The 60,948-nt window shown below is 42.5% G+C and overlaps 5 protein-coding genes across 5 annotated transcripts; 1 reads left to right on the top strand and 4 right to left on the bottom strand.

Moving 5' to 3' along the window:
* Nucleotides 1-14,606: 14,606 nt before the first annotated feature.
* LOC112131888 (PRAME family member 17-like) lies at nt 14,607-17,451 on the bottom strand. The gene is given in 3 exon segments (XM_054559874.1): nt 14,607-15,165; nt 16,190-16,768; nt 17,165-17,451. Coding segments are annotated over 3 exon segments (1,425 nt in total).
* A 294-nt stretch (nt 17,452-17,745) lies between these two features.
* On the top strand, nt 17,746-19,752 carry LOC129058092 (endogenous retrovirus group K member 19 Rec protein-like). Its single transcript, XM_054549636.1, has 2 exons — nt 17,746-17,991; nt 19,696-19,752. Exons 1-2 carry the CDS (start codon nt 17,746-17,748, stop codon nt 19,750-19,752), a joined length of 303 nt encoding a protein of 100 aa, XP_054405611.1.
* Nucleotides 19,753-28,751: 8,999 nt separating this feature from the next.
* On the bottom strand, nt 28,752-29,830 carry LOC100440158 (heterogeneous nuclear ribonucleoprotein C-like 3). The gene has a single exon (XM_009235060.3). The coding sequence runs from the start codon at nt 29,813-29,815 to the stop codon at nt 28,916-28,918; it is 900 nt and encodes a 299-aa protein (XP_009233335.1). The 5' UTR covers nt 29,816-29,830; the 3' UTR covers nt 28,752-28,915.
* A 9,933-nt stretch (nt 29,831-39,763) lies between these two features.
* On the bottom strand, nt 39,764-45,159 carry LOC100439787 (PRAME family member 10). The gene is made up of 4 exons (XM_009235082.2): nt 45,105-45,159; nt 42,454-42,765; nt 41,480-42,058; nt 39,764-40,342 (listed from the first exon to the last, which is right to left on the bottom strand). Exons 2-4 carry the CDS (start codon nt 42,738-42,740, stop codon nt 39,784-39,786), a joined length of 1,425 nt encoding a protein of 474 aa, XP_009233357.2. The 5' UTR covers nt 42,741-42,765; nt 45,105-45,159; the 3' UTR covers nt 39,764-39,783.
* A 9,449-nt stretch (nt 45,160-54,608) lies between these two features.
* LOC100439159 (heterogeneous nuclear ribonucleoprotein C-like 3) lies at nt 54,609-57,695 on the bottom strand. The gene is made up of 2 exons (XM_002811471.5): nt 57,533-57,695; nt 54,609-56,340 (listed from the first exon to the last, which is right to left on the bottom strand). Exon 2 carries the CDS (start codon nt 56,160-56,162, stop codon nt 55,278-55,280), a length of 885 nt encoding a protein of 294 aa, XP_002811517.1. The 5' UTR covers nt 56,163-56,340; nt 57,533-57,695; the 3' UTR covers nt 54,609-55,277.
* Between the last annotated feature and the right edge of the window lie 3,253 nt (nt 57,696-60,948).

Below are 60,948 nucleotides of genomic sequence, written 5' to 3'. Positions count from 1 at the left end.
ATAATCTCACATGTATTCCCATTGCTTTGCTCATTTCATAATAAAAATCTTTTTTTTTTTTTTTAACAGAGTCTCTTTCTCTGTTAAGCAGACCATATATTTTGTTGCCACACAAGATGAGTAACTTGATTTTTTGGAGAGAAAAGGTCAAAAGGATCCCATTTCTCACCAGCTGGGGGTGATATGCAGGTTATGGTTATTCTTTGTCATATCTGCAACTGTATACTGCCAGTGAAAACCTGCTGGTCACATTGGACAGGCTTCCAAATTAACCACCTGTGGAAGGTCTTAGGATTGGCTTACATCCTGTCCCTGAGTAAATAATCTGATGGTGAGTTCATGAGTGCCTCAAACTCTTCAAGTAGTGATGAAGGCTTCACCTACAGATGGCGAGAAGGACACTGATTTGATTCTGATCATGAAGTTTTGCTGGTTGTCTTGCAAGGAAAATGTTTTAGCCTGTTATGTTGTCATCTAAAGCCAATGATTGTAGCCTCTGTATTATACCTTCCAATGGACAAAACAAATTCAAAAAACAACTCTATTTGAGCCTTGCCAGGTAGATAAAACAAAAACAAAGCAAACAAACAAACAAAAACTGATAGGAGGAATCCCATTCCCTTCTTTTAACCTTTCTCACAAAAGCATTCCAGGTTGTAACAAACTTTGGGACACACCCACTTTGTTGGTGTGTGTCTTTCAGGTCGATCCTCAGATTTAGCTTCCAATGAAGCTTTATTAATTATTTCTGCCTCAACAGCCTTAACTTCCATTGACGTCAGGTTGCATGGTAATGGTTTGGATTGGGGTGGGATGAAAAAGTATTCCTATGAATTTTTTAAAGTAATCATCGCATGCCATCTCCATTGAAGAATGAATAGGGGCCCAGCGCTGTGACTCATGCCTGTAATCCCAGCACTTTAGGAGGCCAAGGTGGGTGGATCACAAGGTCAGGAGATGGAGACCATACTGGCCAAAAGGGTGAAACCCCATCTCTACTAAAAATACAAAAATTAGCTGGGTGTGGTGGTGTGCTCCTGTAATCCCAGCTACGCAGGAGGCTGAGGCAGGAGAATTGCTTGAACCCAGGAGGCTGAGGTTGCAGTGAGCTGAGATTGGCCACTGCACTTTAGCCTGGGCAACGCAGTGAGACTCCATCTCAAAACAACAACAACAACAACAAAAGAATGGATAGGTTCCTTTCCAAACATGCCCTGAGTATTGATGCATCCAATAAATGAAACTCTTATTTATTTCATGTTGTAGCACTATAGAGGCATTCTATTTGCCTCTAGTTTCCAATAAACCAATGTTTAGTTTCAGTAATGTCTCTGATTATGTGGCAGAGGGTATAACATGTTCATGTTCAGATTCTATGTCTATGTCAATAGCTATAGCATTCCCATCTTCATAATGTGTGTCAAACCCAAGAGTTTGATTCTAGGGGGAGTCTGGGACACTACCTAGATTAGACCCAGTTCCACTAATGTTTTCTATGTGTAGAGATCAAGTGCCAGTAATGAAGTCAATAGTAGTCGTAGGCCACCCATTTGCACCTATAACTTCTTCTCAGTGCCAAGACATTTAATTAAGCATCACTGAAAGCCTCCTTCACCTACTGGAAATAGTCTTTGAAATACTGCATCAAGGTATTGCAGTATTGAGTCATATTGTTACTGAGTGATGGGCTCGCTCTCCTAAGTGCGTAGAAGCCAATACTGTGACACCATCTTTTGAGAAAAAGAAAAAAGTTTAGGCCGGGTGTGGTGGCTCACGCATGTAATCCCAGCACATTGAGAGGCTGAGTCATGTGGATTGCAAGGTCAGGAGTTTGAGATCAGCCTGGCCAATGTGGTGAAACCTCATCTCTACTAATAATACAAAAATTGGGCCAGGTGTGGTGGCTCACACCTGTAATTGCAGCACTTTGGGAGGTCAAGGCAGGTGGATCATATGGTCAGGAGTCTGAGAGCAACCTGGCCAATATAGTGAAACCCCGTCTCTACTAAAAATACAAAAATTAGCTGGGCATGGTGTTGGGCACCTGTAGTCACAGCTATCTGGGAGGCCGAGGTAGGAGAATTGCTTGAACCTGGGGGGCGGAGGTTGCAGTGGACTGAGATTGTGCCACTGCACTACAGCCTGGGGGACAGACCAAGACTCCATGTGAGGAAGAAAAAAAAAAAGATTTATTCAGGGTTAACTGGGCCAGGCATGGTGGCTCACGCCTATAATCCCAGCACTTTGGGAGGCCTAGGTGGGCAGATCATGAGGTCAAGAGTTCGAGACCAGCCTGACCGACATGGAGCAACCCCATCTCTACTAAAAATACAAAATTAGCTGGGTGTGGTGGTGCATGCCTATAATCCCAGCTACTGGGAGGGCTGGGGCAGGAAAATCAGTTGAACCCAGGAGGCAGAGGTGGCAGGGGGGTGAGATCGCACCCTTTCACTCCAGCCTGGGCAATAAGAGCGAAACTCTGTCTCAAAAAAATAAATAAATAAAATAAAATAAAGTAAAAAAAGAAAAAGAGTTAACTGACAAGGAGATAGGAGACAAGGTCCAAACCTCTCTCCCCAATCTGGGGATGGTGGAGCAATCTCGAATGATCTTTCCAGCTGCTTTCAGATGATGCCAATTCATAGAGTCTGCCAGGCTGTGTTAATAGTTAAGAGGTTAAACCTTTTTCCCATCGAACATGCCTGAGCCATTTGGGCTTTGCATCATCATCTGTAACAAGTTAAGCAATGGTTAATCCATTCAAGCTGATCCTCTGCTTACATGATCAGAGCTAAAAAGTGCAGGGGATACAGGAAGTTCTATTATCAAAGGCATAGGTTCTCCAGTAAATACTTTATCATCAGTGCTTCTCATTGTAGTTGGTGAAAAAATGCCTTATGAGGGACTTGTGTTTTCCCACAGGGGTGGTAAAACTTTTCATTAAAGTAATCCAGTCTTGCTGGGCGTGGTGGCTCATGTCTGTAATCCCAGCACTTTGGAAGTCCAAAGCTGGTGGATCACTTGAGGCCAGGAATTGACCAGCCTGGCCAATATGGTGAAACCCAGTTTCTACTAAAAATACAAAAATTAGCTGGGCGTGGTGGTGGGCAACTGTAAGCCCAGCTACTTGGGAGGCTGAGGCAGTAGAATCATTTGAACCCAGGGGGCAGAGGTTTCAGTGAGCCGAGATAGCACCACTGTAATCCTGTCTGGGCAACAGAGACTCTGTCTCAAAAAAAAAAAAAAAAGTAATCCAGTCTTCTTTGTTAGTTTAGTTAATTTTAGTTTCAAGATACCATTTGTTCACTCAACCTTTGTAGAATACCAAGGATAATGAAGTTAATGGTAGTGTCATTGAATCTGTAAAATCTTATCTGTGTGATAACTTGCCCAGTAAACTGAGTTCTTCTACCATTGGAGACTTCTCCAGAGATGCCCCAGAAAGGAAGCACATTTTATAATCATTTATTCACTATGACTGTGGCATCAGCCTTTCTATAAAAGGAAGCTATAACCCATCCTGCAAACGGACACACAATCACAAGAACTGTAGCCTATTTACGTGGCTCACTGGCATCATCGGTCCATGACATTCCCCTTTCTTGCAGTTATATGTGTGTATGTCTATCTATTCATATCTATATCTATATCTATTTCCTTTTATTACCATGATTCGCTTCTACTCTCCTTTCCATAGACAGCCATTCTACTCTTTGACCTAGCCTTGAATCTACATGTGACCTCATAGAATATAAGTATATGGAAAGTATATAGACTGTATACTTGCATTTTGTATGTGTATTTATTTTAATCCATATATGTGCTATAGTGTATGATGCTACACAAGAGGGCCTCACAATTAATTGTCCAGTCCCGGACACTTTGGAGAGTGAATGGACAGTCCGTTATAATTATTATTGTTAATAATTTTGTGGAGATGGAGTCTTGCTCTGTCACCAGGCTGCTGGAGTGCAATGGTGCTATCTCTACTCTTTGCAACCTCCACCTCCCAGGTTCAAGTGATTTTCCTGTCTTAGCCTCCCAAGTACCTGGGATTACAGTTGCCTGCCACCATGCCCAGCTACTTTTTTTATTTTTGGTAGAGATAGGGTTTTGCCATCTTGGCGAGGCTGGTCTCGAACTCCTGACCTCAGGTGATCCACCCACCTCGGCCTCCCAAAATGCTGGGACTAAGGGCATGGGCCACCTCGACCAGCCTTGTTATAATTAAGATTTTCAGAACAACAGGAGTGTGTGAAGTCTTATAATCACCTTAACTATAGACCTTGGTTTCTTACCTAAGCTTTTAACTAATATATTTTTCAAATATAATAACAATAAAAATATTATTGCTTGCCCTATATCAAATCCAGCTCAAAGTACTGAAATAAATTAACTCATAGCACTCTGTGAAGTCAATATTGTGATTATCCCATTTAATGGATGAGTGAGCTAAAACACAGACAGGTTAAGAAAGTTGGATAAGATCACACAGCCGTTGGCCACGGAGCCAGTTTTGAACTTAAATTAATCAATATGGATCTGGAGTCTTTCCTACTGACCAAAATATCTATGTGCCTCCAAATCCTAAGTTGCTGAGGGTCTTACCTTGTTTCATATCTCAGTAGGAAAGGAGTTAATGTTTATCCATTACATCTGATGTTTAATGCAAGTTTTTTTTAACATATAGCATTTCACTTTCCAAAATATGTTATGATAAATTTAAGTTGATTTTTCTGCAATTCTTTTTTTTTTTTTTTTTTGAGACAGAGTTTCTCTCTTGTTGCCCAGGCTGGAGTGCAGTGGCATGATCTTGGCTCACTGCAACCTCCATCTCCCAGATTCAAGCAATTGTCCTGCCACAGTCTCCCAAGTAGCTGGGATTACAGGCACATACCACAACGCCCGGCTAATTTTTTTTGTATTTTTAGTAGAGATGGAGTTTCACCATGTTGGCCAGGCTGGTCTCAAACTCCTGACCTCAGGTGATCTGCCTGCCACGGCTTCCCAAAGTGCTGGCATTACAGGTGTGAGCCACCTCGCGTAGCCAATTTTTTTGCAATTCTTTTCTGCATTTTGTAGGAATCTTGCTTTTCCCCCTTTAGTTTGCCAGTGTGGTAAATTACACTTAGATTTTTCTGTGATAGTCTGTCATTCCCAGAATTGCCAATATATATGACGTGCTAATGCACTGTTGCATTTAGGTAACTGATATTTTATTAAGAACTTTTGCTGGCCAGGTGCAGTGGTTCATGCCTATAATCCCAGCACTTTGGGAGGCCAAGGCGGGTGGATCACCTGAGGTGAGGAGTTGGAGACTAGCCTGGCCAACATGAAGAAACTCCACCTCTACTAAAAATACAAAAATTAGCTGGGTGTGGTGGCGTGTGCCTGTAATCCCAGCTACTCGGGAGGCTGAGGCAGGAGAATCGCTTGAATCCGGGAGGTGGAGGTTGCAGTGAGCCGAGATTGTGCCAGTGCACTCCAGCCTGGGTGACAGAGTGAGACTCTTTTTCCAAAAAAAATAAAAAATAAAATAAAATAAAACTTTCACCAAATAAGTTTTAAATTTACTTTCTTTCTAATATCCTTATTCATTTTAAAAATATAGGTTACAGCTCTCTCATGAAATGAATTATACAGCTTTCCATATTGGCCTTTCTTTCTGGAACATCTTATATAAGACAGCAAATACCGGCTGGGTGAAGTGGCTCACACCTGTAATACCTGCATTTTGAGAGGCTGAGGCAGGCAGATCACTTCAGGTCAGGAATTTGAGACCAGCCTAGTCAACATGGTGAAACCCCATCTGTACTAAAAATGCAAAAATTAACCAGGAGTGGTGGTGGGTGCCTGTAATCTCAGCTATTCAGGAGGCTGAGGCAGGAGAGTCACTTGGGTCTGGGAGGCGGAGGTTGCAGTAGCAGAGATTGTGCCATTGCACTCTAACGTGGGAGACAGAGCAAGACTCTGTCTCAAAACAAAAACAAAAACAAACAAACAAATAAAAATAACTGACAGCATGGAAAAAATCACATGGAAATTATCTGAGCCTAGAGATTTGAGGGACTGAGGTCTCTGATTAGAATTTATTTATTGATTTTTTTGAGACAGAGTCTCACTCGGTTGCCCAGGTTGGTATGCAGTGGCGGGATCTCAGCTCACTGCAACCTCCTTCTCCTGGATTCAAGCAATTCTCCTGTCTCAGTCTCCCGAGTAGCTGGGATTACAGATATGTAATTTGATTTTTGTATTTTTAGTAGAGATGTGATTTCACCATGTTGGCCGGGTGGGTCTCAAACTCCTGACTTCAAGTGATCTTCCCACCTCAGCCTCCCAAAGTGCTGGGATTGCAAGCATGAGCCACCATACTCAGCCAAAATATAACAAATTCAAGAAAGTGGTTTTGTCTGGGCAGAAAGTAAGAGACTAGACTCCAGCAACAAGGGAGGGTCACCCAGGAAGACTCATCTGGAAGGTAATTCATCTGGGAAATCTAAAGTAAATATGGCAAAATGTTAACAATAAAGCTGGGTGTGAGTAATTTTGTGTTTTGTGTATTACTTAGTATATTTTTCTGTGTATTTGGAATATAGTGAAAATTATACTGAGAGTATATGAGAGACTAAAATGTCATGATTGGAACGTGCAGAATTCTTTTTTTTTTTTTTTTTTTGTGAGACTGGGTCTCACTTTGTCACCCAGACTGGAATGCCATGGCACTATCTTGCCTCACTGCAGCCTTGACCTCCTGGGCTCAAGCCGTCCTCCAGCCTCATCTTCCTAAGTACCTGGGACTACAGGTGTGCACCACCACACCTGGCTACTTTTTTGTAGAGACCAGATTTCACCATGTTGCCCAGGTTGGTCTTGAACTCCTGAGCTCAAGCAATCTGCCTGCCTTGGCCTCACAAAGTACTAGTATTACAGGGGTGAGACACTACACCCAGCCCAGAACACTTTAGAGAAATTCTGCTGGAAATGGGAAGAAATGAATGCTAGCTAGAGACTCCTATGGCAGCAAGCACAGTTTTTCTTTCTTTTCCTTTTGCTTCATTTTCAAAATGAAAGTTTGCGAAGGACCTGGTCATAAGCTGATGAAAACAATTTATCAGAGACAAGAAAATTGATGATCCAGAAGAGATGGGATAAATAGAGGGAAAGCTTTGAGAAGCCAAATAGAAACTTCAGTGTGTACATGGAATTTTAGTACCATATGGTCTGTAATAGTAAAATAAATATACATAAACAGGCAAAGATTAAACTGTGCACTATTCATTTTATAAACTACTCTATGTCAGCTAATTAGAATGAGGACAAATCTTCAAGATTTACACTTAAGTGGGAAAAAGTGAGATGATCAATACCACAGTAAAACACTATTTCTATAAGGAAGAATACAATCCGACATTGTCCGTCCAGGTGCAGCGGCTCTACTACAAATATGAAATTAGCCATGAATGGTGGTGCACGACTGTAACTCCAGCTACTCTGGAGGCTGAGGCAGGAGAATAGCTTGAACCCAGGAGGTGGAGGTTGCAGTGAGCTGAGATCTCACCATTGCACTCCAGCCAGGGCAGCAAGAGCAAAACTTTGTCTCAATAAAAAAAGAAAAAACAAACAAACAAAAAAACAGGAAACAAAAAAACCCAGACAGCTCTATGTGCACATAAGGATGGTTAGGAAGTCATGGAAGAGTCTGGAAGAAGGCACACTAAACTGAACTATCTGGAGAGGGGGTAGGGATGGAGGGAAAGTTCAGAGGAGACATTTGTTGTCTGTATTATTGGATTGTCTTACATTGAGAGCCCTGTCTGTATTAATTGCAGGGAAGGGGGGATGTATGAGAAACAAATGAAGTTGCCCGCATGTGCTTCTTCTGATTGCTGGACTTCACGATACACAGGGAGTGACCACAGCATCACCACAGCTCTGTCTTTCATATCCAACTTATTTACATAATTGGTAGCCCGCTAATGTTGACGTCCCCAAATTGACAAATTAGTGGCTGTGAACTGATATTGTTCTATGTGCCTTGTGGTCAACAGCATTTGCTAGCACATATCAGGCTCCATGCTCACCTGCAGGACCACAGGGTGACAGAGACAGAGTCCCTACCCTTTTTTTCTTTTTTGAGATGGAGTTTTACTCTTGTCACCCAGGCTGGAGTGCAGTGGCACGATCTTGGCTCACTGCAACCTCCACCTCCCAGGTTCATGTGATTCTCCTGCCTCACCCTATCTCTACTAGAAATACAAAAATTAGCCTGGTGTGTTGGTATGTGCCTGTAATCTCAGCTACTTTAGAGGCTGAGGCAGAAGAATTACTTGAACCCAGGAGGTGGAGGTTGCAGTGAGCCGACATCACACCACTGCACTCCAGCCTGGGTGACAGAGCAAGACTCCGTCTCAAAACAAAAAAGAAAGAAAAGAAAAAGAAAAAAAGAAATGGGGTTTCACCATGTTGGCCAGGCTGGTCTCCAACTCCTGACCTCAGGTCATCCTCCCGCCTCAGTCTCCCAACGTGCTGGGATTACAGGCATGAGCCACTGCTCCCAGCCTAGTCCCTAACCTTTAAGAGGCAATGTCTGTCTAGTAGATGAGATTGTCCAGGAAAAAAAAAATTCTAAAATACCCACAGTGCTCTATCCAGTAATCATCCTAGCTGATATTTACCTAAATGAGTAAACCCGCCAACAGATGTATTTATCAGCTTTATTCATAATTGCCAAAACTTGGAAGCAACCAAGATGCCCTCCAATAGTGAATGGATAAAAACAGTGATTCATCCAATCAATAGAAGATTATCAAGCCCGGAAGCAACATGGAGAATCACTAAATGCATGTTATGGTACAAGCTAAAGGAAGCCAATGTGAAAAGATGACATTCTGTAAAACACTCTGGAAAAGGCAAGTTCGTGGGCACAGCAGAAAGCCCAGTGGTTGCCAGGGGTTTGGGGTACAGTGGGATGAATAGGCAGAGCTGAGAGGCTTTTTAGGGAAGTGAAACTACTCTGCATGATTCTACAATGGTGGAAACGTGTCATTATCCATTTATCAAAACCCATAGAATGGGCCCAGCGTGATGGCTCATGCCTATAATCTCAGCACTTTGGAGGCCAAGGCAGGAGGATCACCCGAGGTCAGGAGTTCAAGACCAGCCTGGCCAAAATGGTGAAACCACGTCTTTACTAAAAATACAGCATTAGCCGGCATGGTGGTACGCATCTATAATCCAAGCTACTCCGGAGGCTGAGGCAGGAGAATCACTTAAATGCAAGAGGTGGAGGTTGTAGTGAGCCAAGATCACACCATTGCACTCTATAGCCTGGGCAAAAAGAGTGAAACTCCACTAAAGAAGAAAAAAAAAATTTTACAAGTGTTATATGCCTCTATGAGTTTCATATTTAGATAAAAGGGAATATGATGTCTTTACTGGTGACACATAGTTTAATTCAGCAAGGGCCGCTACCCACCATGAGGACAGGCATGGATTGGCAATGCCCTGGGGCTCCTGCTCATGCACAGTGTGGGCCTTCCCTTCCAGGGCAGGGGCCACACCTTTTGCAGTGAAGTCCTTTCCTGGCACAGGTAATGGTCAGAAATTGAGGGTTCTGGATCCACCCATTAAGAGTGAGCAGGGTCTCAGCATCTGGATTGAAGTGAGGGCCCCTGAGAAGAAGGAGCTTAACTTCAGGGCCTCACACCCACTGGTCACTTAGAATGATCCAGGCCCTTTGTGTCCAACTAGTATTGTGTGTTAACCTTCTGAACACTCACATAAAGAAGCAAGGTGGTAACACACACCCAGAGGGAAGTAAAGAATAGGAGGAGATGATCATCATGATTTCATTTTCATGCCATTAGTTCCTGGGGTGAAACCTCATTGATCAGACAACACAGTGCCTTTTTCAGTGCCTTTTTGTCTCCATAAAATTAACTGTAGATTACTCAGGTTTAAAGTGAAGAAAAATCAAGGCTGTGTGCGGTGACATATGCCTATAATCCCAGCTGCTGGTTGAGGTGAGAGAATTGCTTTACCCCAGGAGATGGAGGTTGCAGTGAGCCAAGATGGTGCCACTGCACTCCAGCCTGGGCAGCAGAGGGAAACTCTATCTCAAAAAAAAAAAAAAAAAAAAAAAGAGTGGCTACATGGCTACATTTTGAATAGAGGATCTAGAGGATGTTTGATTTGAGAAGGAAAAATTCCTATGAAAATAGAGGCATAAACTGGAATCTTTTGTGTTAGTGCAAAATAAAAGCAAGTCTTCATCAGTGAAAGGAAGTCACAGGGTGTCTTATTCTGTCATCTTGGGAAAGCGATTTCCTAACACCATCTACCTCTAGAAGAGGATTTCCCATGGAAATCCTTAAATGTAACTCACCTGACAGAATCCCTTCAAATGAGGCTCAAGGACAGTTTTCCTCTGTTTTTGTTTCTAAAAGCCATTAGCTCCAGGTTCCGGGTCATGGAAGGTCTGATCATCATCAGTAGATAGCTCATGGAAAGTCTCTTTGCCTGGGTGACAGAGCAAGACTCTGTCCCCCAAAAAAAAAAAAAAGAAAGAAAAGAAAAAGAAAAAAGAAATGTCCTCTAAGCGAACAGTGTCTGAGCCAAAAGGGTTTGGTCCAACAGAGACCTGGTGCAATAGTGGACAATCTTCATTCTAATGGCCTGACGGTTTCAAAGGTGGCAGGCAACTCGAGCAGGGTTTCCTTGTTTGGGTCGTCCCTAGAAGTAGCTTTTGAGGGAATGATGTAGTCATTCATTTTTAGGCTTTCTCAGGTCCTAATACATGTGTGTCAACTGATATAAATCAGGTAACCCAGAGTCATAGCCTCCTGTGAGGATTCTAATTTACTCAGTAGATCAGGTGCAGTAACTCGCATCTGTAATCGCAGCACTTTGAGAGGCTGAGGTGGGAGGATCACTTGAGGCCAGAAGTTCAAAACCAACCTGGGCAACATTGCAAGACCCTGTCTCTGAAAAAATAGAAAAACCAACAGAAAATAATGCCAAGGAGAATATGGAGAAATGAGAACCCTGGTACACCATTGGTAGTTATGTAAATTAGTACAGCTACTATGAAAAACAGTATGGAGTTTCCTCCAAAAAATAAACATAGAATTACTATATGAACCATAAATTCCCCTGCTGGATATATATCCAAAAGAAAAAAGAAATATATCCAAGAGATATCTGCACTTCCATATTATTTTTCTTTTTCTTTATTTCTTTTTATTTTTGTGAGACTGAGTTTTTACTCTTGTTGTACAGGCTGGAGTGCAGTGGTGTGATCTTATCTCACTGCAACCTCTGCCTTCTGGGTTCAAGTGATTCTCCTCCCTCAGCCTCCCAAGTAGCTGGGATTACAGGTGTGTGTCACCATGTCCGGCTAATTTTGTATTTTTAGTAGAAACGGAGTTTCACCATGTTGGTCAGGCTGGTCTCTAACTCCTGGCCTCAAGTGATCCACCTGCCTTGGCCTCCCAAAGTTCTGGGATTATGGGTGTGAGCCACTGCACCTGGCCTGCACTCCCATATTTATTACAGCACTATCCACAATAGCCAAAATATGGAAACAACCTAAGTGTCCATCAACAGATGAATGGAACAAGAAAATGTGGTAAATATACACAATAGAATATCATTCAGCCATAAACATGAATGAAATCCTGTCATCTGCAACAACATGGATGGAACTGGAGGGCGTTATGTTAAGTGAAGTAAGCCAGATACAGAAAGACAAACATGGCATGTTCCCACACATATTTAGGCACTAAAAAACATGAAACTTAAAAATAGAAAGTAGAATGATGGTCATCAGAAGCTAGGAAGGATAATGGGAAACAAAGAATAAGAAGGGCATGGTGGCTCATGCCTCTAATCCCAGCACTTTGGGAGGCCAAGGCAGGAGGATCGTGAGGTCAGAAGATTGAGACAATCCTGGCTAATATGGTGAAACCCCGTCTCTACTAATAATACAAAAAAAATTATCCAGATGTGGTGGCACACACCTCTAGTACCAGCTACTCAGAGGCTGAGGCCGGACAATGGCATCAACCCAGGATGTGGAGCTTGCAGTGAGCTGAGATCGCACTGCTGCACTTCAGCCTGGGTGACAAAGCAAGACTCCATCTCAAAAAAAAAAAAAAAAAAAAAAAACAGAAAAAAAAAAAGAAGGGGATGGTTAATGGGTACAAAAATGCAGTTAGGTAGGAATAAGATCTAGAGTTCAGTAACACCATAGGGCAACTCATATTGACAATAGTTCATAGTAAATTTCTACATAATTAAAACAAAGGAATTGGAATGTTGCTAACACAAAGAAATGATAAATTCTTGAGATGGTGAAAACCTGCGTTACCCTGATTTGAACATTACTCATTTTATGCTTGTATCAGAATATCAAGCCAGGTGCTGTGGCTCATGTCTATAATCCCAGCACTTTGGGAGGCTGAGGCGGGTGGATTACCTGAGGTCAGGAGTTCAAGACCAGCCTGGACAACCTGGTGAAACCCTGTCTCCACTTAAAATACAAAAATTATCCAGGTGTGATGACGGCTTCCTGTAGTCCCAGCTACTCAGGAAGCTGAGGCAGGAGAATTTCTTGAACCCCAAAGGTGGAGGTTGCAGTGAGCCGAGATTGTGCTATTGCACTCCAGCCTGGGTGACAGAGGGAGACTCCATCTCACAAAAAAAAAAAAAAAAGAACATCAGATGTACCCTGTAAATATGCATGAGATTTATATATCCACAATAATTTTAAAATTAGAAAAATAGTAAGACTAGGCATGGTGGCTCATGCCTGTAATTCCAGCACTTTGGGAGGCCAAGACGGGAGGAACACTTGAGTCTAGGAATTTGAGATAAACCGGGTCAATACAGTGAGCCCAGTTTCACCTCAGTGAACCATCAGAGAGCTTCCTGGCCCACAGGGGGCAAGTTCCAATTAGATTCTCAAGGCAGCGAGGAAATGCTGCCTACAGGTCAGTGTCCTGGTCTCTTGTGTTTCTTGATAAGGAGAGAAGGGAGATGTTATAGGAAGATATCTCATTGGTATGAATTAGCTTTCCAAAAGATGTGTTTTTCTATTAATGTGGACTAGAAATATTTAGAATATGTAATATGTGTTTTTCTAAAAGGGAAACTGGACACAACCACTTTAATTCAGTGAAACCCACCAGCCACCTTGAGGACAGGCAAGGGTTGGTGATGTCATAAGGCTCCTGCAATACACACTGTGGCCATTCCCTTCAAGGTCAGGGGGCAGCCCCTCGTGCAGTGAAGCCATTTCCTGGCATGGCCAAAGATCAGGAGTGGATTCCTCTGGATCTGCCCATTAGGAGTGAGAAGGGGCTCAGTATCTGGGGAGCAGTGAGGGCCCCTGAAAAGAGGGTAGATTTCAGTGGCTCATCATCACTGCCCACACAGAATGTTCCAGGCCGCAAGTGTGCATCCTTTGTGAATGAACCCAGTGAACAATTATGGGAGAAAGTAAGGAAGAAACAGACGACTGAAGGGAAGTAAAAAATTGGTGAGAATTAATCAAAATGATCACATTTCAGTTTTGATGCCTTGATTTGCTTCAGCTGAACCTCAATCACAGATGACTTAGTACCTCTCATCAGTAACTAGAGATTTCTGATGTATAAATAGCTAAAAGGGATTGATCAATCATGGAAGACACCAGAAAGTTTCCATTCAGGTTCCATTTACTTTTGACATTTTTAAATAACCGTCCTTGTGAGGGTAACTCCTGCATCTCTCTAGAAATTCAGGTTCCATTTCTGAGTCTAGGAAACAGGTCCCTGAAGGCCTCATCGATGCCAAGTCAGCATTTTCACCCAGTCCTGCCCCCAGCTGATTCACCTTTGTTTTTCCACTCACGGTCATCACGTGCCTGAAACATATGGCTGTGTGCTTCCTTTAAGATGCACCTGACTGGGCTCGGCTGCTCATGCCTGTAAACCCAGCACTGTGGATGGCCAAGGTGGTCTGATCACTTCAGGTCAGGTGTTTGAGGCCAGCGTCCTCTAACATTGTGAAACCCTGTCTCTACTAAAAATACAAAAATTACACTTTGGGAGGCCGAGGTGGGCAGATCACGAGGTCAGGAGATGGAGACCATCCTGGCTAACTCGGTGAAACCCTGACTCTACTAAAAATACCAAAAATTAGCTGGGTGTGGTGGCAGGCACCTGTAGTCCCAGCTACTTGGGAGGCTGAAGCAGGAGAATGGCATCAACCCAGGAGGCAGAGGTTGCAGTGAGCTGAAATCACACCACTGCACTCCAGCCTGGGTGACAGACTGAGATTCCATCTCAAAAAAAAAAAAAAGAAAAAAAAACAAAACAAAAATTACCTGGGTGTGTGTTGTGGCACACACCAGTACCACCAGCTACTAGGGAGGCTGAGGCAGGAGAATCACTTGAACCTGGAAGATGGAGGTTGCAGTGCTGAGATTGTGCCACTGCACTTCAGCCTGAGGGACGGAGCGAGACTCCAGCAAAAAAAAAAAAAAAAAAAAAAAAGCACCTGTGTCTTAGATTTTAGTGCCCAAGGGTCCAGGAGAAAGCGTATCCATCCCACTAACCAGGCCTTCCCTAAGAGCAAAGATGGAAATCCACTTTCTCAGATGGCCATGAGCCACAGGTAGGGCAGGGGATGGGACCAAAAAAGATCCTCTTGGGCTGCCTGACTTCCCTGATTGTACGCATCAGCTCAGCCTGAATTGGGGCAAAGATCTCCCAATTGACATGACCCCTGTTGTCAAGACTCTCCACAGGGGCAGGGTGCAACTCCAGGTATAATTTGCTTAGCCCACCTGTGTGATGCAACAGGTCTTTGAGAGAATTCCTGGAGGTCTCGTTTCCGCAAAAGTATAAGGTGGTGAGCTGGGAGCAGTGGCTCAGGGCAGGCAGCAGGACCCTCAGTTGGGAGTCCTGGATCTGACAGTCCTTTAAGGTGAGGGTCTCGAGAGTAGCAGCAACTTTCTCTAGCAGAGCTCCAAGGGGCTCAAGATTCGTGGTCCACATTAGGATAGGTATCAGATGCAGCTCCTTTAGCTGACTGAGGCTTGGGTACTGAGACAGACACTCCATGTCCCGATCAGCTAGGTAAGCATGACAGAATATAAAGGTCCCCAAGGGGTTCTTGAGGCACCTAAGGATAACAAGAAATTAGCTATGGGCAACAGTGCCAGTTAGAGGAGGGGGGTGGGAAATAATCTCAACAGTAAATTTGAAGTGGGCTTTGAGTAATTCTGCACCTTACTGCAACACAGGTGTTATAGTAACCTGCAATGGGGAAGCCTGTTTCACCCAAACACAAGTTTGTTCCCATCATCGGATGATGGCCCGCATGCAAGGTGCTGCCTGATGAAGATTCAGATCATTCAGGGGCAGCTCCATTTTAGGCTCAGTCTTGTCACCCTTGCTTGTGTGATTGGTTCAAGGCCACAAAATCTTTAAAGCCTCTTTACTTCATCTTTCAGCAGACAACCTCAGCTCTGTGCCAGAGAAGCCCAGTGGGAGATGTGCACAAAAAACTCAACTGAGCAAGGTCTAGGGACATCAGCTAGGGCCACCTGCCTGCAAAGGTTCCCTGACATGCCTGCATCTGTAAACCACCTATCACTTTATACCACTCTCCTGCCTACTCCCTCACCTCTGTCCAAGAAGCACGCTTTTCCTGTGTCAACTACTTTTCCTGGGGTTCAATAGAACCTTTTACATACAGGGAATTAGAGACAGGATCATTGGTGTTTACTAAGCTGTGAGGACGGAGCTTCTACTGTGAAACACACAGGTTTGATGCACTTTCCCTTCTTTCATACTCTCCTCTATATGAAGAGTAAGTTTCATCATATTAACTTCAAACATGCTTCCTAAAGAGGAATTCACAAATGCACCCTCCCTAGATCTGAACCCCTGACTAACTAGCTCCCTACACGTCTCTCTGTGTAGCATCTACCCCAGGCCATCCCTGTGCCCTTATTTCAGCGGTCTTGTGATACCCACTTCAGGATATAGAGCACTGAACAGCATAATGTGTTGACGTTCTAGTGTCCCATTCCCTGTGACATCACCAGTGGCTGGCACACAGTAGATGTCCACTAGCATTTACTGTGAAAAAGAACAGAAGTCTATGGTATGGTCTGCAGAGAAAGCTCACCATCCTTTCTTACCTGAGCAGGTGCTCCAGATGCTTTTTGATATTATTGACCTTTCTTATGTAAAGCATCTGAGGGTAAGACAGACAGAGGAATGGAGAGTCCAAGTCAGGAACGAACTGCTGTTGGCTTCTCACATATAACTCACTGTCATAATCGAAGACTGAAAAGAGTTTGTGAAGATTGCTCATCCGGCTCAGGTAAGGGGCAAACTTTCCCGTTTTATTCAGAGAGCACTTTCTCCTAACTTCCAAATTCTGGATACTGTCTGGGTATATCCTTTCCAATAAATTTCTGAAACTTGAAGTTGGCATTGAGCAATTCTGCACCTTATTACACCACAGGTGCACTAGACCTCTTCTGTAGTGGATCCACCCACAGAGGTAGCTCAGGCATTCATCCAGTGTACTTTCCTTTAGGCAGAGGTCTATGAACACCTTCAAGGGCTGACGCTCTCCCATCGTTGGACAGTCCTCCACTGTCTGCCTCTTACTCATGGCCTCTGGGGAGCAGGAGAGGGCCTTGGCTCCAGACCATATGGTCAAGAAATTCTCATCAACATCTCACAAATCCAGCACTTGAAGTTTCCACCTCCTGTAAGTAACATAGGGGAAAAGCTCAGAGTGTAGGCAAGGACCCACCCCTGACCTGAGCTTTCACTCCACATCCAGGACATCAATCAGCTGCTCCTGTCTTCAGTGCTCCCCCTTCTGTCTTTTCTCCATCCCTTTCCCCCTTTTATTCTGCCTGGTAACCACTTCTAGTACCTTTACCTTCCACTGGGAAGAAGCAGGTTCCTGTTTCCTCAGTGGACCCTGTATGGTGAGCAGTCCTTTTCCAGAGGATCTGGGCAATGACCAAGGCCTCTCATGGGCACCATCAGAAGCCTCTAAGCCACGCTAGCTCCCACACACTGCCACTCCTCCTGAGCCAGCTGTCCCTTCCCTGGATGCCTGGACCCTCCCCCCTAGGCCACCTGAGTCACCTCACCTGGGGTGAACCTTCTGGGACAGCAGTGTATCAAGTCCCTTCAGCAAAGCTCGCAAGGTCTCTAGATGAGTTGTCTTCATCAGGGATCCCAGAGGGAGGTGGAGGAAGGCCCAGGTCTGTGTCATCAGCTTCAGGGCCCCAAAACATCTCATGCTGGAGGCCTCCATGAACATCAGAGGGAAGACCTCCCTGGGCAGCTCATCCAGGGTGAAGATAGTCAAGAACTGGTTCCTCAGCTGGCTCTGCCCTGCCAGCTCCAGGATACTGGATGGGGCCTGAAGGCTCATTCTGACAAATCTGTAAGGAAAAGCTCTAAAGGACAATCCAACAAAAAGGAAAGTTTCTCATGCCTCATTTATAGAAATGAGACCACTACTTCTGCAGAACAACATTTTACTGGTAAAAGGAACAGCCCACATGAGGGAAAACTGATTTGGTGGAAAGACAACAAAAATAAAACATGGGAAATAGGTAAGGTGATAACATGAGGGACAGGTTTTGCTTGTGTTTCACCAGGAGATAATCAGCTTCCTTTTCGATACGGACAAGACATTTGAAGTTCTACAATGAAGCCATCGGAGATGCAAATGAAAGTGCCTCTGCAGAAACAGAAAACCCACAATCGAGCACCATCAACTCACCAGGTGAGCAAAATGGTGATATCAGAAGAGCAGATAAAGTTGCCATCAACCAAGAAAGCGGAGCCGCCGACCTGGGCCCAGCTAAAGAAGCTGACACAGTTAGCTGAAAAAAGCCTGGAAAACACAAGGGTAACACAAACTGCAGAGAATAAGCTGCTTGCAGCTTTAATGATTGTATCAATAGTGGTAAGTCTCCCTATGTCTGCAGGAGCCGCTACAGCTAACTGTACTTACTGGGCCTATGTGCCTTTCCCACCCTTAATTTGGGCAGTCACTTGCATAGGTAATCCTATTGAAGTATATGTTAAAAATAGTGCATGGGTACCAGGCCCCACAGGTGACCATGGCCCTGCCCAACCTGAAGAAGAAGGAATGATGTTAAACATTTCTACTGGGTATCATTATTCTCCTATTTGCCTGAGAGAAGCACCAGGATGCTTAATGCCTACAAACCAAAATTTGTTGGTAGAAGTACCTACTGTCAGTGCCACCAGTAAATTTATTTATCACGTGGTAAGTGGAATGTCACTCGGGTCACAAAAGAATAATTTACAGGATTCTTCCTACCAAAGATCATTAAAATTTAGGACTAAGGGAAAACTTTGCCCCAAGGAAATTCCAAAAGAATCAAAAGACCCAGAAGTCTTCTTTTGGGAAGAATGTGTGGCTGATACTGCGGTAGTAGTACAAAACAATAAATTTGGAACTATTGTAGACTGGGCCCTTCAAGGCCAATTATATTATGATTGTACAGGCATACCCACCATGTTCCAGGCTCTATCTGTCTGGCCCACTAATCCGGCCTATGATAGTGATTTAACTAAAAAGCTAGACAAGGTTTATAGAAGGCTAGAATCACACTATCCATGGAAATGGGGTGAAAAGGAAATTTCATCACCCCGACCAAAGTTAGTCAGTCCTGTTGTTGGTCCTGAACACCCAGAATTATGGAAGCTCACTGTGGCCTCGTACCACATTAGAATTTAGTCTGAAAATCAAGTTATGGGAACAAGAAATCATAAGCCATATTATACTATTAACCTAAATTCCAATCTGACAATTCCTTTGCAAAGTTGTGTAAAACCCCCTTATATGCTAGTTGTAGGAAACATAGTTATTAGACTAGATTCCCAAACTATAACCTGTGAAAATTGTAGATTGTTTACTTGCATTGATTCAACTTTTGATTGGCAGCATTGTATTCTGTTAGTGAGGGCAAGAGAGGGCGTGTGGATCCCTGTGTCCATGGATTGACCGTGGGAGGCTTCTCCATCTTTACATATCTTAACAGACGTATTAAAAGGAGTTCTAACTAGATCTAATAGATTCATTTTTACTTTGATTGCAGTGATTATGGGTCTTATTGCAGTCACAGCTACTGCTGCGGCTGCTGGAATTGCTTTACACTCCTCTGTTCAAACTGCAGAATATGTGAATAATTGGCAAAAGAATTCCTCAAAATTGTGGAATTCTCAGACTCAAATAGATTAAAAATTGGCAATCAAATTAATGATCTTAGACAAACTGTCATTTGGATGGGAAATAGGCTCATAAGTTTGGAATATCTTTTTCAGTTACAGTGTGACTGGAATACATCCGATTTTTGTATTACACCTTGAGCCTATAATGAATCTGAACATCACTGGGACATGGTTAGATGCCATCTACAAGGAAGAGAAGATAATCTTACTTTAGATATTTCAAAATTGAATGAACAAATTTTTGAAACATCGAAAGCCCAGTTAAATCTGGTGCCAGAGACTAAGGCAATGGTAAAAGCTGCTGATAGCCTCACCTATCTTAACCCTGTCACTTGGGTTAAAACCATTGGAAATGTCACTATTGCAAACTTTGTATTAATCCTTGTATGTCTGTCCTCTCTATTGTTAGTCTACAGGTGTATCCAACGGCTCCGGAAAGACAGCAACCAATGAGAACGGGCCATGATGATAATGGCGGTTTTGTCAAAAAGAAAAGGGGGATATGTAGAGAAAAGAAAGAGAGACCTGACAGTTATTGTGTCTACGTAGAAAGGGAAGACATAAGGACTCCATTTTGAAAAAGCCCTGTACTTTAAACAATTGCTTTGCTGAGATGTTGTTAATTTGTAGCTTAGCCCCAGCCACTTTGCCCCAGCCACTTTGACCCAAACTGGACCTCACAAAAACATACGTTGTGTGAAATCAAGGTTTAAGGGATCTAGGGCTGTGCAGGACATGCCTTGTTAACAAAATGTTTACAAGCAGTATACTTGGTAAAAGTCATCGCCATTCTCTAGTCTCAATAAACCAGGGGCACAATGCCCTGCAGAAAGCCACAGGAACCTCTGCCCTTGAAAGCTGGGTATTGTCCAAAGTTTCTCCCCATGTGATAGTCTGAAATATGGCCTCGTGGGATGAGAAGGACCTGACTATACCCCAGCCAAACACCTGTAAATGGTCTGTGATGAGGTAGATTAGTAAAAGAGGAAAGCCTCTTGCAGGTGAGATTGAGGAAGGCCACTGTCTCATGCCTGCCCCTGGGAACTGAATGTCTCGATATAAAACCCGATTGTATATTTGTTCAATTCTGAGATGGGAGAAAAACTGCTCTATGGTGGGAGGTGAGACATGTTTGCAGCAATGCTGCCTTGTTATTCTTTACTCCACTGAGATGTTTGGGTGGAGAGAAACATAAATCTGGCCTATGTGCACATCCAGGCATTGTACCTTCCCTTGAACTTAATTATGACAGATTCTTTTGCTCGCTTGTTTTTTGCTGACCTTCTCCTTATTATCACCCTGCCCTCCTACTACATTCCTTTTCACTGAAATAATGAAAATAATAATCAATAAAAACTGAGGGAACTCAGAGGCTGGTGCCGATGCAGGTCCTTTGTGTGATAAGTGCCAGTCTCCTGCGCCCACTGTTGTTTCTCTATATTTTCTCTCTGTGTCTTATTTCTTTTTCTCAGTCTCTCATCCCATCCAACTAGAAATACCCACAGGTGTGGAGGGGTAGGCCACCCCTTCAGGCTAGATTCAAAAAAAAGAAAGAGAGAGAGAGAACTACATTTGATTAGACTTCTTAAGCTCCACACAGTTAATCCTGATTGGAATTTTGGCTTTCTTCCAGATTAACCAATGGAATTAGATATTCATCCATCAAAGTGAAAGAATTAGGGATAAGGTGAAAGTCCAGGACTCATTCACTGATTCACTCCACAAACATGGGGTTTTACCAATATGTGTCCTTCATAGTCCTGAGTGTGAGCTAGGGAAGGGTTGAATCTCTTCCTGACATTAGACAGAAAGAAAAAACTTGAAAGTATCTTTGTTGAGGGATCCTTGGCCACATCAAATTTATCAAAATATTTCAGAGTTAAAACAGTTTTACAAAGACAGACATGACAGTCCCTAAGAAAACACAGTAGAAATCTTCATGTATCCAGTGATCACCTGGGGGATATAATTTAATTTTTTTTGGTGTGGGATGAGCTGAGTCTCACTTCCTCACCCAGGCTGGAGTGCAATGGCACCATCTTGGTTCACTGTAACCTCTGCCTCCGAGGTTCAAGCAATTCTCATGCTTCAGCCTTCCACGTAGCTGGGATTACAGGCATGCACCCCCATACCCATGTCTCCATTCAGGTGGAAGAGTTACAATGAGGATGTGATTGGTTTAAAATTAAGGTCAAAGATCCTCTTTGGTTAAGTTTTTTTTTTTTTTTTCAGGATCTCACACTGTTGCCCAGGCCAGAGTACAGCAGTGGTGTGAGCATGGCTCACTGCAGCCTCAATCTTCAGGGCTCAAGTGGTTCTTCCACCTCAGCCACCCAAATAACTGGGAATATAGATGCATGCCACCATGCCCGGCTAATTAAAAAAAAAAAAATTTGTAGACGCCGAGCACCATTGACTCACAGCTGTAATTCCAGCACTTTGGGAGGCCAAGGCAGGTGGATAACTTGAGGTCAGGAGTTCGAGACCAACCTGTCCAGCATGGTGAAACCCCACCTCTACTAAAAATACCAAAATTAGCCAGGCATCATGGCAGATGGATGTAATACCAGCTACTCAGGAGGCTGAGGCATGAGAATTGCTTTAGCCTGAGAGGCAGAGGTTGCAGTGAGTCAAGATCATGTCACTGAACTCCAGCCTTGGCAACAGAGTGAGACTCCATCTCCCACCTCCAAAAAATAATATTTTGCAGAGATGGGTTTTTGCCATGTTGCGCAGTTAGGTCTCAAACTCCTGGGCTCAAATGGTCCTCCCACCTTGGCCTCCCAAATTGTTGAGGTTATTCATGATTCACTGCTCCTATCAAGAATTATGAAATGACATAAAGCAAAGCAAAATCCAATTTTTTGAAATAAAGACAAAACTGCATTTAGAGGAAAAAATGCAAAGCTTCAAATTGTTCATATTAAGAAAAACAAAAGATAGATATAGCAACGTGAGATCGTAGGTTGCACTGTCCCCATCCCAGACTGGCTGACTATAGGTGAGATGGGACTGTCTTTACAGAAATTAGTGACTTACCATATCTGGACTCAGTTTGCAGGGTGCTCAGACTTCAGGAAGAACCAAGAAGAACTCCAGGCTTGAATACTTTGAGTCTCTCCTGCGGGTCCTTAGAAGATTTTATTGGCCTTTCTAATCACAACTCCCATCCATGCCCCTGCACGTATCCACTGCTAGCTTCCAATCAACAAGTGATATCTGATAGCATTTCTGAATCTCCGCCCAGTTAATCCTGATTGGGTTTTTGGCTCTCTGCAGATTAATGGATTGAATCAGATATACATTCATATCAGATATCCATATTAAGTTCATGAATCAAGAAATTGACAGTGTTAGGGAGAGGGTGGAAGTCAAGAATTCATTCATTCAAGGCCAGGCTAGGTGGCACACACTTGTAATCCCAGCACTTTGGGAGGCCAATTAGGGTGGATCACCTGAGGTCAGGAGTTCAAGACCAGCCAGGCCAACATGGTGAAACTCCGTCTCTACAAAAATACTAAAATTATCCAGGGATGATGGTGGGTGCCTGTAATCTAGCTACTCAGGAGGCTGAGGCAGGAGCATTGCTTGAACCCAGGAGGCAATGGTTGCAGTGAGCCAAGATTGCACCATTGCACTCCAGTCTGGGAGACAGAGGGAGACTCTGTCAAAAAAAATAAATAAATAAAAGAATTCATTCATTCATGAACTCCCCAAATACTGATGGAATTTTACTAATATGGGACCTGCATAGTCTCGAGTTTTAGACAGAGAAGGGTTTGATCTATTCTGGATGTTAGACAGAAAAAGTGAAATCTGAAAGTAGTGTTGTTGGGAGATCTTTGGCCACATCAAAATTATAAAATGTTTCATAGTTAAAATAGCTTTATAAAAACAGAGGAGTCATCCCTACAAAATCAGAAAAAAAATCTCCATGTATGGAATGGTCTTGTGGGTTTTATATCACCTAAGGTAGCAGTTTATTCGCTTGTGCTGGTGGAAGAGAGGTGCCACAGAGGGCGTTAGAGGTCTCAGGGCTTAGGTTAAGGCTTCTCTGGAAGAAATTGGAACTTTATCTATAAACTTTGTAAGTTTAATCAGTGAAGAAGGGAGGGGGAAAAACAAAAATAAACGAAGCTTCCAGTGCATTCAGCATTCATCGTGAGGTCAGCTTGCTCTCTGACCTGCTTCCTCATGGTTGCTGGAAGCCTACTGTCCCAAAATCATGTAGACCTTAGATTACAGTTCCCCTTAACTGCCCTGAAGACAATTTAAGCATTGTAAAATACTAACATTTTTATTTGAGATATTCTTTCAGGTTCTGCATGTCAGTGAAACTACTGATGCCAGGTGATCTGAAGGGCCCTGCAAGGCACCAAATCCCAAAGAATGCAGTTTTGACATCCTGATGACTTCATACCTCTTACCACCACCAAACTACATGAACTTTCCCGCCTCTTACTATCCATGATCCACACGCCAAAATTGCGCCATTGCACTCCAGTCTGGGAGACAGAGGGACCCTCAGTACTCCTTGGGAAGCGGAACTTGAAGGCCTCACCCAAGCTTCTCGTTCATCCACCCTGTGATCATTAAACTCTCTGTTGCATACCCTGCTGTCTCAGAATATTGGTAAGCTATTGTGCAGCAGGCATAGGAACCTCATGGTCCTGTAATAAATTCATATCAAAATTACAAAGGGAAGTGAGGGTGGAGGCTGGACAGGGTTGAACTGGGTGTTTTAATGGGATCTTGGGAATAAACCAAGATTTGGTAAACATGTTGGGGGTTATTGAGGGCATGGAGGAGGAATCTTTCCAACAATGCACTGATGCCCCCTTGGTTTTGATCCGTATAACCAAGAATGAGTCTTTCAAAACAATTTATGTAATTCTCCTTATTTTTCCTTTCACAATCTCCATATTCCTTTATCTCCTCAAATAATGTCACATCTATTCCCATTGCTTTACTGATATCATAATAAAAAATATATATATATATATATTTTTTTTTTACAGAGTCTCTTTCTCTGTTAAGTAGACCATATATTTTGTTGACACACAAGATGAGTAAACTGCATTTATGGAGAGAAAGGGACAAAAGAATCCCAATCCTCAACAGCTAGGAGTGATATGAAGATCATGGTTATTTTTTGTCATATGTGCACCTGCATATTGTGAGTGAAAACCTGCAGGTCAAATTGGGTAGGCTTCCAAATTAACCATCTGTGGAAGATCTTATGATTGGCTTACATCCTGTCCCTGAGTAAAGAATCTGTTCTTGAGTTCATAAATGCCTGACTCTTCAAGTACTGATGAAGACTTCACCCAGTGACAGTGAGAAGGACACTGATTTGATTCTGATCATGAAGTTTTGCTGGTTGTCTTGCAAAGATAATATTTTAGCCTGTTATGATGTCATCTAAAGTCAATGATTGTAACAGCTGTATTGTACCTTCCAATGGAAAAAAAAACAAAAACAAAAACTCAACTCTATTAGAGCCTTGTCAGGTCAATAAAACAAAAGAAAATTTAAAAAATAAAATTGATAGGAGGAGTCCCATTCCCTTCTTTTAACCTTTCTTACAAAAGTATTCCAACTTGTAACAGACTTTGGAAAACACCTACTTTGTCAATGTGTGTCTTCCAGGTCAATCCTGACATTTACCTTCCAGTGAAGCTTTATTTAATTATTTCTGTCTCAACAGCTTTAACCTCTATTGACACCGGGTTGCATGGTGATGGTTTGAATTGGGGTGGGAAGAAAAAATATTTCTATATGTTTTATAAAGTAATCCTTGCATGTCATCTCCATAGAAGAATGAGCAGGTTCCTCTCCAAATATGACCTGAGTAGTGATGCATCCAATAAACCAAACTAATGTTTATTTCATATACTACAGCTATAGATGCATTCTATTTCCCTCTAGAATCTCCAATGAACCAATGTCTAGTTTCAGTAAGTTTCTCTGATTATATGGCAGAGGGTAACAGGGTCATGTTCTGATTCTTTGTCTATGTCGATACCTATAGCGTTACTGTGTTCATAATGTGTGTCAAACCAGAGTGTATTCTAGTGGGAGTCTGGGACACCATGTAGATTAGACCCAGTTACACTAATGTTTTCTATGCATAGAGATAAATTAAAAGTAATGAAATCAATAATAGTCATAGGCTACTCATTTGCACCTACAGCTTCTTCTCAATGCCAAGTCATTTAATTATAAATATTAACTAACATACAAAAGGAAGGATAAAAAACCTTATCATGAATTTAGCATCCTCAATTGCTACACAACTGTGTATGAAAGCAGGTTGTATTATTAGCTGTGATCCTTCCCTTTCATCTAAATGACTCCATAGCAAGCAATTGCTTTGGTTAGAGAGAGTGGCTACACTTTGAACAGAAGACCTTAGGAAGTGTTTGGTTTGAGTGGTGAAAGTACCTAACAACATAAAATATAGGTTTGATAATTTTGTGTTAATACAAAACAAAACCAAGTCTCAATCAATGGAAGAAAATCAAATGGAGTCTTACTCCACTGTCTTGGAAAACCTGTCTACCATGTGATGATGTCTGCTACTAGGGAAGGCTTTTCCTCGGATATCCTTAAGTTTAAGTCATCTGGTACGGTCCCATCCAATGGTGCTCAGGGGCAGATTTCCCTTGGTGTCATTTCTAAAGGATGCAATCTCCAAATGCTAGGGCATGAAGGTCTAAGCATCACTGAAAGCCTCCTTCACCTACTGGAAATAGTCTTTGAAATTCTGCCTCAAGGTCTTGAAGTATTGCTTCATATTGTTACTGAATGATGGGCTCACTCTCCTAAGTGCATATAACCCAATACTGTGACACCATCTTTGAGAAAAGTAAAAAAAGATTCAGCCAGGTATGGTGGTTCACGTCTATAATCCCAACACTTTAGGAGGCTGAGGCAGGCAGTTCCCAAGGTCAGAGGTTCGAGACCAACCTGGAAAACATGGTGAAACCTCCTTTCTGCTAAAAATGCTAAAGTTAGCTCAGTGTGGTGACATGTGCTTGTAATCCCAGCTACTCAGGAGGCTGAGGCAGGAGAACCACTTGAACCCAGGATGCAGAAGTTGCAGTGAGCCAAGGTAGAACCACTGTACTCCAGCCTGGGCAACAGAGACTCTGTCTCAAAACAAAAAATAATAATAATGCAGTCTCCTTTGTTGGTTTAGCTAATTTTAGTTTCAAGATACCATTTGTTCGCTCAACTTTGTAGAATACTAAGGATAATGAAGTTAATATTAGTGCCATTGGATCTGTAAAATCTTATCTATGTGATAACCTGCCAAGTAACTGAGTTTTCCTCCCATTGGAGATTTCTCCAGCCCCAGAAAGGAAGCAAATTTTATAATTATTTTTTTCACTATGACTGTGGCATCAGCCTTTCTAAAAAGGTAATCTACAACCCATCCTGAAAACAGACACACAATCACAAGAATTGTAGCCTTTTTACATGGCTCACTGACATCATTGGTCCAGGACAACCCCGTGTCTTGCAGCTATATGTGTGTATGTCTACCTATTCATATCTATATCTATTTCATTTTAGTCCCATGATTCTCTTCCACTCTCCTTTCCATAGACAGCCACTCCACTCTGACCTAGCCTTGAATTTGCTTGTGACCTCATGAAATGTAAGTATATGGAAAGCATATAGACTATATATTTGCATTTTGTATGTGTATTTATTTAAATCCACATATATGCTATAGCATATGGTGCTACAGTAGAGGGCTTCACAATTAATTGTCCAGTCCCAGACACTTTGGAGAGTGAATAGACATGCTGTTATAATTATTATTATTATTATTATTTTTGGAGACAGTGTCGGGCTCTGTGGCCAGGCTGGAGTGCAATGGCACAATCTCGGCTCACTGCAACCTCTACCTCTCGGGTTCAAGTGCTTCTACTGCCTCAGCCTCCTGAGTACCTGGGATTACAGGTGCCTGCCACCACGCCTGGCTATTTTTTGTATTTTTAGTAGGAATGGAGTTTCTCCATGTTGGCCAGGCTGGTCTTGAACTCTTCACCTTAGGTGATCCACCCGCCTCAGCCTCCCAAAGTGCTGGGAATACAGGCATGAGCCACTGCACTCGGCCTCTCACGTACCTTTTTTAATTGATGGGAAGATGACACCCAGGATAATTTATGGTCGTTGTGGGAATTATTGGAAATCTTTAAGACTGTCTTAGAAAACCACAATTGTAGGATTAAACACTCTGAATGGGATGCTAGCACGTAGAGCCTTCTAAACTCTCTTTCCCTCCTTTTTTTGGGGAATTTGGGATCTGCCTACTGATTACAATTAATTGGAATTTTTAAAAAACTGTTTGGTTAAGATTTTTTTTTTTAAGAGAGGGTCTCACTCTGTTGCCCAGGCTGGAGTACAGCAGTGGTGTGAGCATGGCTCACTGCAGCCTCAATCTTCTGAGCTCAAGGGATTCTCCCACCTCAGCCACCCAAGTAGCTGGGACTACAGATGCATGCCACCATGCCCAGCTAATTTTTTAAAAAAGAAGCAGGGCATTGCTGGCTCACTGATGTAATCCCAGCACTTTGGGAGGCCAAGGCAGGTGGATCACTTGAGGTTAGGAGTTCAAGACCAACCTGGCCAACATGGTGAAACCCTGTTTCTACCAAAAATACAAAAATTAGCCGGGCATGGTGGCGGGTGGTTATAATCCCAGCTACTCGGGAGGCGGAGGCATGAGAATCGCTTGCGCCTGGGAGGCAGAGGTTGGAGTGAGTCGAGATCATGCCACTGCACTCCAGCCTGGGTAACAGAGCCAGATACCGTTCCCACCCCTCAAAACAAATGTTTTGTAGAGATAGGGTTTTGACATGTTGTCCAGGTTGTTCTCAAACCCCTGGGCTGAAATGATACTCCCGCCTTGGCCTCCCAAACTGTTGGAATGACAGGCATGAGTCACTGCTCCCACCAAGAATTTGTTTTCTTTAAATTCCTGGTTTAATAAGGATTTGTTTATTTTGAGGAAAAAAGGTCCCAAACATCAAGCTGTTCACAAAAATAACCCACAATATCAACTTTAGAAAACACATTTTAAGACTATAACACTAATTATTTTTCTGAGGATGCGTTTGACATGCCAACTCTCATTCACAAAAATACATTGTTAGATTTTTGTTGAACTGCCCCACACAGCACACTAACATGGGGTGTAACACACATACTTCTAACTCCAAGCTGCTTTCAGGAGCTGCTCAACTCAATGAGATTGCCTTTGCAGTTAGGGAAGCAACTACTGAACTTATGTATGAATGAAAAGAACTGTATTCCCTGCATAACAAGAGATTATTTTGGAGACAGTTGATAAAAACCATACATCCTTTTTACTGTGAAGTCATAAAGAGGTATCTGAAACAAAAGCAAAAATTGCAGGGTAAGACTTAAGAAAACTTCTAGGAGCATCAAGGGAAGTGAAAATGGGACTAGGCACAGGGCAATATGAATTAATGAACGTGGGAAGGACAAGGATGGGGAGAACAGTAAGCATGTGCTGAAGATACTAAGGGAGAGTATCTGGTGAAAAATTTGATGTTAGACAAGTGCCTAGGTAAGGAAATAATGGGATAAGATTTCTAAACCCCACTATGTGCTTCAGAGTCATCCCGGCCATTTGCCCTGTCTCTGTCATCCTCTCCTTCCTCAGCCCCTTTTTCATCATCCTTGACCAACTCCAGCTGGTCATGCCCCTGATCCTCATTATCATCATCATCCAGTAGGTCCCCCTCCTCAGCAGAGTCATCTGCACCCCCCTCAGACTCCATCTTCACGTGAGTCTCGTCTTTCTTCCCGGAGCCGCTGGTCTGCTCCTCTTCAGACTTAGCATTCTTCACCTCTACTCCTTGTTTGCTCTGTTCCTTTTCAATTTTTTCCAGGTTTTCCAGGAGAGAATTCACTTTCTGTTTTATCTGGGTCAACTCCTGCTTAATGGCCTGAAGATCATCTCCTTTCAACTTTCCAGACTTGGAAGATCCCCACTTTCCACTCTTAGAATTGAAGCCACCTTTGCCCCTTCGTGAGGTGTTTCCTGATATGCACTGGCGTTTTGAGGGCACTACAGCCAGAGCAATAGCAGGAGGAGGAGGTACACGTGCTGGGAAACTGTACATCCCATCATAAAGATCCCGTTGAAAGTCATAGTCCAAGTCAAAAGAGGAGCCGTGGATCTCCGCTGCTGGTCTTTTCACACCTGCGTTTCCTCGGTTCACTTTTGGCTCTGCAGCCGGGTTAACATCTACAACCTGGCCAGCAATCATTCTGCCATCCTCTCCTGCTACAGCAGCCCGGGCATTTTTCTCCTTATCATATTGAACGAAGGCAAAGCCCTTATGAACAGAGCAGCCCGCAATTTTGCCATACTTGGAAAAGATTGCCTCCACATCAGATTTCTTGACAACAAGAGTGTTGAGATTCCCAATGAACACACGGGAGCTCATGGATTGAGGATCCATCTTGTTGGTAACGTTGCTGGCCATTGTGTTGGATGACAAGGTTTCTCAAAAAGCCAAAAACAGAAGGCGGGAGGGAGAAGAGATTCGATTCTAAGTCTCCTGCTGCCGGGTTCTAAGTAGAGAAGCTGACTGCGACTCGAGGTCAGAAATGCAGCCACAACAGCAAAGTATTCGTCTCTTCACAAAATGGCCCCCAACAAGAATTCTGAAATGACGTAAAGAATAGCACAATCAACATTTTTGAAATAAAGACAAAAGTGCATTTAGAAAAAAAAGATCAAAGCTTGAAACCGTTCTTATGAAAAAAAAAAAAAAAGACAGGATATAGCTCTGTGCCCTCGTAGGCTGCACTGTTACCTTCCCAGACCGGCTGACTGTAGGTCAGACGGGAGTGTTCTTACAGAAATTAGTGACTTACCAGATCTGGACTCAGTTTTCAGGCTGCTCAGACTTCAGGAAAACCAAGCAGGAACTCCAGGCTTGAAGACTTTGGGTCTCTTCTGTGGGTCTTTAGAAGCTTTTATTGACCCTTCTAATCACAACTCCCATCCACGCCCTTCCACGTATGCACTGCTAGCTTCCAATCAGAAAGCAATATCTGATTGCATTTCTGAAGCTCCACCCAGCTAATCCTGATTGGGTTTTCGGCTTTCTGCAGATTAATGGATTGAACCAGATATCCATTCATATCACATATCCATATTCATTTCATGAATCAAGAAATTGACAGCATTATCGGTAGAGTGGAAGTCAAGAATTCACTCATTTAAGGCCAGGTGAGTTGGCTGATGCCTGTAATCCCAGCACTTTGGGAAGCCAAGGCAGGTGGATCACCTGAGGTCAGGAGTTCAAGACCAGCTTGGCCAATATGGTGAAACCCTGTCTCTACAAAAATACAAAATTAGCCAGGCATGGTGGCAGCTGCCTGTAATCGAGATACTTGGGAGGCTGAAGTGGGAGAATTGCTTTAACCCAGGAGGCTGAGGTTGCAGTGAGCCGAGATTGCACATTGCCCTCCAGACTGGGTGACAGAGGGAGACTCTGTCAAAAAAAAAAAAGAATGACTTCATTCATGAACTCCACAAGCACTGATGGAATTTTACTGATATGTCACCTTCATAGTCCTGAGTGTGAGGCAGAGAAGGGGTTGATCTGTTCCGGACATTAGATAGAAAAATAAAACCTGAGAGTAGTGTTGTTGGGTGACCTTTGGCCACAACAAAATTATAAAAATGCTTTATAGTTAAAATAGCTTTATAAAGAAACAGAAGTCATACCTACAAAATAAGAATAAAACTCTCCATGTATGGAATGGTCTTGTGGGTTTTATATCACCTAAGGTAGATGGTTATATGCTCATTCTGGTGGAAGACAGGTGCTACTGAGGGTATCAGTGGTATCAGGGCTTAGGTTAAGGCTTCTCTGAAAGAAATTGAAACCATACATATAAACTTTATGAATTTAATCAGTGAAGAAGGGATGGGGAGAAACAAAAATAAAGCAAGCTTGCAGCACATTCAGCATTCATCATGAGGTCAGCTTGCTCTCTGACCTGCTTCCTCATGGTTGCTGGCAGCCTACTGTCCCAAAATCATGTAGACCTTAGATTACAGTTCCCCTTAAGTGCCCTGCAGACAACAATTTAAGCATTGTGAAGCATTAACTTTTTCATTTGACATATTCTTTCAGGTTCTGCATGTCAGTGAAACTACTGATGCCAGGTGATCTGAAGGGCCCTGCAAGGCACCAACTCACCAAAGAATGCAGTTTCAACATCCTGATGACTTCATACCTCTTACCACTACACCAACTTTCCAGCCGCTTGCTATCTGGGATCCACTGGAAACCCTCAGTACTCCTTGGGGAGATGAATTTGAGTATCTCCTCCTAGCTTATCATTCAGCCACTCTGTGATCATTAAACTCTGCTGCAAACCCTGCTGTCTCAGAATATTGATAAGCTACTGTGCAGCAGGCATAGGAACCTGATGGTCCTGTAATAAAATCATGCCAAAATTACAAAGGGAAATGAGGGTGGAGGCTGGACAGGGTTGAACTAGGTGTTTTAATGGGATCCTGGGAGTGAACCAAGACTTGCTAAACATGTTGGGGGTTACTGAGTGGGTGGTGGAGGAATCTGTCGAACATTGCACTGATGCCCCTTTAGTTGTGATTCTTAGGACCAAGGATGAGTCTTTCAAAACAATTTATATAATCCTCCTTATTTTTCCTTTCAAAACCTCCATCTTATTTACCTCCCTAAAGAATCTCACATCTATTCCCATTCCTTTGCTTATTTCATAATAAACATCTATTTTCTTTTCTTTCTTTTTTTTTTTTAACACAGTCTCCTTCTCTGTTAAGCAGGCCATATATTTTGTTGCCACAAATGGTGAGTAACCTGATTTTACGGACAGAAACGTTCAAAGGGATCCCATTCCTGAACAGCTGCGGGTGATATAAAGGTCACGGTTATTCTTTGTTACATCTGCACCTGCATATTGCCAGTGAAAACCTGCATGTCGCATTGGGCAGGCTTCTAAATTAACCACCTCTGGAGGCTCTTACAATTGGCTTACATCCTGTCCCTGAGTAAAGAATCTGATCGTGAGTGCATGAGTACCCCAAATTCTACAAATACTAATGAAGCCTTCACCCACTGACAGTGAGAAGGACACTGATTTGATTCTGATCATGAAGTTTTGCTGGTTGTCTTGCAAATAAAATATTTTAGCCTGTTATGTTGTCATCTAAAGTCAATGCTTGTAAACTCTGTATTGTCCCTTCCAATGGAAAAAACAAAAACAAAAACTCAACTCTATTTGAGCTTTGCCAGATCAATAAAACAAAAGAAAATTTAACAACCAACTGGTAGGAGGAGTTCCATTCCCTTCTTTTAACCTTTCTTACAAAAGCATTCCAACTTGTAACAGACTTTGGAAAACACCAACTTTATCAGTGTGTGTCTTCCAGGTCGATCCTCATATTTAGCTTCCAATGAAGCTTTCTTTAATTATTTCTACCTCAATGGCCTTAACTTCTATTGACACCAGGTTGCATGGTAATGGTTTGAATTGGGGTGGGAAGAAAAAATATTTCTATGAATTTTATAAAGTAATCCTTGCATGCCATCTGCATTGAAGAATGGATAGATTCCTCTCCAAATATGTCTTGAGTATTGATGCATCCAATAAATGAAACATTTATTTCATATAGTAGAGGTATAGACGCATTCTATTTGCCTCTAGAGTTTCCAATGAACCAATGTCTAGTTTCAGTAAGTTCTCTGATTATATGAAAGAGGATGACATGGTCATGTTCCGATTCTATGTCTATGTCTATACCTATAGCGTTCCAGTCTTCATAATGTGTGTCAAACCAAAGAGTTTGATTCTAGTGGGAGTCTGGGACACTATCTATATTACAGCCAGTTACACTAATGTTTTCTGTGCATAGAGATAAATTACCAGTAATGAAATAAAAAATAGTCATAGGCCACCCATTTGCACCTATGGCTTCTTCTCAGTGCCAAGTTATTTAATTAAAATATTAACCAACCTTCCAAAGGAAGAATAACAAATCTTATCATGAAGTTAGCATCTTCAATTGCTACCCAACTGTTTATGAGAGCACGTTCTACTATTTAGTTGTGATCCTTCCCTTTCATGTAAATGACTCCATAGCCAGCAATTGCTTTGTTTAGTGAGAGTGGCTACATTTTGAACAGGAGACCTTAGAAAGTGTTTGGTTTCAGTTGTGAAAGTACCTAACAATGTAGAATATAGGTTTGATAATTTTGTGTTAATAGAAAACAAAACCAAGTCTCAGTCAATGGAAGAAGATCAAATAGAGTCTTGTTCCATTGTCTTGGAAAATCTGTCTACCATGTGATGATGTCTGCTTCTAAGGAAGGCTTTTCCTTGGATATCCTTAATTTTAAGTCACCTGGTACAGTCCCATCCAATGCTGCTCATGGGCAGATTTTCCTTGGTGTCATTTCTAAAGATGCAATCTCCAACTGCTAGGGCATGAAGGTCTAAGCATCACTGAAAGACTCCTTCACCTACTGGAAATAGTCTTTGAAATACTGCATCAAGGTCTTGCAGTATTGAATCACATTGTTACTGAATGATGGGCTCACTCTCCTAAGTGCATAGAAGCCAATACTATGACACTATCTTTTGAGAAAAGAAAAAAAGATTCCGCTGGGTGTGGTGGCTCACATCTATAATCCCAGCCCTTTAGGAGGCTGAGGCGGGCAGATCACGAGGTCAGGGGTTCAAGACCATCCTGGCCAACATGGTGAAATCCTGTTTCTGCTAAAAATACAAAAATTAGCTGAGTGTGGTGGTGTGCACCCATAATTCCAGCTACTCAGGAGGCTGAGGCAGGAGGATCTCTTGAACCTGGGAGGTGGATTTTGCAGTGAGCTGATATAGTACCACTGTACTCCAGCCTGAGCAACAGAGACTCATTTTCAAAAAAATATTAATAATAATAATCCAGTTTTCTTTGTTAGTTTAGCTAATTTTAGTTTCAAGATACCATTTGTTCTTGAATACCTTTGCAGAATACCAATGATAATGAAGTTAATGGTAGTGCCATTGAATCTGTAAAATTTTACCTGTGTGATCAACTACCTAGTAAACTGAGGTTTCCTACCATTGGAGATTTCTCCAGAGATGCCCCAGAAAGGAAACACATTTTACAATCATTTATTTGCTGGGACTGTGGCATCAGCCTTTCTAAAATGGTAAGCTACAACCCATCTTGAAAACAGACAGACAATCACAAGAATTGTAGCCTTTTTACATGGCTCACTGTTATCATTGGTCCATTACATTCCTCTTTCTTATAGCTAGATGTGTGTATGTCCATCTATTCATATATATATCTATATCTATTTCCTTTTATTACCATGATTCATTTCAACTCCTCTTTCCACAGATAGCCACTCTACTCTTTGACTTAACCTTGAATTTGCATGTGACCTTATAGAATATAAGTATATGGAAAGTGTATAGAATATATACTGGCATTTCAGAGGTGTATTTATTTTAATCCACATATATGCTACAGTGTATGGTGCTACAGAAGAGGGCCTGACAATTAATTGTCCAGTCCTGGACACTGGAGAGTGAATGGACATGCTGCTATAGTTAATTTTTTTCTTTTCTTTTTTTTTTTGGAGATGGAGTTTCACTCTGTTGCCAGGCTGCTGGAGTGTAATGACATGAGCTCAATTCACTGCAACCTCCACCTCCTGGGTTTGAGTGATTCTCTTGCCTCAGCCTCCACACTACCTGGGATTACAGGCGCCCGCCACCATGCCTGGCTATTTTTTGTATTTTTATTAGGACGGGGTTTTACCATATTGGCCAGGCTGGTCTCGAACTCCTGACCTCAGATGATCCACCCACCTCAGCCTCCCAAAGTGCTGGTATTATGGGCATGAGTCATCTTGTCTGGCCTTGTTATAATTAAGATTTTCAGAACAACAGGGGTGACTGAAGGCTTATAATCACCTTAACTATAGACCTTGGTCTCTTACCAAATTTTTAACTAATATATTTTTCAAATATAATAAGAACAAAAGTATTGCTTGCCCTATGTCAAATCCAGCTTGAAGTACTTAAATAGATTAACTCATAGCACTCTGTGAAATCAATATTGCGATTATCCCTTTTTATGGGTGAGTGTGCTGGGGCACAGAGGTTAAGTAAGTTAGATAAGATCACACAGCCATTGGCCACCAAGCCAGATTTGAACCTAAATTAATCAATCTGGATCTGGAATCTTTACTACTAACCAAAGTACCTATGTGCCTTTAAATCCTAATCTGCTGAGGGTCTTACCTTGTTTCATATCTCAGTAGGAAGAGAGCTAATGTTTATCCATTACGTCTGATGTTTAATGCAAATTTTAATATATAATATTTCATTTTCCAAAATATGTTATTATACATTTAGTTTGATTTTTCTGCAATTCTTTTCTGCATTTTGTAGGAACCTTGCTTTTCCTCCTTTAGTTTGTTAGTGTGGTGAATTATACATAGATTTTTCTGAGATTGTCTGGCATTCCTGGAATGGCCATTATATATTACTTTCTTTTCCTTTTTTTTAAGACCCAGTTTCACTCTTGCTGCCCAGGCTGGAGTGCAATGGCATGATCTCGGCTCACTGCAACATCTACCTCTTGAGTTCAAGGCATTCTAATGTCTCAGCCTCCTGAGTAGCTTGGATTACAGGCACCCACCACCACACCTGACTAATTTTGTATTTTTAGTAGAGATGGGTTTTCTCCATTATGGTCAGGCTGGTCTCAAACTCCCGACTTTAGGTGATCCACCCACATTGGCCTCCCAAAGTGCTGGGATTACAGGTGAGATTCACCATGCCTGGCCTATATATTACTTTCTAATGCACTGTTGCGTTTAGTTAGCTGATATTTTATTAAGAACTTTTGCTGTCTTCCTCCAGATCACAGAAAAAAAGGCTTTCAATTTCCCCATTCAGTATGATGTTGGCTGTGGGTGTGTGAAAAATACCCTTTATTATTCTGAGGTGTTTTGTGGAGAGTTTTATCATAAAGAGATGTTGGCCAGTTGCAGTGGCTCACTGGTGAAACAGTGAAACCCCTTCTCTACTAAACATAGAAAAAAATTAGCTAGGCATGGTGGTGTGTGCCTGTAACCCCAGCTACTCAGGAGGCTGAGTCAGGAGAATTGCTTGAACCTGGGAGATGGAGGTTGTAGTGAGCTGAGATTGCACCACTGCACTCCAGCCTAGGTGAAAGAGTGAGGCTGTGTCTCAAAAAAAAAAAAAAAAAATCCTTTCAAGACAACACCTTCTTCACTCGTGGTCTATATTTAATGTGCTTCCACTAGAAGTGAGAAATTCTCATAATTTACATAATATTTTAAAATTATGAATCACTGCAAAGGCATATCTACTATTTGTAAAAGTACTAACTACTTTGTCTTTGACTATATGACAAGCTCTAGTAGGGGTGTATCTTACTGTAAATTGTTCCTAAAATAAACGCAAGAGAATTAACCAACTTTTAAAACAGGAAAAATAGGCTAGGAGTGGTGGCTCACATCTGTAATCCAGCACTCTGGGAGGCCAAGTCAGGCAGATCACGAAGTCAGAAGATGGAGATCATCTTGGCCAACATAGTGAAACCCCATCTCTACTAAAAAATATAAAAATTAGCCAGGCATGGTGGCACAGGCCTGTAATCCCAGCTACTTAGCAGGCTGAGACTGGAGAATCATTTCAACTACGAAGTCGGAGGTTAGAGTGAGCTGAGATCTCGCCACTGCACTCCAACCGGGGCAGCAGAATGAGACTCCATCTCAAAAAAAAAAAAAAAAAAAAAAAAAAAACAAAACAAAGAAGAAGGCCGGTAGCGGTTGTGGCTCACGCCTGTAATCCCAGCACTTTGGGAGGCCAAGGCAGGCAGATCACGAGGTCAAAAGATTGAGACCATGTTAGCCAACATGGTGAAACCCCATCACTACTAAAAAATACAAAAATTAGCTGGGCATTGTGGCGTCCGCCCGTAGTCCTTGCTACTCAAGAGGCTGAGGCAGGAGAATCGCTTGAACCCAGGAGAAGTTTGCAGTGAGCCAAGATCGCGCCACTGCACTCCAACCTGGTGACAGAGCGAGACTCCATCTCAAAACAAACAGATGAAAACAAAACAACAACAAAAAACCCCAAAAAAGCTGGAAAAATAAATTCTGAAAGAATTTCCATCTCTATGAGTTCATCTTCAGAAGTGATAGCATTTCCTGCTTGGCATTTTTCTTCTACATTATTGGCATAAAATCTATCAACAAAAAGTATAAACCCAGGTTTGGGAAATAGAATGTTACACAATATTCATACTTTCCTCAGGCTTTTTCCACCCTGCTGTAGTCATTCACTTTTAGGCTATCCAAGGTCCTAATACATTTGTGTCAACTGATAAAAACCAGGTAACCCACAGTCACAGCCTCCTGCGAGGATTCTAATTTACTCAGTAGATCGGGTGCAGTGACTCACATCTGTAATCCCAGCACTTTGAGAGGCTGATGTGGAAGGATCACTTGAGGCCAGAAGTTAAAAACCAACCTGGGGAACATTGCAAAACTCTGTCTCTGAACAAATAAAAATAAAAAACCAACAGAAAATAATGGATGCTATGGAGAATATGGAGAAATGAGAACCCTGGTACAACATTGGTGTTATGTAAATTAGTACAGCTACTATGGAAAACAGTATGGAGTTTCCTCCAAAAAATAAGAATAGGATTATCATATGAACCATAAATCCCACTGCTGGATATATATCCGAAATTAAATAAATACATCCAGGAGATATCTACACTACCATGTTGGTCAGGCTGGTCTCGAACTCCTGACCTCAAGTAATCCACCTGCCTCAGCCTCCCAAAATTCTGGGATTACAGGCATGCACCACTGCACCCAGCCTGCACTCCCCTATTTATTGCAGCACTATCCACAATAGCAAAAATATTGAACCAACCAATGTGTCCATCAACAGATGAATGGATCAAGAAAATGTGGTAAATATACACAATAGAATATCATTCAGCCATAAACATGAATGAATTCCTGTCATCTGCAACAACATAGATGGAACCGGAGGGTGTTATGTTAAGTGAAGTAAGCCAGATACAGAAAGAAAACATGGCGTATTCTCACTCATATTTGGGAATTAAAAACACGAAAATTAAAAATAGTAAAATGACTGTTATCAGAAGCTAGGAAGGGTACTGGGAAATGGATAAGAAGAAGGGGGATGGTTAATGGGAATAAAAACACAGATAAAAATATGATCCAGGGTTCAGTAGCATAATAGGGCAAATCATGTTGACAATAGTTCATAGTAAATTTCTACATAATTAAAACAATGGAATTGGAATGTTGCTAACACAAAGAAATGATAAATTCTTGAGATGGTTGCTATCCCTGTTACCGTGATTTGAACATTACACATTTTATGCTTGTATCATAATATCAGGCCAGGTGCAGTGGCTCATATCTACAATCTGAGCACTTTGGGAGGCTGAGGCGGATGGTTTGCCTGAAGTCAGGAGTTCAAGACCAACCTGGTCAACATGGTGAAACCCCCATTTCTACAAAAAATACAAAAAGTAGCCAGGCATGGTGGCTGGTCCCTGTAGTCCCAGCTACTCAGGAGGCTGAGGCAGGAGAATTGCTTGAACCCAGGAGGCAGATTTCTAGAGACTTCTGACGTATAAATGTCTAAAACAGGTTGATCAATCATGGAAGACACCAGAAAGTTTCCATTCAGGTTCCATTTATTTTTGACATTTTTAAATAACCATCCTTGCGGGGGTAACTCCTGCATCACTCTAGAACTTCAGGTTCTATTTCTGAGTCTAGGACACAGGTCCCTGAAGGCCTCATCGATGCCAAGTCAGCATTTTTACCCAGTCCTGCCCGTGGCTGAGTCACCTTTGTTTTTCCACTCACAGTGAGCACAAGCCTCAAATCCACGGCTGTGTGCTTCCTTTAAGAAGCGGCTGACCGGGCCCTGCTGCTCACACCTGTAAACCCAGCACTGTAGAAGGCCAAGGTGGTCAGATCACTTGAGGTCAGGAGTGTAAGGTCAGTGTCCGCCAACATCGTGAAGCCCTGTCTCTACTAAAAATACAAAAATTAGCCAGGGGTGGGACATACAGCCATAACGCCAGCTACTTGGGAGGCTGAGGCAGGAGAATCACTTGAACCCAGGAGGTGGTGCTTGCAGTAAGCTGAGATTGTGCCACTGCACTTCATTCTGAGGGACAGAGTGAGACTCTGTCTCAAAAAATAAAATAAAAAAATAAAATAAAATAAAATAAAATAAAATAAAATAAAAAATATAAAAAATAAAATTTAAAAAAAATGCACCCATGTACAATATTTTAGTTCCCAAGTGCTCGGAAGAAAGCTTATCCATCCCACTAACCAGGCCTTCCCTAAGAGCAAAGATGGAAGTCCACATTCTCAGATGGCCATGAGCCACAAGTAGGGCAAGGGGCGGGACCAAAGAAGATCCTCTTGGGCTGCCTGACTTCCCTGAGTGTACACATCAGCTCAGCCCGAATTGGGGCAAGGATCTCCCAGTTGACATGACCCCTGTTGTCAAGACTCTCCAGAGGGGCAGGATACAACTCCAGGCCTAACTTGCTCAGCCCGCTTGTGTGACGCAGAAGGTCTTTCAGAGCATTCATGGAGGTCTCATTTCCACGAAAGTAGAAGGTGGTGAGCTGGGAACAGTGACTCAGGGCAGGCAGGAGGACCCTGAGTTGGGGGTCCTGGATCCGACAGTCCTCTAAGATGAGGGCCTTGAGAGTAGCAGCAACTTTCTCCAGCAGAACTCCAAGGGGCTCAAGATTGGTGGTCCACATTAGGATATGAATCAGACGCAGCTCCTTTAGCTGACTGAGGCTTGGGTACTGAGACAGACACTCCATGTCCCAATCAGTTAGGTAAGCATCACAGAATGTAAAGGCCACCAAGGGGTTCTTGAGGTACCTGGGGAGAGCAAGAAGTTAGTTATGGGCAATGGTGCCAGTTAGAGGAGGGGTGTGGGAAATAATCTCAATGGTAAACTTGAAGTGGGCATTGAGTAATTCTGCACCTTACTACAACACAGGTGTTATAGTAACTGCAATGGGGAAGCCTGTTTCACCCAAACACAAGTTTGTTCCCATCATCAGATGATGGTACGCATGCAAGGTTCTGCCTGATGAAGACTCAGATCATTCAGGGGCAGCTCCGTTTTAGGCTCAGTCCTTTCATCCTTGCCTGTGTGATTGGTACCACTCTCACACCTACTCCCTCACCCTCCATCCCAGAAGCATGAACTTCCCATATCAATTATCTTTCCTGGAGTTCAAAACAACGTTTTACAGACAGGGAATTAGAGACAGGATCATTGGTGTTTACTAAGCTGCTGAAGACAGAGCTGCTGCTGTGAAATGCACAGGTTTGATGCCCTTTCTCTTCTTCTTTTTTTTTTTTTTTTTTTTTTTTGAGACAGTCTCACATTGTAACCTAGGCTGGAGTGTAGTGGCACAAACTCAGCTCACTGCAACCTCCACTTCCCTTGCCCCAGCCTCCCAAGCAGCTGGGATTACAGGTGCCTGTCACCATGCCTGGTGACTTTTTTTTGTATTTTTAGTAGAGATGAGGAGTCACTGTGTTGGCCGGACTTGTCTCAAATTCCTGACCTCGTGATCTGCCTGCCTTGGCCTCCTGAGGTGCTGGGATTGCAGGCATGAGACACCACACCCGGCCACACTTTCCCTTCTTTCAAACCATCCTCTGTATGGAGAATATGTTTTCATCATATTAACTTTATACACTGTTCCTCACAAGGACTTCACAAATTCACCCTCACTAGATCTGAACCCTCAACTAACTGGCTCCCTACACATCTCTCTCTGTAGCATCTACCCCAGGTCATCCCTCTGCCCTTATTTGAGTGGTCTTGTGATACCCACTTCAGGATATAGAGCACTGAAGAGCATAATGGTTTGACAATCTAGCATCCCATTCCCTGTGACATCACCTGTGGCTGGCACACAGTAGATGCCCACTAACCTTTACTGTGAAAAAGAACAAAAGTGGTGATATGGTCTGCAGAGAAAGCTCACCGTCCTTTCTTACCTGAGCAGGTGCTCCAGGTGCTCTTTGATATTACTGATCTTTCTTATATAAAGCATCTGGGGGTAGTACAGGCAGAGGAATGGAGAGTCCAAGTCAGGAATGAACTGCCACTGGCCATTCACGTATAACTCACGCTCATAACCAAAGGCTAAAAAGAGTTTGCGAAGATTGCTCATCTGGCTCAGGTAAGGGGCAAACTTTCCTGTTTTATTCAGAGAGGACTTTTTCCAGACTTCCAACTCCTGGATACTCTCTGGGTATATCCTTTCCAATAAATTTCTGAAACTTGAAGTGGACATTGAGTAATTCTCCACCTTGCTACAACACAGGTGCACTAGACCTCTTCTGTAGTGGATCCATCCACAAAGGTAGCTCAGGCATTCATCCAGTGTACTTTCCTTTAGGCAGAGGTCTATGAACACCTTCAAGGGCTGGTGCTCTTCCATTCTTGGACAGTCCTCCACTGTCTGCCTCTTACTCATGGCCTCTAGGGAGCAGGAGAGGGCCCTGGCTCCAGACCATATGGTCCAGAAATTCTCATCAACATCCCTCAAATCCAGCACTTGAAGTTTCCACCTCCTGTGAGTAACATAGGGGAAAAGCTCAGAATGTAGGCAAGGACCCACCCCTGACCTGAGCTTTCACTCCACATCCAGGATATCAGTCAGCTTCGCCTGTCCTCAGTGCTCCTCCTTCTGTCTCTTCTCCATCCCGTTCCCCCTTGGATTCTGCCTGGTACCCACTTCCAGTACCTTAGCTTCCACTGGGAGGAAGCAGGTTCCTGTTTCCACACTGGACCCTTATGGTGAGCAGTCCTTTACCAGAAGAGCTGGGCAATGCCCAGGGCCTCTCATGGGCACCATCAGAAGCCTCTGAGCCACTCTAGTTCCCCAACCCCACCACTCCTCCTGAGCCTGCTGTCCCTTCCCTGGATGCCTGGACCCTTCCCCCCAAAGCCACCTGAGTCACCTCACCTGGGGCGAACCTTCTGGACCACCAGTGTATCAAGTCCCCTCAGGACAGCTTGCAAGGTCTCCAGATGAGGTGTCTTCATCAGGGATCCCAGAGGGAGGCGGAGGAAGGGCCAGGACTGCACCATCAGCTTCAGGGCCTCAAAACGTCTCATGCTGAAGGCCTCCATGAACATCAGAGGGAAGACCTCCCTGGGCAGCTTGTCCAGGGTGAAGATGGTCAAGAACTGGTTCCTTAGCAGGCTCTTCCCTGCCAGCTCCAGGAGCCTGGATGGGGCCTGGAGGCTCATTCTGACAAATCTGCAAGGAAAAACTCTAGAGGACAATCAAGTGAAAAGGCAAGTTTCTTGGGCCATTCCCCATCAACCCCCACTTCTCCTAGGGCCAAAGTCATTTCTCTAGAATGTGTGAAAGAGCCCTCCGTTTACTCCAATTCCATCTGCAATAAGTGGCCACAGAGACATAGTTTTACCCTTCTGGTACCAAGAAGAGTGTGTCCCAACCTCTAAAGAGCAGGCAAGATCACTCCTAGTCCGTGAATTATTAGCCACTGCTGCAATAAACTCATAGCACTGGGAAATGTTACCGAGGATCTCTGAAGCTTGAATCTCATGTCCAGCTAATCTTTTATTTTTTGACTTTTTGTAAAGACAGTGGGTTTCACTATGTTGTCCGGGCTGGTCTTGAACTCCTAGACTCAAATATTCCACCCACCTTGGCCTCCCAAAGTACTGGGATTACAGGCATAATCGTCCTCCCGGCCTCACTATTGAAAATTTCAGCGAGAAGCTTTGAAAGCTATGTGACAGTGTTATGCATCATTCGCAAGACACAGATGTTTCCAATACACACTTCTCACACATATTCAAAATGAACCACTTTGGCTGTGCACAGTGACTCACACCTGTAATCCCAGCACTTTGGGAGGCAGAGGCATTCTATCTTCTGAGTTCAGGAGTTCGAGACCATCCTGGCCAACATGGTGAAACACTACCTCTACTAAAATTACAAAAATTAGCCAGGTGCAGTGGTCTGCTCCTATAGTCCAAGCTACTAGGGAGGCTGAGGCAGGAGGATCGCTTGAACCCAGGAGGCACAGGTTGCAGTTAGCTGAGATTATGCCACTACAATCCAGCCTGGGAAATTGGCTAGATTCAAAAAAGAGAGAGAGAGAGGACTACATTGGATTAGACTTCTTAAGCTCCACCCGGTTAATCATGATTGGATTTTTATCTTTCTTCCAGACTAACTATCAAATTAGATATTCATCCATGAAAGTGAAATATTTAGGGATAGGGTGAAAGTCCAGGACTGATTCACTGATTTACTCCACAAACATGGAGTTTTACTAATATGTGTCCTTCATAGTCCTGAGTGTGAGATAGGGAAGGGTTGAATCTCTTCCTGACATTAGACAGAAAGAAAAAACTTGAAAGTATCTTTGTTGAGAGATCCTTGGCCACATCAAATTTATCAAAATATTTCAGAGTTAAAACAGTTTTACAAAGATAGACATGACAGTCCCTAAGAAAACACAGTAGAAATCTTCATGTATCCAGTGATCACCTGGGTGGTATAATTTAATTTTTTTTCATGTCGGAGGAGCTGAGTCTCACTTTGTCGCCCAGGTTGGAGTGCAGTGGTGCCAGCTCGGCTCACTGTAACCTCTGCCTCCCAGGTTCAAGTGATTCTTATGCTTCAGCCTTCCATGTAGTTAGGATTACAGTCATGCATCTCCACACCCATGTCTCCATTTGGGTGGAAGAGTTACAATGAGGATGTGATTGGTTTAAAATTAAGGTCAAAGATCCTGTTTGGTTAAGATTATTTTTCTTTAATAGGGTCTCACAATGTTGCCCACGCTGGAGTACAGCAGTGGTGTGAGCATGGCTCACTGCAGCCTCAATCTTCTGGGCTCAATTGTTTCTCCCACGTCAGCAACCCATACAGCTGGGAAGACAGATGCATGCTACCATGCCCAGCTAATTAAGAAATATGTATATTTTGTAGAGGCCGAGCACCAGTGGCTCATGGCTGTAATCCCAGCACTTTGGGAGGCCAAGGCAGGTGGATCACTTGAGGTCAGGAGTTTGAGACCAATCTGGCCAGCATGGTGAAACCCCACCTCTACTAAAAATACAAAAATTAGCCAGGCAAGTTGGCAGATGGATGTAATACCAGCTACTCAGGAGGCTGAGGCATGAGAATTGCTTGAGCCTGGGAGGCAGAGGTTGCAGTGATTTGAGATCGTGCCACTGCACTCCAGCCTTGGCAACAGAGCAAGACTCCATCACCCCTTCAACAAAGAATATTTTATAGAGATGGTTTTTGCTATGTTGTCCAGGTTGGTCTCAAACACCTGGGCTGAAATGATCCTCCCGCCTTGGTCTCCCAAAGCGTTGGGGTTAAAGGCATGAGTCACTGCTCCCTTCAAGAATTTTGAAATTACATCAACCAAAGCACAATCCAATTTTTTGAAATAAAGACAAAACTACATTTAGAGGAAAAAATTCAAAGCTTCAAATTGTTCATAGGAGAAAAAAAACAAAACAAAACAGGATATAACTCTATGCCATCTTAGGCTGCACGGTCACCATCCCAGACCAGCTGACTGTAGGTCAGATGGGAGTGTCTTACAGAGATTAGTGACTTACCAGATCTGGACTCAGTTTGCAGGGTGCTCAGACCTTAGGAAGAACCAAGCAGGAACTCCAGGCTTGAAGACTTTGGGTCTCTTCTGTGGGACTTTAGAAGCTTTTATCGACCTTTCTAATCACAAGTCCCACCCCTCCACGTATCCACTGCTAGCTTCCAATCAAAAAGTGATATCTGATTGCATTTCTGAAGCTCCACCCAGTTAATCCTGATTGGGTTTTTGGCTCTCTACAAATTAATGGATTGAATCAGATATCCATTCATATCAGATATCCATATTAAGTTCATGAATCAAGAAATTGACAGTGTTAGGGATAGGGTGGAAATCAAGAATTCATTCATTCAAGGCCAGGCGAGGTGGCTCACTCCTGTAATCCCAGCAGTTCGGGAGGACAAGTTGGGTGGAACACCTGAGTTCAGGCGTTCAAGACAAGCCATGCCAACAAGGTGAAACCCCGTCTCTACAAAAATACAAAAATTAGCCAGAGATGATGGCACGTGCCTGTAATCCAGCTACTCAGGAGGCTGAGGTGGGAGAATCGCTTGAACCCAAGAGGCAATGGTTGCAGTGAACCAAGATTGCACCATTGCACTCCAGTCTGGGTGACAGAGGGATACTTTGTCGTAAAAAAAAATAATTAATTCATTCATGAACCTCACAAACACTGATGGAATTTTACTAATATGTGACCTGCATAGACCTGAGTTTGAGGCAGGGAAGGGTCTATTCTTTCCCAGATATTAGACAGAAAACTAAAATCTGAAAGTAGTATTGTTGGGAGATCTTTGGCCAAGTCAAAATTACAAAAAGATTTTATAGTTAAAATAGCTTTATAAAAACAGAGGAGTCATCCCTACAAAATCAGAATAAAAATCTCCATGTATTGAATGGTCTTGTGGGTTTTATATCACTTAAGGTAGCAGTTTTTTCACTCCTACTTGTGGAAGAGAGGTGCCACTGAGGGCTTGAGTGGTCTCAGGGCTTAGGTTATGGCTACTCTGGAAGAAATTGCAACCATACTTATAAACTTTATAAATTTAATCAGTGAAGAAGGGAGGGGGAGAAACAAAAATAAACCAAGCTTGCAGCACATTCAGCATTCATCATGAGGTCAGCTTGCTCTCTGACCTGCTTCCTCATGGTTGCTGGCAGCCTACTGTCCCAAAATCATGTGGACCTTAGATTACAGTTCCCTTTAACTGCCCTGCAGACAACAATTTAAGCCTTGTAAAACATTAACTTTTTCATTTGACATATTCTTTCAGTTTCTGCATGTCAGTGAAACTACTGATGCCAGCTGACCTGAAGGGCCATGCAAGGCACGAACTCACCAAGGAATGCAGTTTCGACATCCTGATGACTTCATACCTCTTACTGCCACCAAACTGCACCAACTTTCCAGCCCCTTGCTATCCATGATCTTCTGAAAACTCTCAGTACTTCTTGGGGAGATGAATTTGAGGCTCCTCCCAGTTTTCATTTTGCCACACTGTGATCATGAAACTCTCTGCTGCAAACCCTGCTGTCTCAGAATATTGGTAAGCTACCATGCTGCAGGCATAGGAACCTGATGGTCCTGTAAAAAAGTCATGTCAAAATTACAAAGGGAAGTGAAGGTGGAGGCTGGTCAGGGTTGAGCTGGGTGTTTTAATGGGATCCTGGGAGTGAACCAAGACTTGGTAAACATGTTGGGGTTTATTGAGGGTATGGAGGAGGAATCTTTCCAACATTGCACTGAGACCCCCTTTGTTTTGATACTTGTGACCAAGAATGAGTCTTCCAAAACAATGTATATAATTCTCCTGATTTTTCCTTTCAAAACCTTTGTCTTCCTTTACCTCCCTGAATAATCTCACATCTATTCCCATTGCTTTGCTCATTTCATAATAAAAATCCTTTTTTAAAAAAATAATCTTTCTCTGTGAAGTAGACCATATATTTTATTGCCACATAAGATGAGTAGCCTGGTATTATGGAGAGAAAGGGTCAAAAGGGTCCCATTCCGCACCATCTGAGGGTGATGTGAAGGTCCTGGTTATTGTTTGTCCTATGTGCACCTGCATATTGCCAGTGAAAACTTACAGGTCACATTTTTCAGGCGTCCAAATTAACCACCTGTGGAAGGTCTTATGATTGGCTTACATTCTGTCCCTGAGTAAAGAATCTGATCTTGAGTTCATGAGTGACTCAAACTCTACAAGTATTGATGAAGCTTCACCAACTGACAGTGAGAATGACACTGATTTGATTCTGATCATGAAGTTTCACTGGTTGTCTTGCAAGGAAAATGTTTTAGCTTGTTATGTTGTCATCTAAAGTGAATGATTGTAACCTCCGTGTTGTACCTTCCAATGGAAAAAACAAAAACAAAACAAAAACTCAACTCTATTTGAGCCTTGCCAGGTCAGTAAAACAAAGGAAAATTTTAAAAAAAAAAAAAACTGACAGGAGGAGTCTCATTCCCTTCTTTTAACTTTTCTCACAAAAGCATTCCAACTTGTAACAGACTTTGGAACACATCCACTTTGTTGGTGTGTGTCTTCCACATTGAGCCTCACATTTAGCTTCCAATGAAGATTTATTTAATTATTTCTGCCTCAAGAGCCTTACCTTCCACTGACACCAGGTTGCATAGTGAGAGTTTGAACTCGGGTGGGATGAAAAAATATTTTTTGAATTTTATTAAATAATCCTTCCATGCCATCTCCATTGAAGAATGAATAGGGTCTTCTCCAAATATGTGCTGAGTATGGATGCATCCAATAAATGAAACTATTATTTACTTCATATAGTAGAGCTATAGACACATTCTGTTTGCCTCGGGTTTCCAATGAACAAATGTCTAGTTTCAGTAAGTCCTCTGATTATATGGCAGAGGGTAACATGGTCATGTTCTGATTCTAAGTCTATGCCGATACCTCTAGCATTCTCGTCTTCATAATGTGTGCCAAATGAAAGAGTTTGATTCTAGGGGGAGTCTGGGACACTACCTAGATTAGACCCAGTTACACTAATGTTTCCTATGCATAGAGATAAGTTACAAGTAATGAAATCAACAATAGTCATAGGCAACTCATTTGCATCTATAGCTTCTGCTCAGTGCCAAGTCATTTAATTATAAATATTAACCAACCATGTGTGAGAGCAGGTTCTACTATTAGTTGTGATCGTTTCCATTCATCTAAATGACTCCATAGCCAGTAATTGCTTTGGTTAGTGAGAGTGGCTAAATTTTGAATAGGAGAACATAGAAAGTGTTCGCTTTGAGTGGTGAAAGTATCTGACAAAATAAAATGTAGGCTTGATCATTTTGTGTTAATACAAAACAAAACCAAGTCTCAGTCAATGGAAGGAGATCATATGGAGTTTTGTCCCATTTTCTTAAAAAAGCTGTCTACCATGTGATGATGTCTGCTTCTAAGAAAGGCTTTGTTCCTTGGTTATCCTTAATTTTAAGTCACCTGGTATGGACCCATCCAATGCTGCTCATGGGCAGATTTCCCTTGGTGTCATTTTGAAAGATGCAATCTCCAAATGGTAGGGCATGAAGGGCCAATCATCATTGAAACCCTCCTTCACCAACTGGAAATAGGCTTTGAAAGGTCTTGCAGTACTGAGTCATATTGTTACTGAACGATAGGCTCACTCTCCTAAGTGCATAGAAAAGCAAAAAAGGCTGGGCATGGTGGCTGACACCTATATTCGTAGCACTTTAGGAGGCCAAGGCAGGCAGATCACTAGGTCAGGGGTGCGAGACAAGCCTGGCCAATATGGTGAAACCCTGTCTCTATGAAAAATACACAAATTAGCTGGGTGTGATGACCCATGCCTGTAATCCCAGCTACTTAGGAGGCTGAGGCAGAAGAATCCCTTGATCCTGTGAGGCAGAGGTTGCAGTGAGCCGAGATTGCACCTCTGCACTCCAGCCTGGGTGACAGAGCAAGACTCCATTTTGGGAAAAAAAAATTTATTAAGAGTTAACTGGGCTGGGCACAGTGGCTTATGCCCGTAATCCCAACACTTTAGGAGGCCAAGGTGGGCGGATCACATGGTCAGGAGCTCCAGATCAGCCTGACCCATGTGGTGAAACTCCCTCTCTATTAAAAATACACAACTTAGCTGGGCATGGTGGTGCATGCTTGTAATCCCAGCTACTGGGGAGGCTGAGGCAGGAGAATTGCTTGAACCCAGGAGGCAATGGTTGCAGTGAGCCAAAATTGTCCCACTGCACTCCAGTCTAGGTGACAGAGGGAGATTCTGTCAAAAAATAAAAAAATTCATTCATTCATGAACTCCGCAAACACTGATGCAATTTTACTAATATGTGAACTTCATAGTCTTGAGTGTGAGGCAGGGAAGGACTTGATCTGTTCCCGACATTAGACAGAAAAACAAAATCTGAAAGTAGTGTTCTTAGATCTTTGGCCACATCAAAATATAAAAATGCTTTATACTTAAAAAAAAGCTTTATAAAAACAGAGGAGTCGTCCCTACAAAATCAGAATAAAATCTCAATGTATCGAATGGTCTTGGGGATTTTATATAACCTAAGGTAGCAGATTATATGCTTGTTCTGGTGGAGGAGAGGTGCCACTGATGGTGTGAGTGGTCTCAGGGCTTAGGTTAAGGCTTCTTTGGAAGAAATTGAAACCACATCTATAAATTTTATAAATTTAATCCGTGAAGAAGGGAGGGGGAGAAACAAAAATAAATCAAGCTTGCAAAGCATTCAGCATTCATCAGGAGGTCAGCTTGCTCTCAGACCTGGTTCCTCATGGTTGCTGGCAGCCTACTGTTCCAAAACCATATAGACCTTAGATTACAGTTCCCCTTAACTTCCCTGCAGACAACAATTTAAGCATTGTGAAACATTAACTTTTTTCATTTGACATATTCTTCGAAGTTCTGCATGTCAGTGAAACTACTGATGCCAGCTGATCTGAAGGGCCCTGCAATGCACTAACTCACCAAAGAATGCAGTTTCTACATCCTGATGACTTCATACCTCTTACCGCTTCACCAACTTTCCAGCCGCTTGCTATCTGGGATCCACAGGAAATGCTCAGTACTCCTTGGGGAGATGAATTTGAGGATCTCCTCCTAGCTTCTCTTTCAGCAACCTTGTGATCATTAAACTTTCTGCTGCAAACCCTGCTGTCTCAGAATATTGCTAAGCTACTGTGCAGCAGGCATAGGAAACTCATGGTCCTGTAATAAAGTCATGTCGAAATTACAAATGGAAGTGAGAGTGGAGCTGGTCAGGGTTGAGCTGGGTTTTTAATGGGAACCTGGGAGTGAACCGATACTTGGTGAACATGTTGGGGGTTATTGAGTGGGTGGAGCATGAATCTATCCAACATAGCATGGATGCCCCTTTGGTTTTAATCATTATGACCAAGTATGAGTTTTTCAAAACAATTTATATAATCCTCCTTATTTTTCCTTTCAAAACCTTCAACTTCCTTTATCTCCCCAAATAATCTCACATCTATTCCCATTTCTTTGCTTACTTGATAATAAATATATATTTTTTTTACAGAATCTTCTTCTCTGTTAAGTAGACCATATATTTTGTTGCCACACAAGATGAGTAACCTGGTTCTATGGACAGAACGGGTCAAAAGGATTCCATTCCTCAACAGCTGGGGGTGATATAAAGGTCATGGTTATTCTTTGTCATATCTGCACCTGCATATTGCCAGTGAAAACCTGCAGGTCACATTGGGCAGGCTTCCAAATTAACCACCTGTGGAAGGTCTTTTGATTCGCTTACATCCTGTCCCTGAGTAAAGAGTCTGACCGGAAGTTCATGAGTGCCTCAAACTCTACAAATATTGATGAAGGTTTCACCCACTGACAGTGAGAAGGACACTGATTTGATTCTGATCATGAAGTTTTGCTGGTTGTCTTGCAAGGAATATGTTTTATCCTGTTATGTTGTCATCTAAAGTCAATGATTGTAACCTCTGTATTGTCCCTTCCAATGGAAAAAACAAAAACAAAAACTCAATTCTATTTGAGCCTTGCAAGGTCAATAAAACAAAAGAAAATTTAAAAACAAACCGATAGGAGGAGTCCCATTCCCTTCTTTTAACCTTTCTTACAAAAGCATTCCAACTTGTAACAGACTTTGGAAAACACCCACTTTATCAGTATGTGTCTTCCAGGTCAATGCTCACATTTAGCTTCTAGTGAAGCTTTCTTTAATTATTTCTACCTCAACAGCCTTATCTTCTATTGACACAAGGTTACATGGTAATGGTTTGAATTGGGGTGGGAAGAAAAAATATTTCTGTGTGTTTTATAAAGTAATCCTTGCATGTCATCTCCATAGAAGAATGAGTAGTTTCCTCTCCCAATATGACCTGAGTAGTGATGCATCCAATAAACAAAACTAATATTTATTGCATATACTAGAGCTCTAGATACATTCTATTTCCCTCAAGAATCCCCAATGAACCAATGTCTAGTTTCAGTAAGTTTCTCTAATTATATGGCAGAGGGTAACATGGTCTTGTTCTGATTCTATGTCTATATCGATACCTATAGCGTTCCAGTCTTCATAATGTGTGTCAAACCAGAGTTTATTCTAGTGGGAGTCTGGGACACCATCTAGATTAGACCCAGTTACACTAACGTTTTCTATGCATAGAGATGAGTTGCCAGTAATGAAATCAATAATAGTCATAGGCCACTCATTTGCACCTATAGCTTCTTCTCAATGCCAAATCGTGTAATTATAAATATTAACCAACATACAAAAGGAAGGATAACAAATCTTATCATGAATTTAGCATCCTCAATTGCTACCCAACTGTGTATGAAAGCAGGTTGTAGTATTAGCTGTGATCCTTCCCTTTCATCTAAATGACTCCATAGCCAGCAATGGCTTTGGTTAGTGAGAGTGGCTACATTATGAACAGAAGACCTTAGAAAGTGTTTGGTTTGAGTGGTGAAAGTACCTAACAACATAAAATATAGGTTTGATAATTTTGTGTTAATACAAAACAAAACCAAGTCTCAATCAATGGAAGACAATCAAATGGAGTCTTACTCCATTGTTTTGGAAAAGCTGTCTACCATGTGATGATGTCTGCTTCTAGGGAAGGCTTTTCCTCAGATATCCTTAAGTTTAAGTCATCTGGTACGGTCCCATCCAATGCTGTTCATGTGCAGATTACACTTGGTGTCATTTCTAAAGGATGCAATCTCCAAATGCTAGGGCATGAAGGTCTAAGCATCACTGAAAGCCTCCCTCACCTACTGGAAATAGTCTTTGAAATTCTGCATCAAGGTCTTGCAGTATTGATTCATATTGTTACTGAATGATGGGCTCACTCTCCTAAGTGCATAGAACCCAATACTGTGACACCATCTTTGAGAAAAGTAAAAAAGATTCAGCCAGGTATGTTGGCTCATGCCTATAATCCCAACACTTTAGGAGGCTGAGGCAGGCAGTTCCCAAGGTCAGAAGTTTGAGACCAACCTGGCCAACATGGTGAAACCCCCTTTCTGCTAAAAATACAAAAGTTAGCTCGGTGTGGTGACATGTGCTTGTAATCCCAGCTACTCAGGGGGCTGAGGCAGGGGAACCACTTGAACCCAGGATGCAGAAGTTGCAGTGAGCCAAGGTAGCACCACTGTACTCCAGCCTGGGCAACAGAGACTCTGTCTCAAAACAAAAAATAATAATAATGCAGTCTCCTTTGTTGGTTTAGCTAATTTTAGTTTCAAGATACCATTTGTTCACTCAACATTTGTAGAATACCAAGGATAATGAAGTTAATATTAGTGCCATTGGATCTGTAAAATCTTATCTGTGTGATAATCTGCCCAGTAACTGAGTTTTCCTCCCATTGGAGATTTCTCCAGAGATGCCCCAGAAAGGAAGAAAATTTTATAATCATTTTTTTCACTATGACTATTGCATCAGCCTTTCTAAAAAGGTAATCTACAACCCATCCTGAAAACAGACACACAATCACAAGAATTGTAGCATTTTTACATGGCTCACTGACATCATTGGTCCATGACAACCCCGTGTCTTGCAGCTATATGTGTGTATGTTTACCTATTCATATCTATACCTATTTCATTTTAGTACCATGATTCTCTTCCACTCTCCTTTCCATAGACAGCCACTCTACTCTTTGTCCTAGCCTGAAATTTGCTTGTGACTTCATGGAATGTAAGTATATGGAAAGCATATAGACTATATATTTGCATTTTGTATGTGTATTTATTTAAATCCACATATATGCTATAGCGTATGGTGCTAAAGAAGAGGGCCTCACAATTAATTGTCCAGTCCCAGACACTTTGGAGAGTGAATAGACATGCTGTTATAATTATTATTATTATTATTTTTGGTGATAGTGTCGGGCTCTGTGGCCAGGCTGGAGTGCAATGGCACGATCTCGGCTCACTGCAACCTCCACCTCTCGGGTTCAAGTGCTTCTCCTGCCTCAGCCTCCTGAGTACCTGGGATTACAGGTGCCTGCCACCACGCCTGGCTATTTTTTGTATTTTTAGTAGGAATGGAGTTTCTCCATGTTGGCCAGGCTGGTCTTGAACTCTTCACCTCAGGTGATCCACCCGCCTCAGCCTCCCAAAGTGCTGGGAATACAGGCATGAGCCACTGCACTTAGCCTCTCATGTACCTTTTTAAATTGATGGGAAGATGACACCCAGGATAATTTATGGTCGTTGTGGGAATTATTGGAAATCTTTAAGACTGTCTTAGAAAACCACAATTGTAGGATTAAACACTCTGAACGGGATGCTAGCACGTAGAGCCTTCTAAACTCTCTTTCTCTCCTTTTTTTGGGGAATTTGGGATCTGCCTACTGATTACAATTAATTGGATTTTTAAAAAACTGTTTGGTTAAGATTTTTTTTTTTTTTAGAGGGGGTCTCACTCTGCTGCCCAGGCTGGAGTACAGCAGTGGTGTTAGCGTGGCTCACTGCAGCCTCAATCTTCTGAGCTCAAGGGATTCTCCCACCTCAGCCACCCAAGTAGCTGGGACTACAGATGCATGCCACCATGCTCGGCTAAATTTTTTAAAAAGAAGCAGGGCATTGGTGGCTCACTGGTGTAATCCCAGCACTTTGGGAGGCCGAGGCAGGTGGATCACTTGAGGTTAGGAGTTCAAGACCTACCTGGCCAACATGGTGAAACCCTGTTTCTACCAAAAATACAAAAATTAGCCGGGCATGGTGGCGGGTGGTTTTAATCCCAGCTACTCAGGAGGCGGAGGCATGAGAATCGCTTGAGCCTGGGAGGCAGAGGTTGGAGTGAGTCGAGATCATGCCACTGCACTCCAGCCTGGGTAACAGAGCCAGATACCATTCCCACCCCTCAAAACAAATGTTTTGTAGAGATAGGGTTTTGACATGTTGTCCAGGTTGTTCTCAAACCCCTGGGCTGAAATGATACTCCCGCCTTGGCCTCCCAAAGTGTTGGAATTACAGGCATTGAGTCACTGCTCCCACCAAGAATTTGTTTTCTTTAAATTCCTGGTTTAATAAGGACTTGTGTAGTTTGAGGAAAAAAGGTCCCAAACATCAAGCTGTTCACAAAAATAACCGACAATATCAACTTTAGAAAACACATTTTAAGACTATAACGCTAATTATTTTTCTGAGGATGCATTTGACATGCCAACTCTCATTCACAAAAATACATTGTTAGATTTTTGTTGAACTGCCCCACACAGCACACTAACATGGGGTGTAACACACATACTTCTAACTCCAAGCTGCTTTCAGGAGCTGCTGAACTCAGTGAGATTGCCTTTGCAGTTAGGGAAGCAACTACTGAACTTATGTATGAACAAAAAGAACTGTATTCCCTGCATAACAAGAGATTATTTTGGAGACAGTTGATAAAAACCATACATCCTTTTTACTGTGAAGTCATAAAGAGGTATCTGAAATAAAAGCAAAAATTGCAGGGTAAGACTTAAGAAAACTTCTAGGAGCATCAAGGGAAGTGAAAATGGGACTAGGCACAGGGCAATATGAATTAATGAACGTGGGAAGGACAAGGATGGGGAGAACAGTAAGCATGTGCTGAAGATACTAAGGGAGAGTATCTGGTGAAAAATTTGATGTTAGACAAGCGCCTAGGTAAGGAAATAATGGGATAAGATTTCTAAACCCCACTATGTGCTTAAGAGTCATCCTGGCCATTTGCCCTGTCTCTGTCATCCTCTCCTTCCTCAGCCCCTTTTTCATCATCCTTGATCAGCTCCAGCTGGTCATCCCCCTGATCTCCATTATCATCATCATCCAGTAGGTCCCCCTCCTCAGCAGAGTCATCTGCACCCCCCTCAGACTCCATCTTCACGTAAGTCTCATCTTTCTTCCCGGAGCCGCTGGTCTGCTCCTCTTCAGACTTAGCATTCTTCACCTCTACTCCTTGTTTGCTCTGTTCCTTTTCAATTTTTTCCAGGTTTTCCAGGAGAGAATCCACTTTCTGTTTTATCTGGGTCAACTCCTGCTTAATGGCCTGAAGGTCATCTCCTTTCAGCTTTCCAGACTTGGAAGATCCCCACTTTCCACTCTTAGAATTGAAGCCACTTTTGCCCTTTCGTGAGGTGTTTCCTGATACGCGTTGGCGTTTTGAGGGCACTACAGCCAGAGCAATAGCAGGAGGAGGAGGTACACGTGCTGGGAAACTGTACATCCCATCATAATAATCCCGTCGAAAGTTATAGTCCAAGTCAAAAGAGGAGCCGTACATCTCCACTGCTGATCGTTTCACACCTGCATTTCCTCGATTCACTTTTGGCTCCGCAGCCAGGTTAATATCTACAACCTGGCCAGCAATCATTCTGCCATCCTCTCCTGCTACAGCAGCCCGGGCATTTTTCTCCTTATCATATTGAACGAAGGCAAAGCCCTTATGAACAGAGCAGCCCGCAATTTTGCCATACTTGGAAAAGATTGCCTCCACATCAGATTTCTTGACAACAAGAGTGTTGAGATTCCCAATGAACACACGGGAGTTCATGGAGTGAGGATCCATCTTGTTGGTAACGTTGCTGGCCATCATGTTGGATGATAAATTTTCTCAAAAAGCCAAAAACAGAAGGCGGGAGGGAGAAGAGATTCGATTCTAAGTCTCCTGCTGCCGGGTTCTAAGTGGAGAAGCTGACTGCGGCTTGAGGCCAGAAATGCGGCCAAAACAGCTCAGTCTTCTTCTCTTCACAAAATGGCTCCCAACAAGAATTCTGAAATGATGTAAAGAATAGCACAATCAATATTTTTGAAATAAAGACAAAAGTGCATTTAGAAAAAAAAGATCAGTGAAAAGGCAACCTACAAAATTGGAGAAAATTTTCACAACCTACTCATCTGACAAAGGGCTAATATCCAGAATCTACAATGAACTCAAACAAATTTACAAGAAAAAAACAAACAACCCCATCAAAAAGTGGGTGAAGGACATGAACAGACACTTCTCAAAAGAAGACATTTATGCAGCCAAAAGACACATGAGAAAATGCTCACCATCACTTGCTATCAGAGAAATGAAAATCAAAACCACAATGAGATACAATCTCACACCAGTTAGAATGGCAATCATTAAAAAGTCAGGAATCCACGGGTGCTGGAGAGGATGTGGAGAAATAGGAACACTTTTACACTGTTGGTGGGACCTTAAACTAGTTCAACCATTGTGGAAGTCAGTGTGGCAATTCCTCAGGGATCTAGAACTAGAAATACCATTTGACCCAGCCATCCCATTACTGGGTATATACCCAAAGGACTATAAATCATGCTGCTATAAAAACACATGCCCACGTATGTTTATTGCGGCACTATTCACAATAACAAAGTCTTGGAACCAACCCAAATGTCCAACAATGATAGACTGGATTAAGAAAATGTCACGCATATACACCATGGAATACTACGCAGCCATAAAAAATGATGAGTTCATGTCCTTTGTAGGGACATGGATGAAATTGAAAATCATCATTCTCAGTAAACTATCACAAGAACAAAAAACCAAACACTGCATATTCTCACTCATAGGTGGGAATTCAACAGTGAGAACACATGAACACAGGAAGGGGAACATCACACTCTGGGGACAGTTGTGGGGTGGGGGGAGGGGGGAAGAATAGCTTTAGGAGATATACCTAATGCTAAGTGATGAGTTAATGGGTGCAGCACACCAGCATGGCACATGTATACATATGTAACTAACCTGCACTTTGTGCACATGTAACCTAAAACTTAAAGTATAATAATAATTTAAAAAAAAGAAAAAAAAGATCAAAGCTTGAAACTGTTCTTATGAAAAAAAGAAAAAAAGACAGTATATAGCTCTGTGCCATCGTAGGCTGCACTGTCACCATCCCAGACCGGTTGACTGTAGGTCAGATGGGAGTGTCCTTACGGAAATTAGTGACTTACCAGATCTGAACTCAGTTTTGCAGCATGCTCAGACCTCAGGAAGAACCAAGCAGGAACTCCAGGCTTGAAGACTTTGGGTCTCTCCTGTGGGTCTTTAGAAGCTTTTATTGACCCTTCTAATCACAACTGCCATCCACGCCCTTCCATGTATGCACTGCTAGCTTCCAATCAAGAAGCAATATCTGATTGCATTTCTGAAGCTCCACCCTGAAGCTAATCCTGATTGGGTTTTTGGCTTCATGCAGATTAATGGATTGAATGAAATATCCATTCATATCACATATCCATATTCATTTCATGAATCAAGAAATTGAGAGCATTAGGGATAGAGTGGAAGTCAAGAATTCATTCATTTAAGGCCAGGTGAGTTTGCTCATGCCTCTAATCCCAGGACTTTGGGAGGCCAAGGCAAGTGGATCACCTAAGGTCAGGAGTTCAAGACCAGCTTGGCCAATATGGTGAAACCCTGTCTCTACAAAAATACAAAATTAGCCAGGCATGATGACAGCTGCCTGTAATCGAGACACTTGGGAGGCTGAGGTGGGAGAATTGCTTGAACCCAGGAGGCTGAGGTTGCAGTGAGCCGAGATTGCACATTGCCCTCCAGACTGGGTGACAGAGAGAGACTCAAAAAAAAAAAAAAAAAAGAATGCCTTTATTCACGAACTCCACAAGCACTGATGGGATTTTACTGATATGTCACCTTCATAGTCCTGAGTGTGAGGCAGGGAAGGGGTTGATCTGTTCCAGACATTGGACATAAAAATAAAACCTGAGAGTAGTGTTGTTGGGAGATCTTTGGCCACATCAAAATTATAAAAATGCTTTATAGTTAAAATAGCTTTATAAAAACAGAGAAGTCATCCCTACAAAATAAGAATAAAAATCTCCATGTATGGAATGGTCTTGTGGGTTTTATATCACCTAAGATAGAAGGTTATATGCTCATTCTGGTGGAAGAGAGGTGCTACTGAGGGTGTCAGTGGTATCAGGGCTTAGGTTAAGGCTTCTCTGAAAGAAATTGAAACCATACATATAAACTTTATGAATTTAATCAGTGAAGAAGGGAGGGGGAGAAACAAAAATAAACCGAGCCTGCAGCACATTCAGCATTCATCATGAGGTCAGCTTGACCTGCTTCCTCATGGTTGCTGGCAGCCTACTGTCCCAAAATCATGTAGACCTTAGATTACAGTTTCCCTTAACTGTCCTGCAGACAACAATTTAAGCATTGTGAAGCGTTAACTTTTTCATTTGACATATTCTTTCAGGTTCTGCATGTCAGTGAAACTACTGATGCCAGGTGATCTGAAGGGCCCTGCAAGGCACCAACTCACCAAAGAATGCAGTTTCAACATCCTGATGACTTCATACCTCTTACCGCTACACCAACTTTCCAGCCGCTTGCTATCTGGGACCCACTGGAAACCCTCAGTACTCCTTGGGGAGATGAATTTGAGGATCTCCTCCTAGCTTATCATTCAGCCACTCTGTGATCATTAAACTCTGCTGCAAACCCTGCTGTCTCAGAATATTGCTAAGCTACTGTGCAGCAGGCATAGGAACCTGATGGTCCTGTAATAAAATCATGCCAAATTTACAAATCTTATCATGAATTTAGCATCCTCAATTGCTACCCAACTGTGTATGAAAGCAGGTTGTAGTATTAGCTGTGATTCTTCTCTTTCAACTAAATGACTCCATAGCTAGCAATTGCTTTGGTTAGTGAGAGTGGCTACATTTTGAACAGACCTTAGAAAGTGTTTGGTTTGAGTGGTGAAACTACCTAACAACATAGAATACAGGTTTGATAATTTTGTGTTAATAGAAAACAAAACCAAGGCTCAGTCAATGGAAGAAGATCAAATAGAGTCTTGTTCCATTGTCTTGGAAAAGCTGTCTACCATGTGATGATGACTGCTTCTAAGGAAGGCTTTTCCTTGGATATCCTTAATTTTGTCACTTGGTACAGTGCCATCCAATGCTGCTCATGGGCAGATTTTCCTTGGTGTCATTTTTAAAGATGCAAACTCCAAATGCTAGGGCATGAAGGTCTAAGCATCAATGAAAGCCTCCTTCACCTACTGGAAATAGTCTTTGAAATACTGCATCAAGGTCTTGCAGTACTGAGTCACATTGTTACTGAATGATGGGCTCACTCTCCTAAGTGCATAGAAGCCAATACTATGACACTATCTTTTGAGAAAAGAAAAAAGGATTCCGCTGGGTGTGGTGGCTCACATCTATAATCCCAGCCCTTTAGGAGGCTGAGGCGGGCAGATCATGAGGTCAGGGGTTTGAGACCAACCTGGCCAACATGGTGAAATCCTGTTTCTGCTAAAAATAGAAAAATTAGCTGAGTGTAGTGGTGTGCGCCCGTAATTCCAGCTACTCAGGAGGCTGAGGCAGGAGGATCTCTCGAATCTGGGAGGTGGATTTTGCAGTGAGCTGATATAGTACCACTGTACTCCAGCCTGAGCAACAGAGACTCAGTCTCAAAAAAAATATTAATAATAATAATCCAGTTTTCTTTGTTAGTTTAGCTTATTTTAGTTTCAAGATACCATTTGTTCTTGAACACCTTTACAGAATACCAAAGATAATGAAGTTAATGGTAGTGCCATTGAATCTGTAAAATTTTACCTGTGTGATCACCTGCCTAGTAAACTGAGTTTTCCTACCATTGGAGATTTCTCCAGAGATGCCCCAGAAAGGAAACACATTTTACAATCATTTATTTGCTGGGACTGTGGCATCAGCCTTTCTAAAATGGTAAGCTACAACCCATCCTGAAAACAGACAGACAATCACAAGAATTGTAGCCTTTTTACATGGCTCACTGTTATGATTGGTCCATGACATCCCTCTTACTTACAGCTAGATGTGTGTATGTCCAGCTATTCATATCTATATCTATATCTATTTCCTTTTATTACCGTGATTCATTTCCACACTCCTTTCCATAAATAGCCACTCTACTCTTTGACTTAACCTTGAATTTGCATGTGACCTTATAGGATATAAGTATATGGAAAGTATATAGAATATATACTGGCATTTTATATGTGTATTTATTTTAATCCACATATATGCTATAGTGTATGGTGCTACAGAAGAGGGCCTGACAATTAATTGTCCAGTCCTGGACACTAGAGAGTGAATGGACATGCTGCTATAGTTAATTTTTTTCTTTTCTTTTTTTTTTGGAGATGGAGCCTCACTCTGTTGCCAGGCTGCTGGAGTGTAATGACATGAGCTCAATTCACTGCAACCTCCACCTCCTGGGTTTGAGTGATTCTCTTGCCTCAGCCTCCACACTACCTGAGATTACAGGCACCCACCACCATGCCTGGTTATTTTTTGTATTTTTATTAGGATTGGGTTTCACCATATTGGCCAGGCTGGTCTTGAACTCC

This window comes from Pongo abelii, chromosome 1 (genome assembly GCF_028885655.2).
Source record: "Pongo abelii isolate AG06213 chromosome 1, NHGRI_mPonAbe1-v2.0_pri, whole genome shotgun sequence".
Taxonomy (NCBI): Eukaryota; Metazoa; Chordata; class Mammalia; order Primates; family Hominidae; genus Pongo; species Pongo abelii.
The sequence above is the reverse complement of the archived record's forward strand: the minus strand, read 5'-3'. Positions and strand labels throughout refer to the sequence as shown.

What these genes read in the sequence shown, in the direction of transcription:
- LOC129058092 (XM_054549636.1), top strand. Translation starts at nt 17,746, where the DNA reads ATGCAAATGAAAGTGCCTCTGCAGAAACAGAAAACCCACAATCGAGCA. An exon ending in TAATGATTGTATCAATAGTG is followed by an intron (nt 17,992 to 19,695) that starts GTAAGTCTCCCT and finishes CTCTATTGTTAG; the next exon opens with TCTACAGGTGTATCCAACGG.
- LOC100440158 (XM_009235060.3), bottom strand. Translation starts at nt 29,815, where the DNA reads ATGGCCAGCAACGTTACCAACAAGATGGATCCTCAATCCATGAGCTCC.
- LOC100439787 (XM_009235082.2), bottom strand. Translation starts at nt 42,740, where the DNA reads ATGAGCCTCCAGGCCCCATCCAGGCTCCTGGAGCTGGCAGGGAAGAGC. An exon ending in GTCCAGAAGGTTCGCCCCAG is followed by an intron (nt 42,059 to 42,453) that starts GTGAGGTGACTC and finishes TGTTACTCACAG; the next exon opens with GAGGTGGAAACTTCAAGTGC. An exon ending in CACCTGGAGCACCTGCTCAG is followed by an intron (nt 40,343 to 41,479) that starts GTAAGAAAGGAC and finishes TGCTCTCCCCAG; the next exon opens with GTACCTCAAGAACCCCTTGG.
- LOC100439159 (XM_002811471.5), bottom strand. Translation starts at nt 56,162, where the DNA reads ATGATGGCCAGCAACGTTACCAACAAGATGGATCCTCACTCCATGAAC.